Source organism: Papaver somniferum, unplaced genomic scaffold (genome assembly GCF_003573695.1).
Source record: "Papaver somniferum cultivar HN1 unplaced genomic scaffold, ASM357369v1 unplaced-scaffold_119, whole genome shotgun sequence".
NCBI lineage: Eukaryota > Viridiplantae > Streptophyta > Magnoliopsida > Ranunculales > Papaveraceae > Papaver > Papaver somniferum.
The window spans coordinates 2,815,038-2,887,126 of NW_020620936.1; the positions used below are offsets into that span (position 1 = coordinate 2,815,038).

The 72,089-nt window shown below is 36.1% G+C and overlaps 1 protein-coding gene and 2 long non-coding RNA genes across 4 annotated transcripts; 2 read left to right on the forward strand and 1 right to left on the reverse strand.

Annotated features, from left to right (window-relative positions):
- The first annotated feature begins 11,531 nt into the window (after positions 1 to 11,531).
- LOC113330821 lies at positions 11,532 to 15,051 on the forward strand. Its single transcript, XR_003350527.1, has 2 exons — positions 11,532 to 11,654; positions 11,768 to 15,051. It is a non-coding gene; the product is annotated as an uncharacterized LOC113330821 (long non-coding RNA).
- Positions 15,052 to 16,103: 1,052 nt separating this feature from the next.
- Positions 16,104 to 18,330, forward strand: LOC113330797. 2 transcript variants are annotated; one of them, XR_003350510.1, is made up of 7 exons: positions 16,104 to 16,442; positions 16,523 to 16,574; positions 16,734 to 17,393; positions 17,513 to 17,571; positions 17,661 to 17,739; positions 17,828 to 18,067; positions 18,144 to 18,330. It is a non-coding gene; the product is annotated as an uncharacterized LOC113330797 (long non-coding RNA). The 2 variants fall into 2 exon arrangements; XR_003350511.1 differs by having other exon boundaries at positions 16,734 to 17,383.
- An 18,495-nt stretch (positions 18,331 to 36,825) lies between these two features.
- LOC113330805 lies at positions 36,826 to 40,316 on the reverse strand. Its single transcript, XM_026577617.1, has 4 exons — positions 39,752 to 40,316; positions 39,608 to 39,697; positions 38,466 to 38,855; positions 36,826 to 36,869 (listed from the first exon to the last, which is right to left on the reverse strand). The coding sequence occupies exons 1-4, from the start codon at positions 40,314 to 40,316 to the stop codon at positions 36,826 to 36,828; spliced, it is 1,089 nt and encodes a 362-aa protein (XP_026433402.1).
- Positions 40,317 to 72,089: the final 31,773 nt, after the last annotated feature.

Consider the following 72,089-nt stretch of genomic DNA (forward strand, 5'->3'; position numbering starts at 1 on the left):
GATGGAACTGTGAATGGTGATATGTACAAATTTTTCCAGTGACATGATTCCCACGTAATCAGTCCACATGGCATATCCGAGCCCACGTAAGCAATCCACATGGCATATCCGAGCCCACGTGTACAGTTTTCATGTTGATTTAACTGAGTTAAATCAATGATATAACATTAAATCAGTGATACAAAGGACTTTTAGGTCTTTTTAGTTACACCTAACGGTGCTAACTTTCCATCCATCACTTTTGGTCAAAACTTGCCTAGTCTAGCAATAAATAAAAAAAGTGGCCTAGATTTGAAAAGCACCAAAAAAACAGGCCTATTTTTGTAAAAAACCCTTTACATTTTTAGCATCCAAATAGTGATCTAGATTGTGCCACGTATTTAATAAGTTTTTGAATTTCCTCTCCACCCTCTTAATGTAATTTATTTGGGAGTTACTTTTCCCATTTAATGTGAAACCATTTCTTTTATTCAAAATTAAATTCCCTTTTAACTTAATCCCTTTCATAATCAAAATCTATATTTTTAGCATATAAAATAATGGTGGTGCCTCATGCCTTCCTTAATGTCGTATTTTGTGATAAGGATTTTGTTTCTTCATTTGAAGTTAAAAGATATTCAAATATGATTGTTCTCTATTCATTTTTACTCTTATATCAGGTTTTCTAATATACATATCATTTAATCTTTTATTTTTTTATGTTGTCCAATTTAACTTTGACTTCTTCGGCCAAAATCAAGAAGATTTTCATGGAGTGAAAATAATTAACGAAGAAAGCCCTGGTTCCATTGTTATTGCCCTTAGAATTTTTAAATATTTTTTTAATTGTATTGTTACTTCTGCTGGAGAGTTTCAACCTCTTATTTGGACTATGTCATGTACATGTTGGTATCAAATTGCATATATGACCAAAAAATTTAGGCATGGGGCACCACATTCTTTTATATGCTAAAAATGTAGATTTTGATTATAAAAGGGATTAAGTTAAAAGAGAATTTAATTTTGAATAAAAGAAATCTTTTCACATTAAATGGAAAAAGTAACTCCCAAATAAATTACATTAAGAGGGTGGAGAGGAAATTCAAAAACTTATTAAATATGTGGCACAATCTAGATCACTATTTGGATGCTAAAATTGTAAATTGAAAATATTAAATCAGGGGCTCAATCTCAACCCTTCTTTATATGATAAAAATGTGGATTGAAAAACTTAAATCTAGACCGTCTTTTATGTGTCCCAGATGTAGATAACCGTCCATATGGAAAAACATCATTGTCCCTTATAATATAGATAAATTGAAGATTCCTGAGGAAAAACACCATTGGGATCAAATGGATTGAGGATTCCTGATTAATATTTTTTTTCTTTATATTATATGAACCTTGAAATTACATCTCTTCATACGGTGCAGGCATATCTTAGAGATTTTATTTTTTTGCTTTCTTTTTTAGAGAAATGTCAGACAAAAATACATTTCCTAGAAATAACTATTTTGGTTTTTGGTATATTTTTTATGGTGTGGATCATTAGAAGCCTTCGCATTAGATTTATATATCATTATTGTCTAGGAATCTGACAATAAGCAAAAGTTTTTCTAACACGAAATCTGAAGGGAAGCTGTTTTTAAGATCCATACTTTCCCACCCCTAGATCCTAAGACTCCAAGAGGATGTGATTGGTTTTGAATTATATTCGATGGAACAAAAAATGCATTAGAATATCAAGAACCATTGATTGACCAGCTTATGCCTACTGATACCCGTATGAGGATTTGATGGGCACATCCTTCATGTAGGATTTTAAAATAGAATGATCACATAACACCCTCTCATGTGTTACTTCACAATCTTTGGTTGAAATATGATGGTATCAATCAGATTTTCACGTATCGCTTGCAAAATTTATGGTTAATGAAAGTTTATTGAAAAATTGTCATACACCAAGAACATAAAATAGGACCAAAAAATACCATGGAAATACATTACCTCCCTCATAGGTTGACCGCCGATAGATAGGAATTTAAGAAGGCTACCATAATTGGAACAGGTTTTAGGTTTAACAGCCGTTCTGTACCAATAGAATCTAACATACTTCCCTAATTTTCTTCGAAGGTTACACTAATAAAACCAAATGGAAAAATTGATAGAACTATTCAAGCAATGACAAAGGGAGCCTAAAATCGAATGACGGGAAAAGATGAGCAACCACAAGATTTCTTTACTGGGAGACACAAATGTAATTGATTTTTTTGGGTTAACGTATACGAATTGGCACTCTAACCGAATTAATAATAATATTGTTGGAAATTCACTTTAAATATAAGTAGGAATACTAAAAATTTTCAGTAAATCGAAGTAATTGAACTGCATTCACAGACATCATCGAATGATTGCAATGGGTAGAAAAACGGTAAATGATAATTTGGCGGTATAGAAATAGGACCATCACATTTTAAAACTTCATAAACATAAAAAAAAAATGGTGGAAAAATGTTTCATTGCCAATTTCATTGTTGATAGATCGATCATCAGGTCCATCACACTAACAACTAATGATATAAAATAATATACATGATACAAATTCATAGTATTGTGAAATTGTCACAATAATGATTACTTATTCCACATTGAACTTCTAAGGAGTATGATTCACAATAATATAAATAATCGAATAAGTGAAGCAAACATTCTGAATCAAATCCCGTGCCGTAACATATCCTAGTCTATCTTACAAAAACAAATGGTTTTTGTCTGATCTGACGGTTACGATTGGTAGTTTTATTGTGATCCACGACCACCATTTGCTCTCAAACTCTCCGGGAGTTGAAAGACAAATCGTGGCTGAAATTCAGTCCATGTTTTACTCCCGGATCCAACCGCTCAGATTGATCCCTCTTTTCCATTACACATTATCAATCTGTAAACTCAATTATCCTCTTCCAAACAAAAACAAATGGTTTTTGTCTGATCTGAAGGTTACGATTGGTAGTTTTATTGTGATCCATGACCACCATTTACTCTCAAAGTCTCCTGGAGATAATAGACAAATCGTGGCTGAAATTAAGTCCATGTTTTACTTCCGGATCCAACCGCTAAGATTGATCCTCTTTTCCGTTACACATTATCAATCTGTAAACTCAATAATCCTCTTCCACTACAGATCATTTGTAACGTATGATCTCCCCCTAATTATACTCTTCCTTTACCATATTATCTCCTTCTCTTCTCTTCTCATACGTTACAAATGTCCCCCTACTTGATCACCAATATAGGTCATCATCTCAACATGTTTCAGACGCATACTCTATCAGGTGCCATTTTTTTTTCCTTTAATTCTTTTCAATCTTGGTTTGACTTTGCCCCTTTTTTTTTCCTTAAGTTTTTTTCAATTTTTGATTGAATTTTTTAATTTAAGTTTGTAAGTTTATTGTTTGCAGGTTTAGACCGTTGTTTTCTGAAAAGTGGTGCCATCCTTCTTAGGTAATTGTTTAATTCTTTTCAATTTTGGTTTGATTTTGGTTATGTTTTTATTGTTTGCATTTTTTTATTTAAGTTTTTAAGTTCATTGTTTGCCTTTTTATGCATTTTTTTTATTTAAGTTTTTAAGTTCATTGTTTTCCTTTTTATTTTTTGAAATTCATTCAATTTTGTTTGCATTTTTTGATTAAACTTTTTAAGTCCATTGTTTGCAGGTTTATAATGTTGTTTTGGGAAAAGAGGTGCCATCCATCTTAGGTAATTTTAGGTTTCTTTACAGCTTTTGATTTGATGAATATTAGATAATTTTTGTTTAAATAGTTTCTCCCCATCATCACAGTCACAACTCTATTTCCATTATAGTTTGATTTTTCTCTTCTTGAACATGTACTTTAAATTGTTAATCGAAACGTATGTGTCAAGAGCTTGATATTTGGTTTGTAGGTATATTTCTGTTTAGATTAGATGATGAAGTTTGTGCATTCTTTACAGCTTTTGATTTGATGAATATTAGATAATTTGCGTTTAAATAGTTTCTTAAAATCATCACGGTCACAACTCTATTTCAATTATAGTTTGATTTTTCTCTTCTTGAACATGTACTTTAAATTTATGAGTTTTAAATTGTTAATGGAAATGTATGTGTCAAGAGCTTAATATTTGGTTTGTAGGTATATTTCTGTTTAGACTAGATGATGAAGTTTATGCATTTGAATAGCAAGTTAGTCGCCCTTTGGTTTTCATTTTGATGCATTTTAAATTCCGATTTCCCCACTACATATGTTCTACAATGTTTCGTAGTCGTACCAACTTTACACAAAAGTGTATTATCTAATGTTATTGAGAATCAAGACATTGGAATAGTTTCTTATTGGTTCACTATAATTAGGTGAGTGAACCTATATGAATTGACTTCAAGTTGAAATCGATTTATTCCTGATTTGATTTAGTTTCTTCTTCCATTATTAGTTAATAGGTGTGCATCACTTTCTATATGGTAGTGTCTCTTTGTATTTGTGTTTATGTTCTTGGGTGTAGGTTTTTGGATAGACCACAAGTAAATTTGGTGAAAGAAATTATCATAGCTGGCAGTAGTGAGACTACAAATGGTTGTACGTCAACTGGAAATGTAGAGAAACGCATTCAGTCTAAAACTAAATTATGTTACTGGTTGGATCTGTATCATTGAGGAAACACAGATGTAAATATATAGAAATGAAAATGATCACATATACAGATATACTAACTGAAATTACTAAAAAAGACACATAATTTTTTCTGAAATTAATAAAGGTCTATCTGGTGAGGACTGAGGAAGTTGAGGGAAAATATTGGCGACTTAGAATTCAGTTTGAACAAAACTAAAAAGTTCAATTACAGTATATGCATCAGTTAATCAAATAAATACATGGCTCATCCTGAATATCAATGGTTATTGTGGATCACGTTTATTGTTTGTAAATAAATCGACAATTACATTGTTCCATATTTTGGTGCTCCTGCTATTATCTTTCAAAACTTTTGATTTTGGTTAGGAATACATTATATGGTAGCCGAAAAAACTGCAAAAAGCTCCTTAAGAGTTAAGAGGGGTCTAAAGTTCATAAGCTTCTACCTCTAATATAATTGTTAGATGTAAGTCGAAAAAACATCTAACTGATGGTTATAACATAGTACTGAATTGAAATATAAAAACGTTGAGGGATCAGTTCGAGTAATTCTTCACTAAATTAAGGAACACATAAACATATCTACTTATGTTTCACACATGACTTAGAAGACATTAAAAATTTAAGACTTGTTTTGGTTGCTGTTCATATTTGTATATCATTTATCAGCGTCTTCAAGAGAGTAGCTTGCAAAGTCACTCCCTGACCCCAAGCATTCGTCAAATAGTGGTGCAAACACTTAACTGGTAAACCAATAATGACTAAAAAACATTCAAATTCCCTTTCACCAAACACATAAAAAACCAATATCCTGATTTTTATACTTACAGGGAAAAAAGAAAACGATTAATCTCAATAAATGGACCCAACAATTTGTGCATATCACATTTTTCAACTTAGTCATGCTCAAAAAGGTAACACATGAAGATATACAGACTCACCTGAGCTGGCTGAAACACATAAAGTTTCTCCCCTGTTGGGATATGAACCGTCTTTGGACCAACTTCTACCTTTAAGAGCTCGTCAAAAATGTAGATATTAGCTAAGGTGCCCCTTGCCATCACCTCAGAAAATCAAACCAATTAGTCCAATAAAAGAACACACAGACAATTACGTGACCGTTCCATATAGAGACTACAGTTCTCAGTTCACCATAAAATTTTAAAAACATCCTTTTAAAGGAGCTGAAATACCTCAAAATGTCCAAGAAAAACTACTTGGGAACCATTCCACAAACTACTGCTAGAAATGTTTCCACGTACATCCATACAAATAAGTTGAATGGGAAAGTAAACAGAGATGTCTATAGCATTAGTTAAGGAAAAACAAACATATGAAATATTGCACGTCAATTTGGAATGAGGTATCCATTGCAATCATATTGGTGACACTTCATATTCATACTAGGCCACCAAAAGCAAAACATACCTTCAGCCCCACTCATACTCAAGGGTTTTCCAAATTTTAGAGCGATGAACGAATATGGTTGCTCTTGTGACTTCCTCATACCACCTGCAACACAGAGACAGATTTGTTATGAAAATTAAAAAACACTAAAAAAGTTTTAACATTTGTAAATCCTATAAGGAGACTACACTTCTTTGGTATTGTGAACATCTATGTCCTAAAGGATGATACAAAAAACGATTTTTTGGAGCAGCAGTCTAAAATGCAATATAGAAAGTGAATTTTAATATTGACAAAAATTAACAATATTTCAAGGAAGGTGATAAAACAGTTGCATACTTAACAAAACTTTTATCTTCCCTGTAATCCTAAATAATAAGTGAATCGAACATAACCTATCTAAAGAATGCAATATACAAATCAATGTGGTATTACTGACCACAAAAAAATAAATGGCACAAATAAGAACATTTAACTTGACTATTACTGTTTTGGGGGCAATGGGCACATGTCGTGTCCTTCCCAGACAAAGATCTTGAACACGAAGTCTACAAAGAGATCATCGGTATATTAGCAACCCATTTTAGAACTAATCCAAAGATTACTGGTTGATACATCACCATCTAAAGAATAATGGTACATACAATGAAAGACAACATTTCTTTTTTCTTCATCACTACTTTTGCATGTTAAGTGTCAACCACTTTCAGATATAAGAGTGTATGGTTTCGAGTTTCATTTTATAATATTTTTAGTAATATATCAATTGTAGTTCATGCCAGTAGCAAAACACTGGTCCATTAAATCTTCTTTCATTTATTAATAAAAGTAAGCATTTTAGAAAATAAAACAAAAAAAAAGAATACCTTTTCTTGATACACCTGTAACATAGATTAAAATCTGGGGTGAATTTTCAACAAATGCTTGAACAGAATATTCACCTGAGAAATGATGCCCATGTATCTGGACACCAAAAGACATCCAAACAATATCATGTTATGGGAAACACTCATGTATCCATTAATGAAGTAACTACAGAACTACCAAGTATGGGTGGGGTGGGTAGAGGCATTAGGGATACAAATACACTAATCATCAGTGGATGGCAATTTAACATTTTATAGGGAACAATATAAACAAATTAAGATGCTAATGAAACTAAGTATTTAGTGGTTCACATTATAGGATAGGCGAGGTGCAAAACCATTTCTGATCTAAACTGTGTTCTGACAATATTTATTAATGAATGTTTTTAGGTAGAATACATGCATATATATATATCACAACTCGAAGAGTTAAGGAAACTACTGAATAACTATCTTGTAAATCTCCATGAGTTTAGCTAAAAAGGGTTGTCAACCCCCTAAAAAGAATATCTGATAGAAGGACGATAGGGGGTAAAGAACCACGGTGTTTGATACGTCCGCGTCAATGTGTAAAGGATGCTAACAAAATCACATGTCTACAGACTCTACACTAAATGATAAATAAAATGGCGATAAAAAATGCAAAGAACTGAAAATAATAAAGACTGCGTAAAAGAAGGAAGAAAAACAAAGCTGCACACCATTCCCATGTGTGGTAACGTTTCCATGATTACCAAGATGACGGGTTTGATCGTGGGGAGCACCATGCTCTGCAGCCAGATTAAAATGTTCCCTATATTAAAATCAAAAATCATTGGTGAATTAAATTACAATCTAACCATTTAAACAATACAAAGTAGCATTCTCTATATGCATTTCTCTACATTTCCAGTTGACGTACAACCATTTGTAGTCTCACTACTGCCAGCTACGATAATTTCTTTCACCAAATTTACTTGTGGTCTATCGGAAAACCTACACCCAAGAAGATAAACACAAATACAAAGAGACACTACCATGTAGAAAGTAATGCACAACTATTAACTAATAATGGAAGAAGAAACTAAATCAAATCAGGAATGAATCGATTTCAACTTGAAGTCAATTCATATAGGTTCATTCACCTAATTATAGTACACAAAATTGGTTAAAAAGACCAAAATCAACAATTCCTGAGTGAAATGGACAGTTAGATTTTGATACTGTTTAAATGGAAAAAAATGTAAAAATAGGCAGGATGTAACCAGTTTCATCGTGCCCATTTTCAAATATTTTTTCTTATTTTTAATTTACACAAGATGTATCCAGTTTCATCATTGCTATTTTTTAAATTTAAGCTAAGATGAATCCAGTTTCATCCTTGCTAAATTTTTTTTGGCCATTTCACCCAAACTATTTTTTACTCGTCCATTTGAACCGTGATTTAAAAATATTTGGACAAATGACCCATTTTTCGATTATAGTAAACCAATAAGAAACTATTTCAATATCTTGATTATGAATGGAAGATGCTATTAACTATAATGGAAGAAGGAACTAAATTTGGTTCAGGAAAACTAATAAGGTCAAATTGAAAAATTAAAAAACGGAAAATATCAATGCTTCATCATTACGCAATAACATTAACACGTAGGAAAAACAGCAGTAACATTGCCAGGATTATCGTGCACACGTATATCATCAATGTAGCGGTTACTTGCATATGATTAACATAGAAATAGGTATGAGCCCTCTATGACATGAACCAACCAGAGTAATTGGTCCGCATCTCATGTTTTTCCACCGACCTTTTTATATACCATTTTCCCCTAAAAACAGTCAAAACATATCCCACTTAGGCATTGCCTTCTTATCGGTAAATGGCTTTTCAATCCAGGACCCACCGCATGTCCCAAAGGGTCAACCACTGTGATAGGGGTGTAAAGAACTTGGGGGAAAACAGTAGATAGAAGCTTTGGTAACGTACACGACTCAAATCTAAAACAACCCATTTAAAGCAAGTGTTAGAGCAACCACAATCATGGAGGGGACTAAATACCAAATCCCATACCAAAAGCTAAATTAATTTAGCTTTGAGAGAGAGCAACCACAGTCGTGACCGACTAAAATATAGTCCGGCGCAAGTATTACATGCGTTTGAATTTGGGCGCAGTTAATATTAACGTTTGAAGTGAGACACATTTTATACGAGCGTCTGGGTGTGAGCGCAGTTAATATGAACGCTCGATTGAGGCTCTAGTAATATGTCCGTCTGGAAAGGGACGGAGATACAAAGCACGCTCCATAATGGAGCGGACATATAAGTAGCGTATGGTTGGGCGTTGATATAATTAACGTCTGTAATGGGACGGATTCTTAAATAGCGTATGGTTGGGACGTTAGTATAACTAACGCCTAAAATGAGGCGGAGATATTAAGGGCGTTTGCTCTTATGTTTGGTATGCATTTAGTGTTTGGTATGTATCATATGTATCAGTAAAAAGATTTAGTGTTTGGCATGTATCATATGTATCAGTAAAAAGATTTAGTGTTTGGCATGTATCAATAAAAAGATTTAGTGTTTGGCATCAAACCCAAGATCATAAAAATGATACAATGCACACCACCATCCTCAGTTTTGATTTAGTGTTTGGTATTTTGTCCCCTCCATTACGATTGCAAAGGCTATGTATCAGTAAAAAAAGATGGGATAATTACGTCTCACACAGACGGTCATAATACATGCGCGTCACACAGACGCACGTAATACATGTGCCCAGACCTGGCGTTTTTAATAACTGCGCCCCATTGGGACGTACATTCTAATTACGCCTGCTATGGGACGTATGTTTAATCTCCGTCTGGCCTGGCGGTGTTTATAAATACGCCTCATTCATACGCTCTTTATACATCCGCCCCAATATCATACGTTCTTTATACATACGCCCGATGTGAAGCGCCCATTATACTTGCGTCTGTATTCATACGCTCACAATAACCCCGTCCCACTATAACCGATTTTAGTCTGGGTCGGCGACCACATTTGGTCCCAAACCCTAATTATCTGGACTAAATATGACTTTAGTCCGTTCCATTACGGATGATTTGGAGACCAAATTTAGGTATAGTCCCCAAATTTGGTCATGACTGTGGTTGCTCTTAGGGTGGAAGAGTTTCATATTCCACCTAGGGATGTAAATAATACCCGAAAATACTCGGCCTGCCTGTATCCGCCCGAGTCCACCTGTGCCCGAAGTAGACAAAGCCTGTTATGGCCCGTCATGGACCACCCGGCTTGGCCTGGATTAATTATTGGGCGGTCTCGGGCTTTGCGATTAATTATGATGCCCGGTCTGGTGCCCGGCCTGAAAGCCTTCTATGTGCCATTAATCATTTAATATCCTTTTAAAAGACTTAAAAGTTACAATTTTATAATTGTCAATTTTGTGTCAAGAAAAATAAAATATATAATTGCTTTTTTACTTATAATTAACCTTTTCAAAACATTAATGATAATATATTTTCTTATTAGAAAGTTTATTGTACTCTAATTAATTATTTATTATAGGCTAAAATTAAATATTTGTCAGTGTAATTTAAATATAAAATAATACTATCACTTATGATATGCGATGTTGGAAAGGAAAGGATATTGTATTTAATACCGTTCATTTGAAAATTTAAACTTAAAAAAAAAAATCAAAATAGTGGCTTGTCCGGCCCGATCTGGCCTGCCCGTATAAAAAGCGGGCTTTGGGCGGTCTTTGGGTAGCAAATTATCTACTTGTGCCCGGCCTGTCCGGCCTGAATTTGTTTACGGGCTCACAAATATTAAGCCTGGCCTGCCCGGCCTGTCTTAGTTTTTGGGTCGGGCGGCCCGGCCTGCCCGAATTTACACCCCTAATTCCACCTTCCACGCCGTAGTTGTGGAATAGTAGAAATGCCATTCTTAATAGCGCTACTTACCGCTATTAAGATTAGCACTTTTTTCTTCAGCCGTTAGATTTTCAACAGCTCATCTTAAATCTCCGGATAAAAAAAAGTGTTATTCTGAATAGCGCTCAGCGCTATTCTTATTAGCGTTTTACGCTATTCTGATTAGCGTTTCCATGGATTCCACGAAACATCCCACGAAATTATGGAACACTGTTTTTTTTTTTGTGGAAGACCCCAACTTGGAAGCTAATAGACTTGACATTCCACAATTTTTTCACACTTGGAATATGTTGGATTCCATCGTAAGACTTGCTCTTATCCAAAATACCTCCAAAGTATGGCGTCAGTATTACCCAACATGAAAACTAAAAAAAAGAAAGAAAATCAGTTAACATCGATAACTCATAAATCTCATTGTCAACAAAAGCCAAACCCCGGACCGTTATAGCACGGGTCATTTGCTAGTCTATCTTACAAAAACAAATGTGTTTTTCTTAATCTAATGGCTCTAAATCGGCCTTCTCCACCGATCGAAGGTTTCTATTCGTCTGAAAGTGCAAGAGACAAATCGTGGCTTAAAATGATTCCATTCTTGATGTTCTAATTCAACGTACGTGATCGAGCCACCTTGGATTTCCATTATCCTCTCGGCATAATAATTACTCTCCATTACTGTTTCTCATTATTTCCTCGATGAAAAGGCCAGTCGTTTCGAATTGTTTGTCATCAGTGGGATTAAAAGCTCAGTAATTTCTCGGCAATCAATAGAATTGAAGCCGTTTATTTTTCTTTGCAATCAGTGGAATGGAATCTTATATTGGTGATTGAAGCAGCATCAATCTAGATTTCAAAGTTTTCTTTTTAATTTATTCTGCCATGTTTGGTTTATGTGAAATAGTGTGATGCTTTAATTGTTTTTGTTTTCATTCACAGATCTTTCCAGGAAAAATTGGAAGTAATTAGTTTCTTTTTTTTTTGGCTCACTCAGTGGTGAAAATTCGTAAGTATTGTAGAAAGTTATTGTGTTGTTTGACAACACAGGTAAGTTCCTAATTAGAAGCTCAACGTTATTCCTTTCAAAGATGAGTTTTTTTTTTCTATGTCGATTTGATTTGATTGCTATTTTTTTTTTGTTCTGTGACTATGAGTTTAAATTGAGATTTTGTCTTCAGATTCAGTTCTTGAAGTTGTTGATCTGGGCTTATTGAAATTGCTGTGCAGAAACCCCTATTGCTCTTTCTAATGGATGAGTAAGTTGTTCTACAGCTTAAATTTCTTTTATTTCGTATTTGGTTGGCTTATAATTAAGAATTTTTTATGGATTCGTTAGCAAAAGCCATTTGAGCCACTCCCTAATAATATTCTCATGAAGTCCATTTATGTTCATAAATGTTATTTCTTACACTTTTCTTATGATTTTCCGTCTACATGGTCACCACTCACCTGTACTAATTTAACTGCTACTGCTAAATATCCTCGAAACTGTTTTACTGCAGTTTAGCTCTGTATATTCAAATATCTACTTCTTTCCAATGTCCTTGGGAAGAAATTCAACTAATTGGACACAACTAAAATTTCAGCACCCTACTGTATTCATTTTGAGATTTCATGCTTTCCTGTCAATAGAGTTCTATGTAAAACAAATCAAGCAAAATATATTCTATTAACAGAAAGATGAAAATCACCACATATAAAGATATGTTAGCACGAATAGACTCCCAAAGGCCTAACAAGAGCAAATGTCGGCGTACATTCACCACAAATATGAGACGATGTAGAGGCATCAAGCTGAAGAGTTGCAAAATCTGCCTAAACCATTAAGATCCAGTACAGGTCAACATCTTTTCAATAAAACTCTTCGGAAAGTTTATATTTTAAAAGAAGCATCGGCTTATGGTTAAGTTGGTAAGCATTTCTATATGATTACACTATCATCGTTTTATCGCACCTTTACATATAGCAGTATAGAGATAAATATTTCAATGCCGATTACTTAAATTAAAAAAAAAAACAAAACAAAGTATTCTCCGCCAAAAGACTTAGGTATCATTTTCAAATTAGGGGTTTGTACTGATGTAATTTTCAACTTAATTTTGATTTTTGTTATAATTTTCAAGCCCAGGATATACACAAAATTCCTTCTTCGTCATTTGGTACAATCCAGGTATTAGTCAGTGCTATTTTGCTTCTTTGTTGATTTAACATTTTTTGTTTTTTCGCAATTTGCAGTTAATTTTTTTTTAATTTATGTTTTTTATGTTTATTATCCAGTTTTTTTTCTTCATTTTTAAGGGCTTTTGCTCTCCCATGATCCCATCTGGAGTATTTTGATATAATTTGTACAATCACTCAAGTGATTAATTGGAAGTGCCAATTCTAAGGAAATCAAGTAATGTTATGGATTTAGTAGATTTTTTTTTTATTGATCCATGTTTGATAGTATGCATAGAACTACCGATTAGCTTAAGGAGTTTCCAGAGCCTGTGATTCTACCAAGCTTCAATTTTTTATGAATTTCCATTTTTGAGATGAACTGTCTGCTTAAATGCACCAAAGAGATGAACCTAGATAGAACAATATAGGCTTCATATATAGTAGCTTCATTTTTTATATTCCTTTTTAACGGCACTAAGCGGCATCTAGGTCGGTTGCATATAGGGAGTTGTATTTTCTGTGTTTGAATAGAATGTTTATGGGTTAGTAATGAAGAATCCACTATTGAAGCGTAATATAACTCGTAGGACTACATAATCATGTACCTTAATTTCTACGTTTGAAGATCACGAAGACATGGTGTATATATATGAATTTGGAGTATTGTTAATGGATAGTCATATTCTTTTACTTTTTGTTATGGTTTCCTGGTTACCATTTCATATTTCTTATTTTTCAAACAGTCCAATAAAAACAAGCTATCATAGTTTAAATCAAATTGATTTGTTTGTGATACATACTTGATTTGTTTGTGATACATACTTCAGCTCTATGTTATGTTTTTCAAACTTATCAATTTAGAATCACAAAGACATCCCAGTTTCATAGAGCATATAACCTTATACTTTATCACATAATATAGCAAGAATGTTATTTGATTACTTCGCCTTAGTAGCTTTTTGATGTGATCTCAGTTTTTTGTTATCAGTGATGTAGTGATTTATAATGGCATCTCAATACCGGTATATGTCTCTCAAGAAAAAACCAATTACCAGGTATATGATTATCAACTGGATACCTGAAATGGCAAAGGGAAACCATTTCAGATTCAAGTTAGGCTCAACTGTAAGTGGGATATAGTTGGCTTCAAGGATACCAAAGAGGTTACCAGTTTTAATTTATTGTTGCTCGACCCAAACGTAAGTTACCTATATATTTTTCGGTTTCTTTTTTCTTCCTATACGAATAAAATATTTTTCAAACTTCATCATTGCTCTCTGGATTTCCGGAACTTCGTCATTGCTCTCTGGATTAGGTGCCCTGTTTGTTGGCATACAGTTAGAATTTTGCATCTTTTTCTTTCTTTTTGTTCTTCTTCATGGTTTTGAACAATTTATTACTTATATTCAAGTGATGCCTTTTGGTTTTTTATCAGTATGGAATATGATGAGGGACGATCTAAGTTAACAATCAATGTACAAGAATGCATTTTCTTGAATATCAAGAGAACATATTATTGGTGCCACCAGTTTGATTCTTGCTTCGCCAGAATCTCCACCTTTTTTCTCCCACGGATTTTGCACATACCTTTACTTTTCCGGTGAGTAAAAGTCTAGAAAATCCGATGATGCCAGGTTTGTGCCACTAAGCTGACTAATTCAAGGATTTATGCAAAAGCTTGGTGGATCGAGGTCCCAGTCACAAACATTTTAGAATTTTCGATTAATTTATACTTTCAGATCAGAGGATACAATATTTCTAAATAATATGTACGAATACATGTATTCACTTTCGTCTGACATGGAGTGGAAGTTGCTAATTCGTTTGCAGAATCTATATTTTTGCAGATTGTTAAGCCAATGGAAGAGGAGTCAGGAGGCACAACCTCAAAGAGATGTGTAAGACCACACAATAATCTTCTGAGTATAAAAATCTTACGTCTCAATTCAGATAGAAAAGAAAATGTAATTGTAAGAAATACAAAGAAATGAAAATGTATTTTGTAAGAAATACATAAAGATGAAAAAATAGTTTCATTCATGGCTAGAATTATATTTTTTGCAGTTAAAATGTTGTGTTGTGTATCTGCACATATTAAAGTTAGAATAATGCATTTTATTAGGAACGACCAATTGGGGGATACATGGATTAATTGGGGGATCTTAATGTAGCTGCAGACTGAAAAATCCTGTAAAAAGCATGTCGTTTATTTCTTAAGCTATGTGACACTGTTTGAGCTCACTTTACAATTGCAGGTCAACTATAGCAAGACGCTATCGTTGGTTCTTAATATTTGTATGAAAGGCCATGACATTATACCGTGAATTAAATTATTGTTGCAACAGAAAAATAGTGTATCCTGCCTGTGTTTGGTTACTCTTATACGTTTACCCCTAGGTTAGGAATCTCTGGGTGACACCATAGCGACAATTATAGAGCCTGCATATGGGATGAATCTGGGTGATTAATTTTGTTTTTCTTTAGTACAAAAATTAGACCGGATGATTAATTTGGCATGGGATAAACTTGAATGTTTCCAAAAACCTAGGGTTATTACACCATTACAAATATAAATGCACAAAGAACGGCCGGATTTCCGAGAAGGTTCTTATCAAGACTAATATAGTGGTGACTCAGACGGAATGCGGGATTGTAACAAGGGGAGGAATTTATTTTATATCCCATGTGTAAATAGGCATGAAATAACGTTAGTACTAACAAGTTCTGCTCCATGGCATACATGATTTTACACTGCATGAAGCTATCTATATATCTGCATTAATATTTATCTATCTACAGTGATACGACATATCGGGAAGGATTTTAGTGCAGATAAAAATCATTCATCCGTATTATAGAGATCGAACAAAACCGAAATTCCGGGCAATTACGGTACGGGTCATTTTCTAGTCTATATTATAAAAAAAGTGGCCTCTGTCTAGCCTGTTGAATCCCACCATCTATTTCGTCATCCCACGGTAAGGATATAAAGTTGGGTGAGGGATCCCACGGCAAGAATATAAAGTTGGGGAGGGATATTTTCGATCGTCAGATCGGGAGACAAGATAAGGAGTTTCCTAATAGAACTCTGCTTCTTAAAAAGGACGAACATCCTTTTTATTACGCGCAGAAAAAAGAAAACCCAACTGATTTCCGTTTATAGAACTCGTAATCCGTGTGTATCTTTGTGCACCCTCTGTATAAGAAGTCTTCGAATGTTCTACAACAGAAGCATAGCTCTTCTTTTTGACAGACGTTCTTTTCCTGCGAACGAAAATCGTGCACGGATCAAGTTTTTTGATTTTTGTTTGAAGCATAACTTTTCCTTTTGACAAACGCTTTTCTCCTAAAAGAAAATCATGCACGGATCAAGTTTTTTGATTTTTGCTTGATCGGTTGCGCACGGATCAAGTGTCTTCGGAGATCAAGTTTGTTATAATCTGTTTTCATCGAGGTTCGTCATTATTCCACCTTAATAACTGTTGCTTGATAGTGTTTCTCAATATTTAGATTTTAACTTTGTATGCATTGCAGACACCCCTCAAATTAAACGCCATCAGAACATACAAATAAGAATACATCGCAGGTAACCTTCTAATCATCTATTAATATTGGAAAATGGGTTCTCTGATTCAATTATGTAGTATAGGAAAATAATTACACATAAATATCGATTTTTTGATTTATCAGCATTGTAGTATTTTTGTAATTTTTGATATATTTAAAATAAATTTGTGCTACACAGTTTGTAGGAGGATCGTGCAGTGATGTGGAAGTTAATCAATTCGCCGACGAAAGAGAACGTAAAAAGAAGGAAATTTCTAAAGCAAGATCCTTGGCGCAACAAGCACGTAGAGTAAGAGAAAAACAAGAAAAAGAGCAACAGGAAAGACACAAACAACAATTGCCAAAGAGTCGGTTTCCACAAATAACATCGGTCGCTGATTCTGTCATTCGAAAAGGTGCACTTGAACCTGATCAAAAGAAGGAAACTTCAATATTAAGATCCTTGGCACAACAGGCATGAAGAGAAAAAGAAAAACAAGAAAAAAAGCTACGGGAAAGACACAAACAAGGATTGCCAAATAACCAGTTTCCACAAATAGCATCGGTCACTGATTCAGCCGTGACTCAGAAATATGTCCTTGGACCTGATCAAGCAAGTATAATTAGTTTATATTTAAGAACAATATTTAAAGGTAATTTAACAACAAATCTGTCTTTTCCAGATTACCAAAGAAACATGCTTGCAGTATAATCAATCCACACCTAAAAGTGAGGCTAAAAAAAGAAACTTCAAAAGTACAATCTCTGAGACAACAAACACGTCGAGCAATAGAGAAACAACAAAAGGAACGTCGGGAAATGGTGCAGAATAGGCTACCTCAACAAAAAGTATTATATTGTAATCAATTCGCCATTCTGAGAGCTAAAGTGTTATTTCATTCAAGAAACTACTTAACCTTGCGTTTAAAAACATTTTTACTTCCAAACATTTGATTACTCACTTAATTGAATTGACAGGAAAGATGCGAAGGTCCCAACGAGAACGTCGCGCCCAATCGGAAAATAAAGCATCAATGGTAAAGCCTGCGTTCATAACCACAATAATATTCCGTAAACAAATACATTGATATTAAACAATACTGATTTTTACGATTATAATTTACAGGCACACTGCTTGGCGCAACAAGCAGGCCAACAAAGAGAGATAACAAAAAGTTATTCGACCATCAAAAGAACCGTCAATGGTACCGTTCTAATTAACAAAAGTAATTGATATTCTGTTTATAAAAAAATATACTAAATACGATACCAATCGTTATTTAAAATTGACAGGAAAAATGTTTGGCACAACAAGCAGCACAAAAATCACGTAGACAAAGAGAAAAACAAGAAAAAAAAACTATCTGGAAGGATTCAGAATGAACGAAGGTGCGCAAAAAAAGTCTGAACAAGTATATCGACCAGATAATGATAATGGCAACGCGCAATTTGATCCGATGAACGAACATGCGATGCAAATCCAGGGAAGAAAATAAAAAAGAAAAAAGAATGAGCAAAATCAAACCTTTGCAGGTAGTAAAATCCAAAATTACCCCGATAATGTTTCTATTTCCTTAAATCTCCCATTTATATTTATTTGTACTCGCAGGATAATCCTAAACGCATGAAAAGAAAGAGAATTGTAGAACCTACTATGCTAGAAAAAGAAACAATGAATCCTGAGACTAAAGCTCATCGCGGCGATCGGGTAAAAGCAAATTAACATGAAGTGAACCTTCTGCTTTGTAATTTATATACCGCGTTAATGAAAACAAAAAAGGCTGATTTTAACTGAAGTACAAAAACAACGAGATTACAAAATTCTGATCATGCAACATGGTCCTCCATGTTTCTCAATACACGACGATAATAGTCCTATGGAATAATATAATAGTCCTGATGCTCACAAGGAATATGAACCATCAACACAAGGTTAAACTAATTGACTGTTGTGGGAGAAAATTGTTTCCAATAGTAGTTCAAGAATGACTATTCAAGCTTCCTCAAATTACCTGGAAATATCGGATCACACACGGGATTCATGTAACTTTCCATTCTCCAGTCAAAACCAAACAACATCATGCTCATCTTCTGCATAAGTTTTAAAAAGTAGTTTGATCGATTTATCATTAGGTTATACGAATGATCAAAATTTTCAACTAAATTCAGAACTAGAGATATAATCAAAATTTACCTTCACCAACAGGGCATCCGACAATTCGTTTGGCATAGGTTGATTTTTACAATAGCAGATGCATCCTTCATATATCAGATCAAGGGGAAGGATGTTAGATACCCGACGAAGGAATAGTAAGACCACACAGAAATATCCTTTCTTAAAGGCTACACTTTTATAGTCCTTCTTTATTGAGGATAAGGAACTCCCGCGAAAGGCTACCTTTTTATTTAAAAATAATTACAACTCACCACCTATTGACAAATATATTTGAACTACAGATGTTCAGAAACCCAAATGAGCCAGGGATATAAAAAGATGCACTTAAAATCACACCACCTAGAAAAGTAGAATACTCAACTTAACGAAGCTTTTAGACCGCACTTAATATCCTCCGAAATATGCATCGATCTAATGTGGATCCGATAGTTATCTACCATTTAATGACATCGAAACATAAGTCATTTCACATTTGCATCATGTTAGTATCCTCAAGACACCGATAATAAATAGGATACTAAGAGGATTTATGTAGTTTATCTACCATTTAATGACATCGAAACTTAAGTCATTTTACATTTGCATCATGTTAGTATCCTCAAGACACCATTTATGGAAGATAAGAAATAGGGTATGAAAAAAACGGGGGTCTAACAATACCACCCAATATTTCGCTTAGCAATCTATACGGACAAACTCGAATATACTTTTAAGAGAATCAACAAGACTCAATCAATTAAAAGTATATCAACAAGTTTATATCTTTTTTCTTGATTTGATTTACTCAAGCAAGAACTGCGAGTTCTAATCAAATACAAGGAATAACTTGGATGGTACCAAAGACCAATGTCCAAGGATCAATCAATATCAATCAACAACAAAAGGTCGGATTTCCAATTTATTGATTCAAACGCACAACCTGTATTATTTCAATTATTTAAACAAATATAAAGCGGAAATAAAAATAACACAGACACCAGAAGTTTTGTTAACGAGGAAATCGCAAATGCAGAAAAACCCCGGGACCTAGTCCAGATTGAACACACACTGTATTAAGCCGCTACATACACTAGCCTACTCCAAGCTAACTTCCGACTGGACTGTAGTTGAACCCCAATCAGTCTCCCACTGATCCAAGGTACAATTGTACTCCCTCCGCCTCTGATCCCAGCAGGATACTGCGCACTTGATTCCCTTAGCTGATCTCACCCACAACTAAGAGTTGCTACGACCCAAAATCGCAGGCTTTGACAATAAACAAATCTTTCTCACACAGACAAGTATATCAAAGGATCAATCTGTCTCCCACAGATAAACCCTAAAGGTTTTGTTCCGTCTTTTGATAATAATCAAGGTGAACATGAATCAATTGATAATCCGGTCTTATACTCCCGAAGAACAGCCTAGAGTTATCAATCACCTCACAACAATCTTAATCGTATGGTAGCGAAACAAGATGTTGTAGAATCACAAACAATGAGACGAAGATGTTTGTGATTACTTTTTATATCTTGCCTATCAGAGGTATCAATCTCAAGCCAATCAATCTGATTGTACTCGTACGATAGAAGATGCAAGATCAGATCACACAACTACGATAAAAGTAGTATCGGCATAGCTTCACAATCCCAATGAAGTCTTTAAGTCATTAACTTGGTTTTAGAAGAAGAAAACCAAAGGTTAAAGGAGACACACCTCTAGCACGCAAACTAGTATCACACGTAAGGTGTGGGGATTAGTTTTGCACAATACTAAATGTCTCCTTTATATAGTCTTTCAAATCAGGGTTTTGCCTTGGTAACAAAACAATCAATATCCACCGTCAGATGAAAACCTGATTTAGATTCAAGCTAATATTTCTCAATCGTTAGATCGAAAACTTAGCTTGTTACACACACTTGACATGTACGCTTCTAGGTTTGTGTAACCGTACCCAAACGTGTACATTGTTGGTTCAACAATAGTTAACCAAATGGTTATCCATATGAGCATTTCATATCAACCATGTTCTTCTTCACCATAACTAGTTCAAATGACTTCAAGATGAATTAGTTAGAGAGTTGTTCAATTGCAAGGAAATGTTATGTGACTACACAAGACACAATTGAAGCAAAGATGATTTGATTCACTTGAATCGGTTCATGAACTTTATATCCACGGTTTGCATACTGCATTCCTTAGTCTTTATAAGTTTAAGTTCAGAAATCATCTTCAGATATATAACCTTCTTAAGTTCACACACTAGGTTCGCGGACTTAATTAACCGGGCAGAGTTTACAAACTCCAGCAGAAAATCTGGTAAAAGACCTTCCGCCGGTTCGCGGACTGGCACTCACGCAACTAGTTTGTCAACTCCAGCAGAATTTCTCGGGATGAGAAGTTCGGCAGTTCGCGGACTTGGCAACAAGCCATCTTCCGGTTTCTCTTGATCAACAAAGTTAGAAAACTCTGGTTCAATGGATAAGACTTATGCACATATGTGTTTCCACAACAATACTTATGTCCATCATTGGTTATGTAATCTAAACTCTCATTCCAATCATTGAAACATTCTTAGAGGACGTTATATAGTTGTTACACCATTTCTCGTCAAAGCAATTTTCAAGATGATTGAAACATACTAGGTAAAGATAAACTTGATCGAAGCGAAAAGCTTACCAACACATCTTTAGAGATATAGATAGGCGAGGTATACTCGGCTCGAAATACCAAATGTGTATAATAAAGTCTATATATATATAGCATACGACTTTTTGTCTCAAGAAGTAGGAGATAGAGTAGATATACTTTTGAGTGATAGATAAGTTCAAGTCTTCACATACCTTTTTATCGAGAAGTTCCACCGGTTCCTTGAGTAGTTCTTCTACTTGTATGATGAATCTCCATGAAGTCCTTGAGCTCAACTACTCTTCTACTTTCTATCCTAGTCCGAGACTTAGCTATGATAGACTAGAAATCAAGACTTATAGTTTTGATCACTAACATTGACAAACATGCTTGAGATAGCAACGCATGCGAGGTCGACCGAGCAATTCTCTAACAATCTCCCCCTTTGTCAATTTTAGTGACAAAACTATCAATACATATGAAATACAAAAATGATAAGAAACTTTAGTAGCTCCTATTCTACATGTATAATCTTCAACATTCCTTGAAATCTTCGTCACTTCCAAGTACTCTAATGATCCCAAAGGTTTTAAGTTTAGCATCACCGTTGTTGAAGATCCGTAGCTATAACAATGAGAAAGCATCGGTCTCGATCAATGTTATACAGTGTCATAGTATTATTACACAGTGTCAAAGTCCAATTGCATCACAACTTCAACAATAATACTATGGTGATATGTATCACTCCCTTTAGTCAATATTGCATCTCACATGGAAACCACTCCCCCTTACACAATGATCCGAAAACCATATGTGTTTGTAGTGTGAACTACATATTAATTCTCCCCCTTTTTTTCAATAAAATTGGCAAAGGTACAAGAATGGGATCATAATGAAATTTCCTAAGAGATATTTCATGACTAAAAGAAAAAAATACATACCAACTAATTTAGATGCAACCATAAAGCCGAATCTAAATGCTTTCATCAAGGAGTTTAAAGATACAAGATAAGCCCTCTAAAATTCCACAGCCGCACACCCCTCAAGATATGACCATTAAGCACAAGTTTAAAAGAACTCTCCCCCATTTGATGTCATTCCCGAAAGAACAACAAGAGCGACCTTAATTTCGAAAGAAAATAAGGATTTTTATTGGACACCAAAAACCATAAGAAGAGGACTTAATTTCGAAAGAAAAACTCCTTGGTTCAACTTCAACACACCTTAGATATAATTCTTAAAGGTGTAACTGACATTTGTATGACTAAACCAATTGGTTTTCATACCTACCCTGTGTATGTTACCAGGAAAGTCAGTTCATTGAGTTCCTCGAACACTCAAGAACAAAACAGACGTCTTAATAAACATCGTCTAAAGGAAGATCATGTTGTAGTCTCTGAAAATAACACTGCTCCTGTTGAGAAAGGAAGTTCAGAAGAAAGAAGAAAAATTGATGAAATGAGAGATAATATGAACAAGATAATTGAAGGGTGTAAAGAAAGAAGAATTATATCCTGGTAACACCTGACAAGTGTCGGTAAAAATCGCCATCTATATGCATACTGTGGAACATGAATGTCGTACACTAAGAAGAGGACTTAATGTTGATGGTGGATTTTTGACGAAGGTTGAAAAAGCGGGGGTCTAACAACACCACACAATATTTCGCTTAGCAATCTGTATGGACAAACTCGAATATACTTTTAAGAGAATCAACAAGACTCAATCAATTAAAAGTATATCAACGAGTTTATATCTCTCTTCTTGATTTGATTTACTCAAGCAAGGACTGCGAGTTCTAATCAAATACAAGGAATAACTTGGATGGTACCAAAGACCAATATCCAAGGATCAATCAATATCAATCAACAACCGAAGGTCGGATTTCCAATTGATTGATTCAAACGCACAACCTGTATTATTTCCATTATATAAACAAATATAATGCGGAAATAGAAATAACACAGACACCAGAAATTTTGTTAACGAGGAAACTGCAAATGCAGAAAAACCCTGGGACCTAGTCCAGATTGAACACACATTGTATTAAGCCGCTACAGACACTAGCCTACTCCAAGCTAACTTCGGACTGGACTATAGTTGAAACCCAATCAGTATCCCACCGATCCAAGGTATAGTTGTACTCCCTACGCCTCTGATCCCAGCAGGATACTGCGCACTTGATTACCTTAGCTGATCTCACCCACAAGTAAGAGTTGCTACGACCCAAAATCACAGGCTTTGACAATAAACAAATCTGTCTCACACAGACAAGTCTATCAAGGATCAATTTGTCTCCCACAGATAAACCCTAAAGGTTTTGTTCCGTCTTTTGATAATAATCAAGGTGAACAGGAACCAATTAATAATTCGGTCTTATATTCCCGAAGAACAGCCTAGAGTTATCAATCACCTCACAACAGTCATAATCGTATGGTAGCGAAACAAGATGTTGTGGAATCACAAACAATGAGATGAAGATGTTTGTGATTACTTTTTATATCTTGATTATCGGAGATATCAATCTCAGGATAATCAATCTGATTGTACTCGTACGATAGAAGATGCAAGATAAGATCACACAACTACGATAAAAGTAGTATCGGTCTGGCTTCACAATCCCAATGAAGTCTTTAAGTCGTTAACCTGGTTTTAGAAGAAGAAAACCAAAGGTTAAAGGAGAAACGACTCTAGCACGCAAACTAGTATCACACGTAAGTTGTGGGATTAGTTTTGCAGAATACTAGATGTCTTCTTTATATAGTCTTTCAAATCAGGGTTTTTCCTTGGTATTAAAACAATCAGTATCCACCGTTAGATGAAAACCTGATTTAGATTCAAGCTAATATTTCTCAACTGTTAGAACGAAAACTTAGCTTGTTATACACACTTGACAATGCATGCTTCTAGGTTTGTTAACCGTACCCAAACGTATGCACTTGTTGGTTCAAAAATAGTTAACCAAATGGTTAGCCATATGAGCATTTCATATCAACCATGTTCTTCTTCGGCATAATTAGTACAAATGACTTCAAATGAACTAGTTAGAGAGTTGTTCAATTGCAAGGAAATCTCATGTACTACACAAGACACAATTGAAGCAAATATGATTTGATTCACTTGAATCGTTTCATGAACTTTATAGCCACGGTTTTCATAATGCATTCCTTAGTATTTTTAAAGTTTAAGTTCAGAAATAATCTTCAGATATATAACCTTCTTAAGTTCGCACACTAGGTTCGCGGACTTAAGAAACCGGGCAGAGTTTACAAACTCCAACAGAAAATCTCGGCAAAGACCTTCCGCCGGTTCGCGGACTGGTACTCACACAATTAGTTTGTCAACTCCAGTAGAATTTCTCAGGATGAGAAGTTCGGCAGTTCGCGGACTTGGCAACAAGCCATTCTTCCGGTTTCTCTTGATCAACAAAGTTCGCAAACTTTGGTTCAAGGGATAATACTTATGCACATATGTGTTTCTACAACAATACTTATGTCCATCATTGGTTATGTAATCTAGACTCTCATTCCAATCATTAAAACATTGTTAGAGGACGTTATGTAGTTGTTACACCATTTCTTGTCAAAGCAATTTTCAAGATGATTGAAACATACTAGGTAAAGATAAACTTGATCGAAGCGAAAAGCTTACCAACACATATTTCGAGATATAGATAGGCGAGGTATACTCAGCTCGAAATACCAAATGTGAATAATTCAAGTCTATATATATAGCATACGACTTCTTGTCTCAAAGAGTAGGAGATAGAGTAGATAGACTTTTGAGTGACAGATAAGTTCAAGTCTTCACATACCTTTTTGTCGAGAAGTTCCACCGGTTCCTTGAGTAGTTTTTATACTTATATGATGAATCGCCATGAAGTTCTTGAGCTCAACTACACTTTCTATCCTAGTCCGAGACTTGGCTATAATAGACTAGAAATCAAGACTTATAGTTTTGATCACTAACATTGACAAACATGCTTGAGATAGCAACGCATGCGAGTTCGACCGAGCAATGCTCTAACAATCTCCCCCTTTGTCAATTTCAGTGGCAAAACTATCAATACATATGGAATACAAAAAAGATAAAGAAACTTTAGTAGCTCATATTCCACATGTCTAATCTTCAACATTCCTCGAAATCTTTGTCACTTCCAAGTAATCCAATGATCCCAAAGGTTGTAAGTTTAGCATCACCGTTGTTGAAGATCCGTAGCTATAACAATGAGAAAACATAGTTCTCGATCATTGTTATACAGTGTCATAGTATTATTACACAGCGTCAAAGTTCAATTGTATCACAACTTCAACAATAATACTATGGTGATATGTATTACTCCCCCTTAGTCAATACTCCATATCACATGGAAACCACTCCCCCTTACACAATGATCCGAAAACCATATGTATTTGTAGTGTGAACTACATATTAATTCTCCCCCTTTTTGTCAATAAAATTGGCAAAGACAAGAACGGGATCATAATGAAATTTCCGAAAGAGACATATCATGACTAAAATAAAAAAATACATACCATCTAATTTAGATGCAATCATAAATCCGAAGCTAAATGCATTCATCAAGGAGTTTAAAGATACAAGATAACCCATCTAAAATTCCACAACCGCACACCCCTCAAGATATGACCATTAAGCACAAGTTCAAAAGAACTCTCCCCCATTTGATGTCATTCACGAAAGAACAACAAGAGCGACCATAATTTCAAGAGAAAAGAAGGATTTTTATTGGACACCAAAAACCATAAGAATGATCTCCTATATCCAAAACTCAATCAAATTAATCACAAGAAAACCCATGACTAATTTAATCGGAATACGCAATCAAATTAAACACAAAAAGTGATCATTTCAATTGATTATGCTCAACATAAGAGAACTTATGGAGACACGAAAATACTCAACTAGATTAATTACAAGAGAACCCATAATTAATCTAATTGGAATACACAACCAAACTAATTACAAGAGTAATCAATTTAATTGTCATTTGTTTTTCTCGACACAAGTAAACTTACAGAGCAATAACTAAATAACCAAACAAGATGATTAATTTAGTTCAAAATGCTCAACATAAAGTACCTTACGGAACAACCAACAAAGCCAAAAATAATCAACTTTGTTGTATCGTGCTTAACATAAGACACATTACGGAGCCTCACAGTAATACATAAAATATGGATCAGGGATGATCAATACTGCGGAATACACAAGGATTCATTCTATTTTCCATCACTATTTGCATAACGACAATAATAGACATAATCCTTGAACACAAAAGATTTTAACCTATCTTCCATCAAATAATTGACAATATAGGATTAACTTTTGTATTTGTCAAAAGTCCATTCATTCTTTTACTAGTACGTGAATACCGATCACAAACGACTTTACTTTTGACAAGGTATGGGACAAACATAGTTCACGGACGTAAACACCAATATCCCATAAAAAATTGCAATATAACAAATCATAAAGATTAATACTGCAAAAACATCATCTCCCAATAGTTTTTAGAATTTAATACCAAAAAATCTAAAAACATGAAGATGAAAACGTTGGACATAGCTATGTGTAAACACAATAATGGCTATTCCAATCTCTAGTAATCCTTCTCAAAAACAAGAATAAGTTCTCATAAGAAGTTTCCTAGGCATTAAGACAAACTCGTAATGCATATATAAGATGATTTGTCCTTAGAGAGTAGAATCAATCTTTTTCGCCCGGATTTATATCAAGAATAGCTACCAAAGGCGTATAAAAAGATTTTCAAAGAAGAACATACAAAGTCATTAACGACCATGCACCATAGTTCACATTAAATGATTGTGAATCATTCAAGAATCCCATAGTAATGCGTACTACTGCCCATTATTGAACTTCCTTCTTTGTGATTCACCAACAACATTCTTGTAAAAGATACAAATGATCTTAGAAGAGTACTACTCCATGAATCCAAGTGCCCAAGTCCAAGAGAAGTGGAACAAGTACAACGAAACGGAGCAAAACACTCAAAAACAAAGACAGGAAAAATACCAATCTTAACTCATCCAAATTCAATAATTATCACCTCCATTTTTAAGAGAATTAAAAGAGGAAGAGAATGCAAAAAGAATGAGGTCATTCCGAGTTCGAACGAAGAAGATACGACCAAAAAACGTTTACCGAATATCGACGTCAAGTATGCATACGGGTTTGCAAACGAATTTTCGTATCCTGGAGCAGTATGCAGACGGGGTTTGCGAACTTAAACCCCTGGATTTTGGTTTTAAATGATTTTATGCATACTTGGTATGTGTACCATGAATTCCAAACATCCCGAACTAATGTTTTCAAACCTAAACATTTAAGAACCTTAAACCCATATCAAGTTAGGTAGAAATGAACGATAATCAAGGTACATGGATCATTATAAGTACTCAAACAAGTAATAAAAACATAAAACTTGCTCAAGTTTATATACATACATTTTTAGAAAAGTTTAATTTAATTCTACAGCCTTATCGAATATAATCTGTGCGCCCCAGTTGTTGTGCTTCCCTCACCGTATACATAGCAGGGCATTTCTTGGTGAGGATGCACTTTCAACACAAACAAGTTGTGTTGACGTGAACAATGTCTTAATCACCATGGAACCAATAAAGAGTTTCTTTCCAACAACTCTTAAATCTTGTAGTGTTGAGAAACACCCAAGAAACTGTTTTTATAAGTCTATCAAAGAACTTCAAGAGAACCCAAAAAGATTTGTGCTTCTGATTTCTTGTTTTCCAACTTATAAAAAACAGTTTCTGCAGATAGTTTTTAGTACTGCGAAGGGAAACTCTTTTGATAAAAAGAGACGTCCTAGGTTCTTCATAAAAGAAGACAATACTACTATCTTGATAGGAAGTATCAGGAATTGAGCAACAAATCAATTCATGCTTTGAGGTGATACACTCAGATGACTGAGATTTAAACTCCTCTTGTAATTCGTTTAGTTTATCACAACTAATTGGATTACATAGAGGAGGAGCATTGCTCTCATTGATTAGTAAATCAATATCAACCTCAACATGAATATTATTCATCATAACTTGATTTAGCCTGTCAAGAGATTCTTGCTCTTTCTGGAGGTATAACTCAACATCAAGAGATAATCTCTCAAGCTTCTTTTCAAGCCCTGAAAACACTTCAAGGGATTTTAAACCTGGTGGAGGTTTAGATATAATTTCTTCTACAGATTTTATTAAATCAGTCATGGAAGAGAATTCTGAAATACCTGGATCTGGTGGTGCATTTATTGAGATAGCACTACTGTTCATAGAGTCAGATCGCTACAAACACAGACTTGTAAGGTCTTGAACGTGTTTTCCTGCTCTGATACCAATTGAAAAAAAACGGGGGTCTAACAATACCACCCAATATTTCGCTTAGAAATCTGTGTGGACAAACTCAAATATACTTTTAAGAGAATCAACAAGACTCAATCAATTAAAAGTATATCAACGACTTTATATCTCTTTTCTTGATTTGATTTACTCAAGCAAGAACTCCGAGTTCTAATCAAATACAAGGAATAACTTGGATGGTACCAAAGACTAATATCCAAGGATCAATCAATATCTATCAACAAACGAAGGTCGTATTTCCAATTGATTGATTCAAACGCACAACCTATATTGTTTCAATTATATAAACAAATATAATGCAGAAATAGAAATAACACAAACACCAGAAGTTTTGTTAATGAGGAAACCGCAAATGCAGAAAAACCCCGGGACCTAGTCCAGATTGAACACACACTGTATTAAGCCGCTACAGACACTAGCCTACTCCAAGCTAACTTCAGACTGGACTGTAGTTGAACCCCAATCAGTCTCCCACTGATCCAAGGTACAATTGTACTCCCTACGCCTCTGATCCCAGCAGGATACTGCACACTTTATTCCCTTAGCTGATCTCACCCACAACTAAGAGTTCCTGCGACCCAAAATCGCAGGCTTTGACAATAAACAAATTTGTCTCACACAGACAAGTCTATCAAAAAATCAATCTGTCTCCCACATATAAACCCTAAAGGTTTTGTTCTGTCTTTTGATAATAATCAAGGGGAACAGGAACCAATTGATAATCCGGTCTTATATTCCCGAAGAATAACCTAGAGTTATCAATCACCTCACAACAATATTAATCATATAGTAGCGAAACAAGATGTTGTGGAATCACAAACAATGAGACGAAGATGTTTGTGATTACTTTTTATATCTTTCCTATCGGAGATATCAATCTCAAGCCAATCAATATGATTGTACTTGTACGATAGAAGACGCAAGATCAGATCACACAACTACGATAAAAGTAGTATCGGTCAGGCTTCACAATCCCAATGAAGTCTTTAAGTCGTTAATTTGGTTTTAGTAGAAGAAAACTAAAGGTTAAAGGAGAAACGGCTCTAGCACGCAAACTAATATCACACGTAAGGTGTGGTGATTAGTTTTGCACAATACTAGATGTCTCCTTTATATAGTCTTTCAAATCAGGGTTTTGCCTTGGTAACAAAGCAATCAATATGCACTGTTAGATGAAAACCTGATTTAGATTCAAGCTAATATTTCTCAATCGTTAAATCGAAAACTTAGCTTGTTACACACACTTGACATGTACGCTTCTAGGTTTGTGTAACCGTACCCAAACGTGTACATTGTTGGTTCAACAATAGTAAACCAAATGGTTAGCCATATGAGCATTTCATATCAACCATGTTCTTCTTCACTATAACTAGTTCAAATTACTTCAAGATGAACTAGTTAGAGAGTTGTTCAATTGCAAGGAAATATTATGTGACTACACAAGACACAATTGAAGCAAAGATGATTTGATTCACTTGAATCGGTTCATGAACTTTATAGCCACGGTTTTCTTACTGCATTCCTTAGTCTTTATAAGTTTAAGTTCAGAAATAATCTTCAGATATATAACCTTCTTAAGTTCGCACACTAGGTTCGCGGACTTAAGAAACCGGGCAGAGTTTACAAACTCCAGCAGAAAATCTCGGCAAAAGACCTTCCGCCGTTTCGCGGACTGGAACTCACGCAACTAGTTTGTCAACTCCAGCAGAATTTCTCGGGATGAGAAGTTCGGCAGTTCGCGGACTGAGTTCGCGGACTTGGCAACAAGCCATCTTCTGGTTTCTCTTGATCAACAAAGTTCGCAAACTTTGGTTCAAGGGATAGGACTTATGCACATATGTGTTTCCACAACAATACTTATGTCCATCATTGGTTATGTAATCTAAACTCTCTTTCCAATTATTGAAACATTCTTAGAGGACGTTATATAGTTGTTACACCATTTCCCGTCAAAGCAATTTTCAAGATGATTGAAACATACTAGGTAAAGATAAACTTGATCGAAGCGAAAAGCTTACCAACACATATTTCGAGATATAGGTAGGCGAGGTATACTCGACTCGAAATATAAAATATGTATAATAAAGTTTATATGTAGCATACGACTTTTTGTCTCAAGAAGTATGAGATAGAGTAGATAGACTTTTGATTGATAAATTAGTTCAAGTCTTCACATACCTTTTTGTCAAGAAGTTCCACCAGTTCCCTGAGTAGTTCTTCTACTTATATGATGAATCTCCATGAAGTCCTTGAGCTCAAATACACTTTCTATCCTAGTCCCAGACTTAGCTATAATAGACTAAAAATCAATACTTATAGTTTTGATCACTAACATTGACAAACATGCTTGAGATAACAATGCATGCGAGGTCGACCGAGCAATGCTCTAACAGGATACCTAAGAGGACTTATGTAGTCCAAGTTTGAAACGTTCCACTCCATTCCCCCCCAACTCTAAACGCTCCATAACACACAAAATGTAACATAAATTTGGTATACAATACCCATTTGATTTCAAAAGTTATTACATCAATAATCCCAGCAATCAGCATCAGTGTTGATATTTCGACTGTAGAATTAAAAAACGAGAATCCACCAATGTATTTTATGAAGTAATTTGAGATAATTAAAATGATTACACTCGCAGTACCTGTCGACTAACATATTAGAAGCATAATGTTCAGAAACCCAATTGAGGCAGGGATACAAGAAGATAAACTTAAAATCATACCACCTATAAAAGTGTAAAAACTCAATTTAACCAAATGTTCTGACTGCATTTGATATCCTCTGAAGATTTTCTTCATGCAAATGTTAAAAATGCATCGATCTAGGTCAAATACGTTTATTCATATAATGAAAAATATTGACTAACAACAAAAATCGACATACCTGACAAACAAGTAGTTGATAGAATTCCTTTATTCAGTAGGGTAAAGCTTAATTTCAAATTTAAAATCGAAAATCTAAGATGCAACATGATTGGTGATTGGTTTTTCTGATGAATTTGATAAGAAATGATTTTGATTTTGTGGGTGAAAACATGTGAAGGTTTCAAATTTAGGGAAAATTTTAGACATGATGTTTTCGGTACAAGATGTATTGGGTGATGGATCGACCTCTCCACTGTGTATATAAAGATTTTATCCGACCTCTCCAAACAACTGGGTAAGAATTATGGAAAGAATGTTTGAAGAAATTGTTTTTGGAAACTGGGATGAAGATAATATTAGTCCGAATGATGGAAATATCCTTAGTTTTATGAAGATCCACATGAATACCGAATTTTCCGAAAGTTTAGATGTAAATTAGGCTAATTAGCCTTATTTTTTGTATATAATTAAAAATTAAAAAAACAAAACATTACTCGCTTTTTTTTTTTCAGAGATGGGTTTTTTTGATCGGTAATTTTTTTTGTTCTTGCGAGTTTCGAACTCAGGTCACTATAACTGGTTTCTTCACCCAATAACTTTACCATTGTACTACAGTGACACCGTTCGAGAGAAGTTAGACTCTGAGTTATCTAATTTGACCTGATGGACAAAACATCAGATCCTCAGGCCATAGCTAAATAATTGGCAGTTTCTAATTACATGGGTCATAGATCACGACTAACTAAACACGATACTATAACCTGGCTATTTAAATACTGATTTTGTGAGCTTGACTAGCTTACATGTTGACTAAAATATCATGAAAGGATACAAAAAAAATCGACAGAGGTTACGACCGGGGTGATACGCAGTATAACTCTAATTAAGCCTTTTATCACCCAGATAGTGGGAGATGGTCAATTTATTGACCCTTGGTGTGACGGGTAGATCACTTCACTGGGTTCTGCTTCTCCAAACCCTTTGGTTCGTCCTGGCCCCACTATTAAAGTTTCTTACTTTATTAATTCTACTACTAGATCTTGGGATGTTAATATATTAAACACCCACTTTGATGATGCTTATGTTGAGAAGATTGTCACCATTCCCTTAAGCCAGATATGTACTCCTGATAGAAGGGCTTGGGATCTTTCAAAGAATGGTAGATTTACCTCTAAATCTGCTTACTTGGGACTTCGAGGGCTCATGCCTTCCCCTTGTAGCTCTCTTTGGAAGTGCATTTGGAAAATTAATGTTCCTTACAAAATTCAAGTTTTTACCTGGAAAAACCAGAAATGCTTTACATGCTAGAACTGTTTTACATACTAGAATGCTGATTCTTTCTGTTGATTGTACTAGATGTAGTGATCCTTATGAGTCTGTTCTGCATGCTTTGGTTCTTTGCTCTTTCGCTAGTCGTGTTTGGTTTCTCTCTTCGTTTTGTGTGAACCCTCAGGCTTTCAGTAATAAGTCTTTCATTCATTGGATGATGTTTTGGTTAATTGACCCAGTTTCTAAACTCCCTGATGGAGATCAATGTTTCTTTGTTGCTATTCTTTGGTCTATCTGGCAAAGTAGAAATAACATGTTTTTCCAAAACATCAAAGAAAACCATTCTACTGTCTGATGAGAGATAAAGCCATGTTATTAACTATGAAACTCTGTCCTATTATCCCCCATACTATCTCTGTTGGTTATTGTGACAAATGGATACCCCCACCTACTGGTTGGATTAGGTGTAATACATATGGAGCTTATGATGATATTTCTGGGCATAATGGGGTATGCTATGTGATGAGGGACTTTTCCAACACTGCCTCCTTTTGGGCGTCTATAGTTTTTGAAGTAAAGTTTGCTGAAGAAGCTGAAGCCAGAGTTATTTGGGCAGTCTCGAAGAAAGTTGTGGAGCAAAAGCTTACTCATATCATCATAGAGAGTGATGCTCAGAATCTTATCAATCAATTTTCTGTTAGCCTGTTTGATGGAGATTCCAGAATGGATGCTATTTTTAAGGACATTCAGTTTTTCTCTTCTAGCTTAGTTGCTTGCTTGTTTACTTTTCAACCATGAGTTTGTAACTTTGTGGCTCATGAACTAACCCATTGGGCTAAAACAAACAATTCTACTATGTACTGGTCTGTTCCTCCAATTTGGCTCTTGCCAATTGTTGAAGGGGACCATTAGCCTTTTTGAAGGCTTTTGTTTATAAAAAAAAAATTATAAAAAAAATTAACAAGCGATAAAACACCAAGGTGACCATAATTTATACACAAAAACTCCATCCATAAGTTTGATATCTATAAAAAAACTATGTATTGCCTTAAAATGGAACAAAAACTCCAAATTATTAAATTAGATCCATTTAATCTTTAGAAAGTACCCAGCTTACCCTTCTACTATATTTCTTCATCTCCCGTACGAGACTATCCCTTATCTTCACCTGTCTCTATTTCTGCTACTCCATCTCCTCCTCCCCCTCCTCCTCTTTCACCACCACCAACAACACCTTATCCTCCTACTTTTATACCACCACCGAACCCACCATCATCTTCTGATGCATTTGATTTTCATCGAATTAAATCAATTTCAACTTTGATTTCATCAAAATAAAAAAAGTCTGATTCTCAATTGTTTGCAAAATCGATTGAGTTGATTCAATTAAACCAATTTACATATTCATTTGATCCAGAAAAGACACAAATGAGTTTCAAATTTCATATATTTTATCTTCAAATTAATTTCATTCAAAGAATCTGCAAAAGAAACGGAAAAAACACAGAGAGATGGAGAGTTTGCAGATACGAGTGTTAGAGCACTGATCGGTCGAACTCACAAGTGTTTCTATCTCAATCTTGTGTAAACATCCCAATTTTTCATACGTACATGGTCCACGAAAGTTCGGTGCGAAATCATATCCAAAGTGTTCTAAGTGTTAAAGTCTTGTATGGGCGTATATTAGGTCGTTGTTACCGCTTTATAATGAAAAATCAATTAGACTTGCTTCACTAAGTCCCAAAATGTGAGTTAGGCTTATAATCCACTAGTTAAACATCCACTAGGTCGACTACCTAGCTGCCCATGGTTAGCAGGCACAACTTTGGTTATATGTGAGATTAATAACCCATGAACCTAGCTCATCAAAATCCACTCATTAGTATACTAAAAGTACACCATCCATGTCCATTTTTCATCCTAATAACATGAGTGTTATTTCCAAGTCCCCCAACTCAAAAATTACGACACTATTTCTAGCTTTGTTCCCAAGTCTTTCCTTCTACCTAAAAGTTATTGGTTTAAATGAAATCTTTTGGAATTTGGTAATAATATCGGATAATTTTAATAATATAAGAATATTGTTTTTAAAAATGGGAATATTGTAAGTTTCAATATTCATAGTTCAAACAATTCATTATAATATCTACCATCTCTTCTTCGGTTAATTTCTCATTGATATCTAACGCCTTGGTTCTCCATCGTGGAAAGAATTCTGTAAATGTCTCATTGGGTTCTTGTCTGACCGCCTCCGACGAATAAATCTTCGTCTAGGTGCGTGGATCCGTTCAAAAGTGAGGGTGGTGATGAAGTTTAAAATGTAGCAAGAAGCAAACCCATTTACAAGCCACCTCATCTCAGGGATAAAAATACAATGCCTCCTACACAACCATCACCTAGGTTGAAGTCTACTATACAAGAGGATGAACAAAATGTGATAAGAACAATAGAGGCCGATCCAGGTAAGTCTCTAACTCATTCTGTTGAATCAATCAGACTGGTTAAGGGTACACCACCTGAATTTGTAAATAAGTCGTCTTTCATTCCACTTTTCGAAATATTTCAAAAAATCCAAAAAAAATTGAAAAACTAAAAACCCAAAAAGATTTTTTTTGCAGGAAAAATGTTTTGAAGAACAATATACTTGGTATAAATAAAGTGTTTGAGAATACTGACAAGCCGTGGGGACTGTGGAACCACCAAAAAGAAAAACCTGAACCGGCTAAAGAAGTAAAGTTTGTCAATCAAAACAAGAAAAATCAACCTTTAAGGGCACCTCAGAGAAAGAAGATGGATATGACCAAAATGTGGATACAATGTAAGAGTGTGCCAAAACAGTAGACCAAAGTAGTGAATTTAATTGAAGAGAAACCACTGTAATTAAAACCAAAGTGGATGCGGAAGACCAATGATAAGAAGGAAGAGAGATTCAAAATACATGAAGATGAGATTTTTTCACCAAATAAAGGCAAGACGACGAATCCTCTACCTAAGGAAACAATTTTTTACAAGGACGTTTTATTAAATTTGAAAAATGATGAAGCAACTAATCAGAAGCCAAAGAATGATTTTCCTAGCATAAAGTTCAAGAAAGCAATTTATCAGAAGGAAGTGAATGATTTTCCCAGAAGAAGGTCCAAGAAAGAAACTAATAATAAGACAATGAATAATATTCCGAGCATAAGGTTCAAGGAAACAATTAATCAGAAGGTAATTAATAATTCTCCCAGCAAGAAAGATATGAATCAGAAGATAGTGAATGATTTTTCCAGTACAAGGTTTAAGAAAGCTATTAATCACAAGGCAATAAATGTCTTTCCTAACATGAGGTTCAAGAAAGCTACTAATAAGAAGACAATGAATGATTTTCCGAGTATAAGGTTCAAGAATGTTGTTAATCAGAAGGTAATTAATGATTTTTCAGACATAACGTCCAAGAAGATGAAGCAAGCAGAATTTCTAGAAAATCCGAGAATCATACAAAATAGAAGAATTGTTCAACCATTTGATCGAGGCAGCCAACATGATCCAGGCCCAACAAGTGTTACTCGACCCAAGAAATACCATACCTCGGTGGGTGTCCAAATCTATCTAAGGACGGCGAACACTCATAAAACTTAAGGAGAATTTTTAAAAGTCCAATATCTCTCTCATAGTGTTAAGTAAAAGTTTAGGGGGAGAGTCGTCATCATGTTTGGCCCCTTTTAGTCAATCAGGCAGGCAAAAAAAACTAGGGGAAGAGTCATCGTTATGTCAAGCCCTCGTCAAAAAAGAAAAAAAATGAATTATTATTTTCAGTTTTATAGCGTCAAAAAAAAATCATAAGGGCACCATCATCATCATTAGAGCATTTCAATCTCTTATTACAGTGTTTAGTGTTGAAGTCTTTTTCAAGTAAATAATCTAGAGAGAGATATGCCAGTCCACTTGTATGTCATCTTTAATCCTGTATGTTATCTCCTAAAGTTCTATGGACAACGGACGTCCAAACGGATCTAGAAAAACTGGAAAAAAAATGAAAAAAAAAATGAATGAATGAAAAGAAATGGTTATTAAACAGCCACTTGGGAAAATTGAGTAGCAGTTAAAAGAGATAGAGGAAAGGAAGAGTCGCGAGGAAAATTGAAGATTTGAAGCATCGAAGGTCATCCCTGGAAAGCAACAATATCGTGAATCATTTTTATAGTTTGAAGCTAATAGGTGAAATTAATTATAGCTGGGAGGATTGACAGATTTGAAAATTTGGATGGAGACGGTAATATTTTTGGTGGCATCTATCAGACACGTGGCAGGTAGGATTCTTAAACTTTTGTATATATTGAGTATTTTGTTTTTCACCTTTTGTTTTTGAAAATTATTTTCTAAGATTTGTTTCTTAATTAAAAAAATAAAAAATAATTATAAAAAAATGGGATTTTCTAGCATTATTAAATAAGAAATTAAAAATATTTAGTAAGTATTTATTAGGACCATGTGCTAATAATAGCTCTTTTGCAAGGTCATCAATTACAGGGTTTCCCAAGATTTTGGACGCCAAACCCAAAGAGGAAGTGAAAGTGAAAGTGTACTTTCTTCGTAAGGATTGTGGCAATCAAGAATGCATGGGGCAATTCGTATATCCCAAACTTCTAATGGATCGCAGCAAGGACCATACATTGCAATCGAGATGACGTAGCATTTTTTAGAAGAATCATTGTAAATAAATAAAGAGCCGCTGGTTTTCACAATAGCTGGTATGGCACGAGTACCGCTTCGACGTGATTTCTATCATGAGGATATGTACTTGTGCAAAATTTAAAATAATCCGGGTGAACTTTCTAGTGTCATTCCGGGTAATTTATAAGTGAGGAATCCAACAACATATTTGTAATCGTGTTAAGGTGCAAAATAAGTGTGTAAGTCTTTGGCATTCAGTTGCACGCAAACCTCTGCCAAAGAGGGGCAACTGTAGACACCCCAATTTTACATACTACATGGTCCACGAAAGTTCGCTGCGAAATCGTATCCAAAGTGGTCCAAGGTGGTGTTTGTTTGCAGCTGACTCATCTGAGTCGTCTGGATCTGAGTGAAATCACCTGACTCATTTAGATCTGACTCACTAAGGTCTGAGTCAGAAAATATGTTTGTTTTGTGAGTCAGATCTGACTCAGATGAGTGGATTTTTTTGGACAGAAAATGCCCTTGTGCACATTTCAAACAACTTGTTCACTACCAGTCTAACAACCTAAAACTTCAACCCATGAGCAAACTTTAGCTATATGAGATTTTTAATTCCATAAAACAACTTCTCTAAACAGAAGTTAATTATATTAGATTTCAATTTAATAAATTACATTGGCTTAAACTTCTCAAAATAAATTACACAGAAGTTAATTGCTCGGATTTTTTATGTAACAAAAGTTTTATGTAACATCACAAATTGTTCACTACCAGTCTAAACAACTTCTCTTTTTGATGGAATTAAACATTACCAAACAATAAAATCTAAAGACTTCATTCCTACAAACATAAAAGAAGCAGAAGCAACAAAATCTAAAGGAGGCTAGCTATCTCATCACGTAAGTTGTTCATATATATCTGCTCTTGTCGTCCAAACAGACGAGGTGCATTTTCTTCCGTTTCCGCTTCCACTTCGACTTCCACCTGTGTCTCATTCATATCAAATGTCTCATTCTCATATTCTTTAAATAGCCAATCATCCAATGCATTACGACGTAGAAAGTTATGTATTGACATGTAAGCATTGACGATATCTCTTTGAGTCTCAAATGAGTAAGAAGGCATTTTACTTAAGACGGGAAATCTTACTTTCAATACCCCGAATGCTCTCTCAATCACATTCCTCAATCGAGCATGGGCTTGATTAAACTTCTCCTCTTTTTCTGTTGGAGGTACTCTTCGATAATCACCTATCCAATACCTTATGTTGCGATATGGACACATAAACCCCTGTTTATGAGTGTACGCAGCATCACATAGATAGTATTTTTCTGCAAATTTTCAACAAAAACATTATGAAGTAGTACTGGTTACTAAATGACAAGCCAATATAATCAAAATAAATTACACAGCTCAGTGGAGCCTAACAGAGGATGAAACCAAAATGATTAGCAAAGGGCACAATGAATGATGAGGGATTGGGTATGTATCTCTTATTTCTTTATAACCAAGAATACAAACATTCAGATGAAACTGTACTTAGGGGATATTACCAACAATAAATCCTAGTTGCCCTCTTTGTAGACAATTTTGACAAAAGCCTTATTCACCTTTCTACGAAATGAGGGTTCTTTTGTTTTTGCTAATTCACAAACTTTATTAATTGATAGCCAAAAGACTACAAAGAAGATAGCTAAAATAAAAAAAGCGGAAGACAAACAAAGAAATCCACATCAGGCATCTCTACTCTATCCCTTGCAGAAATGCAGATCTGAGAAAGCTTACACTTTAACTACAACATCATATATTCTAACACTGGTAAGTTTGGTGGGTAGTTTAACAGGTGGTTCAAAGAACAGATTCCCCATCCCAACAGGCGCAGGGGTGGCCTGAAATAATCTAAGTAGAGTTCGATATTGTGATCAATTGATGAACACTGCACACAGCCTAAGATGGAAAATACTTGGACTGAATGTTATAATGGCAGCAATATATAAGAACGCAGTGCACAAGAATCTAAATAAAATTGAGTAAAGAAAACAAACCCAATGCAGAAAAATTGGACTTAAAATAGAGATGTTACCTGGTGGAGGTAGAGGAAACTTGAAAGATGGATCACGCACTGCCTCGGTCAACACTCTCGAGTCATGAGCAGTGCCTTCCCATCCAACCACTACATACAAAAACTACATATCCCAATCACATATCGCAAGCACGTTTTGGCTACATTCTCCTCTTCCCCTTCCTCTATACGGTGTTTGCTTCTCGACTGGAATGCTGGCACTAATTAGAGTGCCATCTAATGCACCAACAGAACCTTTGAAAGCACCTTCTCTATGACGTTTATTCCTTTTAGTTATAGTTGGCTTATCAAATACATTTGGTGGAGGAACTAGGACTTCAGCAGACCATTTCTTCATAGCAGTCAACACTTCATGAAAATACTTACTAAATGTTTCACCTGAATGTTGAAAGTGATATAAAATTACACGATTCCTACAATTGTGCCCGATTGTGTATAGAAACATTGCCATCTTCTCCTCTACTTCTAAATACTTGCTATCCTCTAAAAGTCCTTTGGCTCGGAATTCATTGCATAATTGAATAAAAGGAGCCTTAGTCATTCTCAATAGGTTGTACATATTCCTTGGATTTCCTTCTAACAGATCTTGGGTGAAAGCCTTTCCCGTTAAAATTGACTTCTTGTACTTCGGGCGTACACGCCGCTTAGCCTTTTTAAGTTGCTTCACTAACAAACATAAAGCTACCAGTTGAGATAGTAAGGTCTTCATTTTTATGAAAACAACAAGTAGATGGAAGCATTATGAAGTAGTAAGACTCTGAAAAATAGAGGAAGGCATTACACAACCACATAAGAAAAAAAAAACGAACCAAAATTTATCGTCTTTTTCTTGGCGGCTACAGGGGTCTTAACACCTCTTTTGGGAGTCTAGTGTATAAATGAATTCTATATATAAATGAATTCTAGTGTATGTAGAATATGAGTATCTTCTAGTCATGCTATATATAAATGAATTCTAGTGTATGTAGAATATGAGTCACATACCAGAACAACTACACAAAAGAAAGAAAAACAAACAAGAGAAGTTAATTTTATTTTGGGCGCAAAGAAGAAGATGGCCAAGAAGAACACTGCAGTCATCTTATGCTTTTTCTTAGTTCTTTTGATTTTCTCCGCGGGTATAGTACTTACAAACAAATTAGAGTACACATCCATGAATGTATTGTATTGCATTATTGTAAGATCACACAGTAACTACGATCGTTCTAATTTTGTTTTTAATTTTTTCTGAAATTGATGCTAGTTCAGGTTGAGGATTTCCAGTATTACAGTAAAGTATCTGTGTAACAAGTGGACAATCTGATGCTATCAGTTACAGTAATTGAAAGCGGATAAAATAAGTTTGCCCCATGAAACAATAGAAATCTCTAAACAAATTTTTTGACCGAGTAAAAAAAAAACTCTAAACATATTTGTACCTAAGGAACATGATTCAAACAAATATAAAGTGCTCAACCTCCTCTAAATGTTCACATATAAAAATAATAAACATGATTGAGTAAGAGATGATTACCTCATCAAAAGGATTAGATCCTGGGTTTTCTTTTATCTCCTCTTGTATCCGCTGCATAAGAAGAAAAAGTAGCATAAGTGATTACACATTCAGTAGCAATTCAACTCACGGTGAGCAACACATAGAAAAAGTAGCATAAGTGATTACGCATTCAGTAGCAATTCAACTCCTGGTATGGTACTTGCATTTTAACTGGGTGAAACAACAACATACATGTCTATATCAATTCAACTAGCATCTTAGCTCTATTATACACTAACTGGGTGAAACAACAACATAAGTGGACTCGTCAATATCAACCTGAACTAGCATCTTAGCTCTGTTCTACACTAACTGGGTGAAACAACATAAAAAACCATCAACAAACATAAAAATGAAACCCCAACTATAAATCTACCAAAATATACAAAAAAAAATACTTGTTTAACTGATTTTAACAAAATACAGAAAACCCTAACTATCAATCTACCAAAATACACAAAAAAAATACATGACTAACCGATTTAATCAAAAATACACACAACCGTAACTATCAATCTGCCAAAACACACACACAAAAAAAGACATCATTAATCGGTTTAAACAAAATACACAAAACCCTAACTTCCAATCTACCAAACCCTAACAATAATAGCATCATCAATCGATTTAAACAAAGAAAAACCAAACCCTAATCATCATCCACAACTTGTAATCAGATCTGTCTGAAGAAAGAGAGAGAGGACGAGTGGATGTGAGATATTCTTCAGATCTGTCTGAAGGATAAAACCCATGTTCCAAATCACATAAAACCCATACGAAAATGAATATGGATGAAGAATTATACCTGAATATGATAATGATTCTAAACGAAGGTGATTTAAAGATGAAAGAGATGAAACGAGGGTGATTTGAAAGATGAATATGGATGAAGCAGATTTGAAAGAGATGAAACGAGGGTGATGATGGATAGAAATCAGTGGATTTGATGAGAAAGATGCAGGAGATATCAACTAGGTTTTGGTTCTGTATCACCCATCTCTTCTGTCGACAAAGAAAATGAGAAATGAAAAAAATTTGTTATAAGCTGTCGAGGGCATTTTTGCCAATTCCAGCGACTCAGAGGTACTAGTGAGTGACTCAGGGACATGGAAGTGCCTGACTTTATAAGGCCCGAGTCATGGGTTAGCCTTGACTCAGATGCCGAGTCAGAGGTTGTAAAAAGTGCAAAACAAACAATCTGACAGCTGACTCGGCGCGAGTCAGGGGTTGACTCAGACCCAGATGCCGAGTCAGCTGCAAACAAACAAGGTCTAAGTGTTAAACTCTTGTATGATCGTATATTAGATCGTCGTTACCGCCTTATAATGAAAAATCAATGAGACTTGTTTCACTAAGTCCCAAAATGTGATTTAGGATAATCCACTAGTTAAACATCCACTAGGTAGACTAGCTAGATGCCCATGTTTAGCAGGCACAACTTTGGTTATATGTGAGCTTAATATCCCATGAACCTAGCTCATTAAAATCCACTCATTATTATACTAAAAGTCCACCATCCATGTCCACTTTTCATCCAAATAACATGTGCGTCATTTCCAAGTCCACCAAGTCCCCCAACTAAAAAATGCCGACACTATTTCTAGCTTTGTTCCCAAGTATTTCCTTCTACCTAAAAATCCTTGGTTTAAATGAAATTTTTTGGAATTTTGTAATAATATCGAAGCTGCTGCTGTCGATGCTGTTTCAGAGATTGGAGCTGACATGGTTTCAGAAAATGATGATGTTGTAGCTCTTTCCACTGAACTTCTCAACGCGGTTTTGCAAAGACAGTTCACGACTATCACCAGCATACCACATAAATGTAGGTTAGCTTTTTCATGGACGATGAAATATTGTCTTGACAAGGTTATTACTTTCCCTGGGAACATGACAATTTGGTTGAAGCTTGTTCTCCTCCCAATCTGTACCCTTGCCTTGTTCCAACCGATAACTTCATCCGAGAAGAAGTCTGGCAACATGAAACGCTTGCAAGTCATGGCTATAAACCAAGCCCTTGTTGTTTGGAAGGAACCTAATGGCTGCTCTACCCTGGTGAGTAAACTTCTCCAACAGCCTTTGCGTTTTGGTTCGAAAAAGGAAGACAAGAAACAAAGAGCAGCTACTTTATTGGCTTGTCAGAAGAAGTTGAGTTGTGGTCATTTCGCTGTAGCTATACGGGTGTTGTCTTCGTCTGGGGTAGCACCATGTGATGAGAATACATTACAGGAACTACAGGATAAGCACCCACCTGCACCTCTCCCTGTGGTCTCCGATGACGCTGTTTTGGTGGACCCTATCACTGTTGACTCACGGGATGTTTTAGAGGCTATTAAGAGCTTCCCTAAAGGCACACCGTGTGGTCGCGACGGTTTGCGTGCACAACATTTGGTCGGCGTAATGAGTGGGTATGCAGTAGCTGTTGCAGACAAGTTACTCGTTTAGATTACAGGGGTGGTCAATCTTTGGTTGGCCGGTAAATTCCCTGCGGCTTTTGGCGAGTTTATTGCTAGTGCATCCTTGGCTCCGTTACTTAAACCTGGTGGTGATATTAGGCTTATTGCTGTCGGTACAATTTGGCGTCGGTTGGTTTCGAAAGTGGTTGCTTTATCTGTCGGAAAGGACATGTTGTCTTACTTGGGTGATTACCAATTCAGAGTTGGTGTGCCTGCGGGTAGAGAAAGTATTTTACATGCTGTAAATCGCTTACTTGAGATGCAAGGTCACTCGGATAAAATGTCAATGTTGCTCATTGACTTTTCTAATGCTTTCAACATGGTGAGTAAATCTCAACTCATCAAGGAAGTTCGTCTCCATTGTCAAGGTATTTCTCGTTGGGTAGAATTTTGTTACTCGAGGCCTGCTAAACTCTATTACGACCATTATATTTTGTCCTCTGCCCTTGGAGTTTAGCAAGGAGACCCTCTCGGTCCCTTTTTATTCGCTTTGACACTTCACCCACTGGTGAAGATTATTGCTTCTCAATGCAAACTTGATTTGCATGCTTGGTACCTGGATGATGGTACTATTATTGGTGATACTTTGGAGGTTGCTAAATCCTTGAGTATTATTGAAATAGAAGGACCATGCAGGGGTTTACATCTCAATGTAAAGAAAACAGAAGTTTTTTGGTCTTCTATTGATCCCAGAAGCACAGCCGACGATGTTTTCCCTGCGGATATTAGTAGACCTTCTAACGGTGTCAAACTTTTGGGTGGACCGGTGAGTTTGAATCTGAACTTTATCAGTGATATGATGTTGAACAGAGTGCATAAAACTGTTCAGTTAATGAATGCAATCAAGAAACTCAAAGACTCCCAAAGTGAGATGCTATTAATTCGCAATTGCACTGGTATGTCTAGATTATATTTTACAATGCGTACTATCAATCCTGCGGCCCTGCAACCATCCACTGACCTTTTTGGTGATCATTTACTTAAGTATTTGAGACTACTAATCACGGGTGATGGTGCGGGGTTTGGTCCTTTACAGCAACGATTAGCTACCTTGCCTATCAAGGATGGCGGACTCGGCATTTACACCATGGCTGACACCAACACCTACTGTTACCTTGCTTCTCAGAGTCAGACTACTTCGGTACAGAAGGTGATACTTGGAAACTCATTCTCAACGGACAGAGGTTCTGCTTATCGCTTTGCACTTCAGAGATTCATCCAGGTATGTGGATTACCTTCTACTTATTGTGTCAATGATACTCCCCCCCCCTTCCATCCACTCCCTATCAGTTACTTATTTTGATGTGGTTAAGAAGCAAATTCCAGACCAATTTTCTATCTCTGCAAGAGATTCCATCTTGTGGCAGTGCAATCGTGTTAAGCATGCTCAAGACTATTTATTGGTTGTACCCATTAGTGGGCTCCATCAGTGCCTTGGACCCAGACAGTTCAGAGTTGTGCTTTGTTATCGTCTTGGCATCCCACTTTTTGTTGAGAATAGTTTGTCCCCAAGTTGTAACAAATCCATGGATATGTTTGGGGATCATGCTCTTCATTGTGCTAAGGATATAGGCTCTAAGTTTCGACATGATTTTGTTCGTGACATAATCTTTGACATTTGTTACAAAGCTGGTGTGCCTCCGCGTAAAGAAGTTTCTCTCGATTTTCTGACGGATGATGACAAAGATTTGAAACCTGCTGATATTCTTGTGCTCAATTGGGAAAATGGAAAATATGTTTGTATGGATGTCACAGGTGTCTCGCCTTTTGCTGGTGAAGGAGTTCGTCCATTTATCCCGGGGAAAGCTATATCTAGTGCAGTTTCACGTAAACACATTAAATACTTGGACAAATGTATTTCTCATGGCCATGGTTTAGGGGTCTTAGCTTTCTCTACTTTAGGGGAACTTGGTGAGGATACTTTGTGTTTTTTCAAACGTCTAAAGAATTGTTTAATTAGTAATGACGCTAGTAGTGGTTTTGGTAGCTTTATTTTTCATAGATTAGGAATTGTTATTCAAAAGGGTGTTGGCGCCCAACTTGTTGCTAGGTTGTCAACGAAAAGCTTTGTATGAGATTCATCACTAATTAAAATATTAAATTTATTTATTTTAATAATATAAGAATAATACTTTTAAAAATGGGTAATAATATTTAGGTTTTTAATTTGAACCGTTTGATTTTAAGGCATTTGATCCAAAGGTTAAGACTAGCTAATTCATGGGTTTAGGGGGAGGAAGAAATTCGGTAAAATTATAGTGAACATAAAGAAAGGGCTAGAATTTGGAGATAGCATTTGAATGTTAAAACTCTATCTCGAAAGCATATACTGGTCTGAGTATGAGTACGGCCTGGATACGATTTTGCGATGAAGCAGCAGCATAGTTGGTAATCTCGTTTAATAATCTAAGTAACATTTTATTCTTTTGCTACAGACGAAAACAGGTTAGTGTCATGATCTTATTATATAGTTTATCAATTAGATGACTCACTTGATGTAACGTGATTTGCAAATGAAATTTGAAAACCATTCATTCATGTTTTGATTTCCTTAAGGTTAATTATGATTTTGTCTTATATCATCACATGATTAAGTGCTTCATGTCTTTATGCTAACGTGTTTTTCATGAATGGATGTGTGCAATTAGTTGATATGCATTAGTTATCCAATAACAACCATACTGCATAGGAGAACTTGTGTAGCTCTCGCAATTACGGAGCTGCAAATTTTGATAGCTTTATTTTTGGCAGAAAGGGCTTAGATTGATCGGTACAACTCTCTGTTCTTGATTTTTCGTTTCATAACAATAAGAATAATAATTTCATCGTAATAATAATAAAAAAAATATTACTTATATTTCATTAAATAGATTATTTTTATTTTTTACAAAGGATCAATACATATCGGTGGAAACATTGGTGGAAGGTAACCGAGCAACAAGCTGGGCCCCAACACCTTTCTGAATAACGATGCCTAATCTGTGAAAAAGAGAACTGCTTTTTTTATAATTAACATTATGCCTAGCAAGGCAGTTTCTCAACCACTTGAGAAAAAAGATAGTGTCCTCACCATGTTCACCTAAAGTAGTGAATGCTAATACTTTGAAACCGCTTAATAATAATAATTCTTGATAATAATAGTTTGGGTGATTGTTATAATTTTATTAGTCTCCGTCTTGGTAATATTATTATTTTTTTTTAGAATTTAATTTAGCTAATTCAATCGGGATATCTAATATTTTGATATTTTGCAAGTGATAATTGTACAAAATTGATATTTATGCATTTATTTATTTTATATATTATAATCCAAACCCTAGTATCCCGGTTATAAAGTAGAGGCCGATCTTCGGATTGGACGAGTTAGGTGCCTCACACTTTCCTAACCCGTATCTTGGTTCCCGGACCTTTCTCTATAAATTGGACTAGTGCTTCTTTTGGGTCCCAATTCCCTAAGTTGGGTGGCGGCTTCCCTTAATAATAATTTCCAAGTGTATTTTTCATTTTTTATATTTAGAAATCTTAACGGGTTTCGACGGTATCTACAACTTGTTTTCAAATTTAGTTGTCAAAACTATATATTGATTTCTAGTCTATATTTAGTTAAGTCTCGGATTAGGATAGAATATGTAGTTGATAAACGGACATTGCGGAAGTCATCATTGCGTTCTACCTTTGAAGGAGAAGATCAACCGAAGCTTTTGGAGAACTTCTTCAACAAAAGGTAAGTGAATATTGAATCACCTATATCTCAAGTTATATTCATCTTTTTTATCAATGAGACGATGTCGCGCAACTAGTTAGACTATTGCAAGCATATCAAGAATTTCGAGTCAAGTTTATCTTGTTAATTAGTTCTCGAAATATGACTAAGCTTAATGAACATTTGTTCGTACTTGATGAATTTCGGTTAAGAACAATTAATTTTTCATAATCTAAATCGTGATTCAAGATTATCATTAGAAAATAGCCTGGAACGGTTATATACTTATATGTATCATTGATGTTATTTGGGAATGTTTCGAATTGGATTAAAGAAATATAGAAGTACTGTAAATTCGGATACAAGACAATATACATATCAGTCTTACAAACTAGGAAAATTGTTACAAGTCTGAAGACGTAATACATGTACTAGTACACGTAACAGAGTATCTATATGTTGACAAACAAATTTTTGGTACGCATACCCATATGCACACCTTAAAAAGTCTGTGATCTCGTGAACCCGGATCGGTACGCAAACCAGTACGCGTACTAGAAAAGAACTATTGGTCCCGGAATCAGTTTAATATCCATACTGGTACACGTACCATAAAATTTTTGTGAACTCCGGAACTGGTTATTGTCTTAAGGTATCCATACCAGTACACATGGCTGGCGTAAAAATTATGTGAACCCTGGAACTCGGTCATGTCATAAGGTATACATACTGGTACATGTACTTTGACTTAACTGTTCACGAACGGGTTATTTATTTATACTTTATACATCTATACATACCATGTCGATTAAATTCATATGCACATAAAATTATTTCTCCGAGATAATTTGCATTTGAATAATCTCTAAAAACACCATAGACATATTTGATCACATAATTGTGACTCGAGTTAAGTCTTAAGTGTTATATGAAATTGCTCAAGCTTATAGTTCAGTTGGATAATTTCGACTAACCATTCATGAGCGTGGGCTTTGTACACGGTTAGGTTACGGTTCATCCTAACCAGAGTGTATATATTTTTATGTTAATCAGATTCAAAGATTCTTCTAACAGTGGATATTGTTTGCTTGGTTCCAAAGATATCTTAGCATAAACCTAAAGAAACCCATGCTTTCAATGTCTATAAAATGGGAATCTCAAGTAATTGGGATCTTTGAATCCCGACAATACTTTCTTGGTGTGTCCTAGTTGTAAACTAGAGTCGTCCTCTTCCTAAAACCCTATTAGGGTTTAGCGACTACAAAGAATTCTAGGGATTCGTGAAGCCAGGTCCAACTATTGTTTATCTTGATAGCTTGAGTATCCTGATCTTGATTGATTTTTGAGCTTTCTCCATCAATCAAGATAGATAGAAATCATCAAAGTTCTCTTCGTCTAAGACTTTGTTAATTCCACAAGTTCAATACTTATGAGGTGAATAATAATCTAGGATGCACTTAGGGTAGCATAAGTCTAGCTAGACTTTGTCTATGGATATCGATTTCCAGTCTCACCTTTATCTACGATCAAAAAGAAAATCACACATATATGCTTATCTGTGGGAGGTAGATTGGTTTAAAGTCTTCAATTGAGTTGAAGCAACTCTTAGGCTGTAAAGGTCGTCAGCTTAAGGAATCAATTGCGCGGAGTCCTGCTGGGATTCAAGAGGCATAAGGAGCGCGACTATAACTGAATTGCTGTGAGGGTTTAATTCAGTCTCAACTACATTTCATTCCAAAGTTAAGTAGGCTAGTGTATGTATCGGCTTATTACAGTTTGGTGTTCAATTTGGACTAGGTCCCGGGGTTTTTCTGCATTTGCAGTTTTCTCGTTAACAAAACTTATGGTGTCTGTGTTATTTATTTTTCCGAATTGTATTGTTTATCTTTATAATTTAAATATCACATGATGTGCACTAATCAATCAAAGTAGATACATCCATCCTTGTTTGTTGGTTACGAATTGATTGATACTTGGAAATTGATCTTTGAAATTACCAAGTACTCTCACCCGTAAATCAGGTTCACAGAATTTTCTCTGTAAACTTTCTGATTGTGAGAGAAAGAGATATAACTCCGAATATTAATCCTTGATTGAGATTCATTAAGTTGAACTCTCGGAATTATATTTAAGTTTGTCCATACAGGTTTCCTAAGAAAAAGTTGGTGGTGTATTTTGGTACCCCTGCGTTTTCAATTGGTATCAGAGCAGGCAAACACGTTAAGACCTCATAAGTCTGTGTTTGATACGTTTGAAGAAACCTGTATCTTCGCACAAAGATTATGTCCACTAAAGATTTTTATTACACCAAGTGTTTGGGACTTACCTAAAAGGATAACTCCTTAGTTCATTCTCTGAATCCAAAGGAAAAGAACTCATGTTGTCAGTTTCTGATAATATGCTTCCCATAATTATTGATGGTTCAATATTATAATCTCAGCTGGAACTTACGAGAAGTTTGAAAAAATCTACTGAGATCATTGATTTTCAAGCCTCTAAAATTAGAGATCTTGAGAAAAAGTGTGTTCGGTATTTTGATGAGCTTGATTACTCCCTTGATAGGGAAGGTGAACTCTCTATTCATGTTAAAACCTTTTCTAACAATATCCAAAAACTTGTCCAAGAAACTACTATTCAGCATGAAAAGATTAGTATGCTTGAAGATACTGTTAGAGAAAGTATAATAAGAGAAAACGTTTACTCAAGACTCATCCATAAGAATTGGATTCCCTTTGTGTTGAAAAAGAGAAAGTGGATACAGATCTCCTACTAGCTCAGGAACAGTGTATCTCTTTGAAAGAATTAGATTTTGTGTTAAAAAGTAAAATTCTCTCATTTCCTGAAGTTACTGCCCCTGTGGAATTACCTAGCATTGAGAAAGTTACTTCCAAGAAGATATCCGTTAAGAAACTCTTACGTAAATCGCCAGCGTCTAAAGAAGATATTAGTAGAGACAACGTACCAACAAAGGTTTCTGTTCCACGAGTTTGTTCACACTATGGAAAGAAGAATCATATTGCTCTGAATTGCTATTCTAGAAAGAAGCAGATTTCTGACCTTCAAAAACTTCTTAACTTTGCAATTAAAGAAGTAAAAAATCTGACTTCAATGGATTTTAATTCTGCAGAACGCCAGAAAACTTATGGGAGAAATAATTTGGGTGATTCCTCACGAAAATTCCATAAGTATAATAGCTTTCATAATGCGGTGTCTAACAACACTACAAATATCAGTTTTCTACTGATAGTGAAGGTAAATCTAGGAGATCCAAGTTCAGAAAATAGAATCCAAGTGATTCTGACTCTCTGAAACGAATCTCAAGAGGTTCTCGTCTTTCTCCTCGAGTAAATCCTTCTTCGGAAAAACGTTCAAGTAAAGAGGAATTTTTTGGTACTAGTGGTGAGACTCTTTCTCACTCTGTTGTATAATCTCGACAGATGAGTCCTTGAAACTATAACTTGAGAGTTACAAGGACAACACACATATCAGAGGTTGTTTCTGATATTGAGATTGCTCAAGTCTGATTCTTGATTGACTATATTTAGTTGCGTCTCTTCAGAAAAGGATTAAATATTACAATAGGAAAATATTGTCCATTTTTGTATTAGTAATTCCTTTTACAACAGTACCCTTCTAGTGCTCTAATCTGTAGTGTCTCTGTGAAATACTTGTTTTATTGAGCTGAGAATCTGTTGTTATGCGAAGAGTAAACTTGTTTTTGTTTTAGCTATCAACCCGGTAACTTCCTCTTGTTCTGGATTGTTACCAAACCGGTTCACGCATCCTAATATAGAAGAGATAAAATCTTAGGGTTTCCTTATAAAAGGAGGTAGAGAAATCCTATTGTTCATAAACCTTTGGTTGAAAGAATAAATAGTTGATTTTTAGTTTTCATTTCTGCGAAATAATGGAAAACTCAAAGAGACCTCATGAAACCATCGTCCTGGATGAAGATGATACAAAGGAAGGAAGCTTTTTTTATGAAACAATGCTGAAAATAATTGCTTTAATAAAAGAACATAACTCATGGATTGTTGATTACCTTAAGGATATGAATCACGCTCAGAACGACTCTAAGCTTGAAATTGCTAACCTTCAGTTCAAATAAAATGAACTCATCGGTGGACAACACAAGATGATCGAGAAGCAAAAGGTTATGATCAGAAACCAAAAAAAGTTAATCCCGGAATGTACAAAAGTTAGGCAACATATTTGTATTCTAAATCGGAAGGTTGGCATATTGAGTCATGAACACAACATATCAACCATTCAATGGGTTAAAGATGTTGGTGACTCTTTCTTCGATGGAGTTGCAGAAAGGTAAGAAGAAATAGATGAAGTCTAAGATTATGAATTTCATGTTATTTTCTTTTGTTTCTTTTTATTTTCTAGGAAACTTCTTGTGAAAATTTATTCTTACTTTTGAGAAGGATAACTAGGGTTTGGTACAACAAAAATTGTGATTACACAAGCTATTTCCAACGTTTTTCATCTTGCATGTTTTTAGATTTATTTATTTAAATTCTAGAGGTTTTGGAAGATGAACTTGCAGTATGTAATCATTATTGGTTTAATTATTGCAAAAGTCTTATGAAATATATGTGTCTTTCCGTTTTCGTGAATCGAGCTGATATTTCACATATGCTCAGAACATAAATCTATTATGTTTTTTATAAACTGAAGATTGAACATTCTCTTTGAGAATTTTTCTCGTAGTATCGATCTACTCGTGATCACACTTCTGTGTTATTACTGCATCATACACTCCGTAAGATTTTCTTATGTTGAGTCATACCGATTAAAATTATCTCTTTGCTCGTACCTAGTGTTGAGATTAATTTAAGTCGATGTTCACAATAAAAATCCATGTGATTTGTTAATATCCGACAAAATCCTTATTTTTTCATAAAGTAAGGTCACTCATGTTGTTCTCTTGGGAATGACATCAAACGGGAGAGAGTTCTTAAAAGAACTTGTGCTTAATTGCTATATCTTTGTGGGGTGTGTAGCTGTGGAATTTACAGGGGATGCTCGTATCTTAAATCTCCTAGATGAGCGCTAAGTATTTTCTTACTATGTGATATCATCTAAAGAAAGTTGATATGTAGCACCTTTAAATCCTGAAATATCTTTTGGTTAAATTCATTACGATCCCATGATTTTTGTACCTTTGCCAGTTTTTATTGACAAAAAGGGGAGGATTAATTAGTAGTTTCACACTACATCATATGGTTTACGGATCATTATGTAGGGGGGGGGGGGTGAATCAATAATCGATAGGTGAAACCTATTATGCAAAAGATGTAAGTATTGATTAAGGGTTAGAAACATATCACCGTAATATTACTTCAAAGTTGTGATACAATTAAGCTTTGGAGAAGATAATAATACTATGTTTCTGTATAACAATGATTGAGAATATTTGTTTTCAAAGTTGTTATCCCTATGGATACGGATCTTCAACAACAATTATGCTGAGTTGAACACGTTCAAAATCGTTGCAACTTTAAGTAACGAAGAGTTCAGGGAATTGAAGAAACCAAGGAAATCAAGACATGATGGATTCAAGGAGTTTTTACAACTTTATTTTTTATCCATATGTATTGATAGTTTTGTCACTAAAATTGACAAAGAGGGAGATTGTTGGAGCATTGCTCGGTAAGAACTCACAAGTTTTGCTATCTCAGTCTTGTTGTCAAATTTAGTTGTCAAAACTAAATATTGATTTCTAGTCTACAATTAGGTAAGTCTCGGATTAGGATATAAGATGTAGTTGAGAGACGGATTTCACGACAGTCATCATTGCATTCTACCATTTGAAGGAGAAAAGAAACCAAGGAAATCAAGGCATGATGGATTCAAGGAGTTTTTACAGCTTTATTTTTTATCCATATGTATTGATAGTTTTGTCACTAAAGTTGACAAAGGGGGAGATTGTTAGAGCATTGCTCGGTCGAACTCACAACTGTTGCTATCTCAAGCTTGTTGCCAAATTTATTGTCAAAACTATATCTTGATTTCTAGTCTATAATTAGTTAAGTATCGGATTAGGATAGAAGATGTAGTTGAGAAACGGACATCACTGCAGTCATCATTGCGTTCTACCATTTGAAGGCGAAGATCAACTGAAGCTTTTGGAGAACTTCTTCAACAAAAGGTAAGTGAAGACTGAACCACATTATCTCAAGTTATATTCATCTTTCTATATACGTACAACCTGTGATATTTCAATTATAAAGATAAACAATATAATGCCGGAAACAAAATAACACAGACACCAGAAATTTTATTAACGAGGAAACCAAAAATGCATAAAATCCCCAGGACCTAGTCCAGATTGAACACTAAAATATATTAAGCCTCTACAGACACTAGCCTACTTCAAATTAACTTCAGACTGGAACGTAACTGAGACCGAATTAAACCCTCCCAACAATTCAGTTACAGTTGCATTCCTTACGCCTGTACAATTGATTCTCTTAGATGACGTCACACCAACTAAAAGTTGCTTCAGCTCAATTGAAGACTTTAAACCAATCTTCCTCCCACAGATAAGTCTATATGTGTGATTTCCTCTTTGATCGTAGATCAAGGTGAGATTGGAAATCGATAGCAATAGACAAAGTCTAGCTAACCTAAAAATCCGGATTTATGTAGACCGAAGTGCAGCCCAGATTATTATTCACCTCACAAGTATAAAACTTGTGGAATCAACAAAGTATGAGACGAAGAGAACTTTGATGTTTTTTATCTATCTTGTTCAAGTGAGCAGCTCAACAATCGAACAAGATCAGGATACTCGAGATATCAGATAAACAATAGCTGGATCTGGCTTCACGAATCTCTATGAATTCTTTGTAGTCGCTAAACCCTAGAACGGTTTAAAGAAGAGGATGACTCTAGTTACAACTAGGATACACCAAGAAAAGTAATGTCGGGATTCAAAGAACCCAGTTGTTTGAGGTTCCCCTTTTATGGACATTTAAAGCAAAGGTTGATTTAGGTTTAAGCTAAGATAATGTTAGAGCATAGCTCGGTTGAACCCAGCAAGCGTTGGTATGTCAAGTTTGGTTGTCATCTTTAAGTGAACCAAAACTCATCTAAGAGTCGCTTGATTATGTACTAGAGACAATTTCGTATAGGTTAGACTGGAAAGTCTAGGATTATGAGACATACAAGTATTACTCGGAGACCTGAAGAGCGTGAAGAAGTAACGAGTTACAACGACGACATCATCCTTCCTCTTGAGGTTATTAATATTGACTTGAACTGTTTCATTCCTAACGTATCTTTCAAGTCGTGCTATATTGCAAACATAACTGCGAAGCTATGAATGATTATACTCTAGTAGTGAGAAAGGATCACCTGATCATAGTATTAAGGAATTAAAATACGAAGTATAACGTTTATCTTTTGAACTTCGTATATATGACATCGACATAATTGTATGAATGCTATTGTGATTATGTGTATGGATAAAGATGAAGCTTTCATCCTAGGAAATAATGTTTACATTTGTTTAAAGGAAGTACATTCATGAACTCGTTTTATGAATTGAAAGGGAAATCGCCAGGCTTATTGGTATTGTTATCCATTGCATATCTTTGGATTACCAATATGTGTGAGTTAGTAGAACCGATCATAATTTATTATATATCTTGGTATAACTAATCACAGTGCCTGACTTATGATTTGGTATGACTACTTTTTATTAATTAGTGGAACAGATCCTAAGTAATCACCTGAGATGGTAAGATCGATATTTGTAATTGGTGTCATCGATCCTAGTAATTGGTGTGACCAATCACAAAATAATTGTGTAATCGATCCTTGTAATTAGTGTAAGTGGTCCTAGTAATTGGTGTAACCGATCCTGGTAATTGGTATAACTGATCCTAGGGACTTGTGTAACCGATCACAAGCTATACCATGAGTATATGGTAACCAGTCCTGGTAACTGACGTAAACGATCTGGTAACTGATGTAACCGGTCCTGGTAACTTTTGCGTTCGATCACAAGTATTCCGTATTAAGGTAGAACCGAACTTTGTGATTGGTAGAACCGATTGAACCTATGATTGTGAATTGATATTTGGTCAATCACATAGTTGTTTTGGAATACAGATGAACCAATTCTAACTTGTTTGGAAGTGTGGTATAATCGATTCCAAGATTGTAAATATGAAAGAGGATTTACAAAGAAAATATGTCAACATACTTTGAACACAAACAGTAAATCTTACCTTTTATTGTTCAAAGGTATTCCTTAATAACTCAAGGAGATCTCGGTCCGAAATAAGTTAAGAATCTTTTAATTAAGGTTATTAGTTTTATATGCTTTAATTACCAGCAATTAAATGCATATCTCTAGAAAATAAAAATAAGTAATGTGCATTTACTAATTGAAGATTTTATATTGAGAGATTTCGGAAATATTGGACAAAGCATTTCCAGGAATTATGAAAACCGATTTTGGGTATTTATTGCATATCTTGAAAATATACGGTTTTGGAAATTCCTTGGTGTCCAAACATCCTTGATCTATAAATACCCGAGTTTGTATCTCTTGCAAACTATCCTAAGAGCCAGGAAAACTTCATCTTTTTGTTGTTTCTGATGGAGCCGTCTATCTAGAGAGGAAAGTACCCTAATTAGGCAAAATCTCTTACGATCGCTCGTTTAAAGACTTCGGTGGGATCAAGAAGCTCTACGAGTACTGTTGGTGGGAAACTAGATAATTGAAGTTTATTAGTTTTCGATTGATTTGGTTGACTAACATTTGTTGAACTTTGATTGCACCTAGTTTGTTTATTCTTGAGAATATTCTTTTCTGATATAAGATTCACCCAAACTAGATCGAAGTTTCGACGGGATCTTTAGAACTGTTTTTAGATTTAAAGACATATTGTGATAATCCATTCTTAATAGACTCAATTTTGTGCGTGATTGATCACAAGAGATTCAAGTGGTATTGTGCGGGTTTAATTGAAGATTAAAGAAGATTTGAAGACGGAGAAGATTTCTTATTAGTTTCTCATATCTTTGTGTAACAAAAACCTTGATCGGCTGGGATCCCACTAGAATTAGATTTATTCGATTGATTAGTTGCGTAAAATCAGTAACGCCTAATAGTTCTCTTAAGAATCTATTTTGATTATTACAAATCCGAATCTTATTATTTAGGTAATAGAGATTGGATTGATCTAACCAGGAAAAGGAGTTTATTAGTTTAAACGGAAGAGCCTTTGCATATGACTTGAGATATCTTTATCTTGAAGAATCAATAGAGTTGTTACTAAACAGATTTGTAGTTCCTTTAATGTTTGGAATACGATCCAAAAGAATTGTTCCAGTGCGTGCACTTATTGATTGTCCGAAGCGCAGGGATACTAAAGAAACTAAGTGAACTAGTTGTTTGGTCTCAACTATAAGAAGTTGGTTTAGATTTTGTACTGCGGCTTAATTCTGAGAGTATTCAATTCTGGACTAGGTCCTGGGGGTTTTCTGCATTTGCGGTTTTTTCGTTAACAAAATCTTGTTGTATCATTTACTTTTATTTTCCGCAATTATAATTGTTTTTATTATAATTTGAAGTAAACTACACAAACGTTAACTCTGTATTACTTGATAGTAATCCTATAGAGTTTGGTTAATTCGAACCTATTATCAAGTAATCACACTTTGATTATTGTATTATCTCGATCTTGTACCCATAGACGACCACATAAAGTGTGAATACCGATTTTTCGTATTGTCTCGACTTTGTCCATAGACAATCACTTTCGGTAAGAGAACTTAAGGTGGATATTTTAAAGATTTTGGTGTATTTGGGTACCCTCGTCTTTTCAATTGGCATCAGATCATGCAAACACGAAAAGATCTAACAATATGTGTTTGGTGCGATCCAACCAATAAGAATTGAGTTTAATGACTGATTCCGTTAATGTAATAGAAGATAACAAGAGTTCTGAATTAACTCTTGATGATGAGAAAAACATTGAATCTTCTAATATAGAAACATCTCAGTCAAAAAGATTATACGAAAAATTTCTTTCATGTTCAACCGAACTAATTCATGCATTAGAAAGAGAATGAACGTTTCTAGACAGTATAAGTTTTCTGCAAGCCAAGAATAATCAACTTGTTATTGATCTTGCCTCCTGTAGATGGTGGATTTTCAACAAAGGACAAAATCATAAAATCATGATACTGCATGTTTCTGACACGGCTTTCGGGCATGTGACGATTCATATTTTACGATCCATGGTGAATTTGTTTTCGAAAGGCCTCCACTAGCTGAGCGTTCGATGACTCGCATTTCATCATTCCCTCTATGTAGAATAACATAATTGGGCGGTTCTCCGTAAGATTGAGAGCATTAATGCCTTCAGGACGTCGGTGATGCTCTTTGTTCCCTGACTACATGAGAGAGACCCCCCTCTACATAGAAGAACGATTGGGAGGTTCTCCGTAATATTGAGAGCAATAATGCCTTTAGGATGTCGGTGACACTCACTGTTCCCTGACTATGTGGAGAGACCGTGTATAGATCCAGGAGGTTCTCCATAAGATTGAGAGCAATAACGCCTTCAGGACTTCGGCAACACTCGCTCTCTCCTGACTATGTACCTTTCAGAACGAGTATGACACTTTAACTGGCTAATATCCCTTCTCAAATGGATTAATTCTACTGTGACATTCACCACTGAATTCCTAGAAGAGAATCTATTTTATCTCATTACTCTGATTTCATGATCGCATCCATGGATGATCGCATGGAATGGTAATATATAATCTCATTACTCCGATTTCATGATCGAATCCACGACTGATCTCATGGGACGGTAATAACTACTTTCATTACTCTGATTCTATGGTCGAATCCATGATCCCATGGAATGGTAATACTCGTTTTATTATTCCGAATTCATGGTCGAATCCACGGGATCCTATGGATTGATAATAATAAACTACTCACCTCTATTGCTCAATTTCATGAATCATTCTCCGTTGCATTTCATAAATTAGTAATAAATACTCAATAATCGGGCATCTGGACTATCACTGAGTAAGTCCCATCTAATGGTCTCAAGTGTACTCAACAATGATGCACGAACGAGCACCCAATTGTGCGAACGAGCATCCAAAAATATGGACAAACGAGGAATCCCGTACAAAACAGGAGAGAGAAAATAATAACATTAAAATAATGGAGAAGCGCCCATGGGCCAGGCCTACCAGCCGGCCGTCCATGCCTCAGCCGTGGCCGGTCCCATGCTTCCTCCATTATTTTTTCTTATTTTATTATTTTCATAAACTCATGAAGACTCCTCCATTCTAACAACTTTCCTTGTTTGAGCAAAACTCATGGTTTCTCCATATTTTCGTGGTTTCATGAAAAATAATAATATAAAATAGGTAAAGATGTCGCGGGACCGGAAAACTTAGCCGTCCGGCCATGCCCTAGCCATGGCCGGTCCCACACCTTTCAATGCCCAATCTTTCATAAATTGTTATTTCTCTCATCTCATGAAGCTTCCATGTTTCAGCAAAATCATGGTTTCCCCATATTTTCTCAAATATTGGGCAAACCACAAAAAGACCCAAAGTCAACATGGTGACATGACCGACTAGGCTACTCGCGAAAATATATTAAAATATTATTATTTTAATCAAACGGGAATACTTTCTCATTCGAGTAAAATCGAGAATTTCAGTCAAAGATCGAACTCTTCTGATTATCCAAGATATTGCTCAAACGCCACAACAAAAAATGCCGAAACTCTCAAGACTAAGACACGAGCATTATGGTGACACGAGCATGCTCCCTTGACCGACCAAGGGCGGCTCTAAGTCTTTTGCAATTGCTCATATTGCTCATATTGGGTCCCACACGTTTTCACAATTTTGACCTAATTTGCGCAATTGCTCATATTGGGTCCAAACTCTTCCCAACCAACTTGAGATTTGCTCAGTCGACCATCAGCTGGTCCCACACCCTCAAGGGACAGTTTCATGCCATCTTGGTTGGTCCCTCACTTTTCCATAATTAGGTTTTATCATCTAATGCTCAATCGGGCACTATTTCAATAAATGACGAACCCGACATTTAATCGTCATTCCTTCACCAACCGGTCAACTCAGGACCCTGGTGTATGCTCACTTGAGCAATTGGGCATCACATGGACGTCCGTATCCCCATGTGGTCAGTCCCTCCTTCGCTGATAGCCTATTTTCAACAGTTCGTCAATTAATGAGCAATTGATCAAAAATTAGGTTTTCGAACAAACGCTCCACGAATCATCATTCTGAGCAAGTTCAAACACTAAATACACTTATGTTGATCCAACAAACAACACGCAGATTAATTATATAATATTCGGTAGCCTACCAATATTTTAATTAATATTTTATTGGGTTACACACCAATAAGTAATTCGTCGAATTGAGAAATACTTGATCAATTTCTCGAATATTGATCCAACTATCAATATTCAGTAATTTATCAGTAATTCGTCGAATTGAGCAATACTTGCTCAATTGATCGAATATTGATCCAACTATCAACATTCAGTAATTTGTCAAATTGAGCAATACTTGCTCAATCACCCAACTATCAATATTCAGTAATTCGCAATACTTTCTCAATTGCTCGAATATTGATTCGACCATCGATACCCAGTAATTCGTCGAGCAATACTTTCTCAATTACTCGAATGTTCTACCGAGCAATTCATCATTTATGCTCAATTCAACAAGACCTAGACTCATTGTCTAATCAGTCAACACGACTAATCAAATACACGTCTGTCATGCAGACTCCACGATTCGTGAGATATCAATCACGTCACATGGGGGATATCAATTAGGGTTTTGGTATGGCGGCCTACGGCACGTGGATTCATCCACAATGAGAATGTGAGTAAGTCGTGCAACGGTTGAAGGAGTTAGCAAAGTAGTGGGTGGACGGCTAACTAAGTCTCCGCACGACATGGAACTGGTTTCACCACGATCTTCCACTTTCCCACTATTTCACTCAAGAAACCGTCACACTTACAAGGATCAGGGTTGTAGATGGGGGAAAACGGTTTGCTGGTTTTCTAGGAAAGTGGAGAGTCGAGCGTGCTTTCGATACTCCTCAACCGAGCGAACTGCTGAACCTCACACAGATACACCGCTGCAAAAGGGGTGCTTAGATTCAGGAAATCAATCTGTATGACTTCGGTCTAAACCAATACAATGGCCGTTCCAGAGTCAATTCGGTCGCAAAGAGGGAGATTGGTTGATCTGTAGGAGGGAAGCTGAGAGTTGTGTGGGATAAGTGATGATCAAGGATTGTGGGTGTGTTGAAGGTTTCTGCAATATTGCTGAACTGCTGAAGTTGAGTTCTGTGAATAAGTTTATATCGAGTTGTTGACGGATAATAATGATAATCGATGATTGATGATATTCTGATTAATGATCCTATCCTGATATCCTCGATTTAGACTTATTTATATTGCAAGAATGATGTACAACCGATCCCTGTAAGTGTGACGGTTTCTTTAGTGAAAGAGTGGGAAAGTGGGAGGTCGTGGTAAAGTCGGTTGCATATCGTGCGGAGACTTGACTGATAGTGCACCCACTACTTTGCTAACTCCTTCAACCATTTACACGACTTACACACATTTCTCGTTTTGGATGAATCCACGTGTCGTAAACTGCCAGACCAAAACCCTAAGCGATATCCCCCCATTTGTGACGTGATTGATATTTCACGAATCGTGGAGTCTGCAACGCAGACGTGTATTAGTTAGTCAGTTGTTGACTGATTTAGACTGTGAGTCTAGTTTTTTTGAATCGAGCATAAGTGGTGAATGCTCGGTGATTCATGGATTGAACATGTAGTTCTCTGAGATGTCAATGAATTACTGACTAGAGCGACTGAGCAAGTATTGCTCAACTCGACGAATTGCTGAATATTGAGAGTTTGTCGAGCAATTGAGCAAGTATTGCTCAATTCGACGGATTTGATAATTTTGGCGTGCAACTGAGCAAGTGTTTCTCAATTCAACAAAACACTGAATATTGATAATTTTACGTGCAATTGAGCAAGTGTTGCTCAATTCGACAAACTACTGATGAGTTACTGAACATTGATGGTTGGATCAATATTCGAGCAACTGAGAAAGTATTGCTCAATTTGACGAATTATTTACTGGTGCCCGTGACCCAATAAAATATTAATAAGAAATATTGGTGAATTATCGAATATTATTAATTTGGATGTTGATTGTTGAATCAACATAATTTTGTGTTTGAACTTGCTCAGAATGGTGATTCGTGGAACGTTTGTTCGAAACCCTAATTTTTTGATCAATCCTTCAACAATTGGTGAATTGCTGAAAATTGGTCATGAGTGAAGAGGGACCGACCATATGGGATGATGAGCGTCCATGTGATGCCCATTGCTCGAGTGAGCACGCACCAGGGTTCTCAGTTTGAGAGTTGGTTAAAGAACGATGATTAAATGCAGGTTTCATCATTTGTTGAAATATTGTTGGATTCAGTGTTAGGTGACAAACCTAGGTGTGAGAGATGAGGACCGACCAAGAGAGCATGGGACCGGATCTTGGTGGTCACGGGACCATTTGTTGGTCATTTGAAGGCTTCTCCAGTTGGTTGGAGAGAGTTCGGGCCCAGTATGAGCAATTGAACAAATTAGGTCAGAATTATGAAAACATGTGGGACCGGCTTTGTGCAAGCCCTAGGAATGACTCTGGTCGGTCATGGAGGCATGCACGTGTTGCCTTGGTGTCCGTGTTTCCATACTGAGAGTTTCAGTATTTTCTGATGCGCGTTCGAGCAACATAGTGAATTTTCAGAAGAGTTTCATCTTGACTGAGAATTCTCGATTTTTGTTGGAACGAGCATGTATGCTCAATTCATCAATATTTTGAAAATTTTAAAATAAAAGTGTTTTAATATTTAAAATTTCCGTGAGAGGCTATCCAGTAGTGCGACTATGTTGGCTTGTGGTTTTTCGTGATTTGAGCAATATTTGAGAAAATATGGAGAAATCATGAATTTTGCTCGAACCCAGGAGTTTCATGAATTGAGGAAAATAATAATTATGCAAGATTAGGGATTGCAAGGTGTGAGACCGACCATAGCTAGGGCATGGCCGGCCGGCTAGGTTGCCCGGTCCCGCACACCTTTCCCTGTTTTATTATTTTTCATGAATAATAATTATGGAGAATCCTTGAAGTTATGGAGAATCCTTGAAGTTATGGAGAATCCACGAGTTTTTGTTGAAACGGAGGAGTTTCGTGAGATTAGGGAATAATAATTATAAAAGGCTAAGGATTGTGAGGTGTAGGACCGGCCACGGCTTAGGCATGGCCGGCTGGTTAGGTTGCCCGGTCCCGCACAGCTCTCGTTATTTTATAATATTATTTCGTGAATCCACCAAGTTATGGAGAATTCACGAGTTTTGCAAAAACAAGGAAAGTTGCTAAAACCAAGGAGTTTTCGTGAGTTCACGAAATAACAAAAAATAAGGAAAATAATGGGAGAGGCACGGACCGACCATGGCTAGGGCACGGCCGGCCGGCCGGCTGGTGGGCCTGGCCTTGGGCGTCTCTTATTATTTTATTAATATTCATTGTTTTCTCCTGTTTTGCGAAGGATTCCTCATTATTTCATATTTTTGGACACTCGTTCGTGCATCCGGGTGCTCAGTCGTGCATAATTGTCAAGTACACTCGCACCATTTTTGTGGGGCTTACTCAGTGATGGTCCAGATGCCCGGTTGTTGGGTATTTATTACTGATTTATGAAATTCACTGGAGAATAATTCATGAAACTGAGTAATAAGATGAGTAGTTATTTATTATCAATCCATAAAATCAGCAGCAGATTGGATTATGGATTCAGAATAATAAAATGATAATTTCATCACCATCTCATGGAATCGCAGATTTGACCATAAAATCGGAGTAATGAAATGAGCGGTGATATTACCATTCCATGGGACCGTGGTGATTCGACCATGAAATCGGAGTAATAAAATAAGTGGTGATATTACCATTTCATGAGATCAGCCGTGGATTCGACCATGAAATCGAAGTAACATCGATTACCATTTCATGAGATCAGGCATGGATTCGATCATGAAATCGGAGTAATACATTTATCTATTACCATTTCGATCATGAAATAGGAGTAATGAGATAAGATAGATTATCTTCTAGGAATTCAGTGGTGAATATGACCTAAAATTTAATCTCTTGCGTATATTCAGTAAATCAGCGAGTATTGCTAATGTCCCGAAGACGTTTTTCCCTCTCAACATTTCATGTATGGAGGACCGCCTGAGTCTATACACGGGTCTCTCTACATAGTCAGGAACAATGAGTATCACCGTCCTGAAGACGTTATTGCTCTTAATCTTACGGAGAACCGCCTAATTATTCTTCTATGTAGAGGAGAATTCCTTTATGTAGTCAGGGAACAGTGGGTGTCACCGGCATCCTGAAGGCGTTAATCTCTTAATCTTATGGAGAACCGCCCAATTACATTATTCTACATAGAGGCTATGATGAAATGCCCGGTGTCGAACGCTCCGGAGAGGCCTTTCGAGCGACATATGCATCATACTTTGTAAAACACGAATCGTCACATGGATCCCTAAAGTCGTGTCAGAAACATGCAGTATCATGATTTTATGGTTTTGACCTTTGTTGAAAATCCACCATCTATATTAAGTCCCCTGCTTAGTGAGGAACAATCATGTTCCGCAGTAAGCATTAAATGGTGATTTTCAGTCGACGAGATTAGTTGTTGAACTCAGTCTACAAAGGTAGTTTCAGAATCCTCGATTTACCCCAATGATGTCATGTACGAGCAAATGCACAGATGAGAACCCTGATAATAAGATAGAGTATCATCCCGTGAGCATGGAGAGATGAGTCACTGCTGATTTGGTTGGTTGAAAGTCCAGTTTTGGTCAGTTCAGCGTTTACGGGCTCGGCCCAAAAAAGGAAATCCTTGTTTTAGGAACAAACGTTCATTCGTTAGTTTAAGAAACAAACAAAATAGACCTGGGTCTAATGACATAAAATTTTGTCTATGAGCTTTCATGAAAACCAAAATTTTATTTTTTAAATATGTGAGATTTCACAAAGTGTATAAACCCTCATTTCAAAGGTGGATGCTCGTACGAGAGAAAAGTTTTTTTTTTTTTTTTTTTTGAATAAACGTGTGTCTGTTAGTAATAAAGTCTATGATCTTTCATGAAGTTTTTTATTTTTGAAAATATACTCTCGTTTCAAAGACGGATGCTCACGAGAGGGACCAAGAAAATACATATTTTCAAAGTTACATGAGTTTCACGTTATATATTTTTGTAAAATCAATGTTTTGATTTTGAACAACTATTGAAAGTAGACAATTATTCACGGTGAAATAATATCTGTATGTGAGTTTTCGCAATTGTAGAATGGAAGTCTGTCCAATTTTCGAAAAACCAGTGGATGTTCACTCAGTAAAAATTTACATGGGTTGTTCACGGTATTATGAAAATCAATTTATGATTTTTGAGCAACTGCTGAAAGCAAACAATTGTATATGTGACGAAATAATGTATGTATGAGTTTGGTTATTTTATAGTGTATGCACACATGTAGAAAATCAGCGAATGTTCACATGAAAGGTTATGTGAACTATTCATAGTTTTGTGAAAAGTCAGTGTTGACTCTAGAATGATAAGTTTTGCTCGCCTTCGCAGGTTTGAAGGAGTGAGCAAGTTTTCGAAGTTTCGTGTCGTCACTAAAGTCTAGTGAAATCGTAAAATAGGTAAGATTTGGGGATTACCATTTTTGCAGACGCTGATGTGAGCATCTCTATTCCATGATTCATTGTTTTGTTGAATACTGCGCTTTGTATGAATGATGCGCTGAATGTTATGCATCCGTCACATCCACTTTTCAAGAATGACTGACTCCCATGATGACACTTTCAAAGACGACGTTTCCAGGGATGACATCTCTACGGATAAAACTTTAAGAAATGGTACTCCTGGGACCTCTGACTGATGGTGAGAGATCCTTCATACCGAGTTGTACTTCTGGTTATTTTATTAGCTTTACCGCATGATGATCGTATAGTGAAATCCTGGATCAATGCAGACTCCACGAAAATGGAAGAAAGTCTACGGGAGCGGAGAACCCAGAAGTAAGGACTACAAGAGGTTAGCAAATGACGTGCAGTCCCCAGCCGTTTCTTTGGTGAGTTGTTAGCGCTCCTTGTGTCATGAGTTTGACCGTGCAATTAGGATCACGAGACCAAGGTTTGTTATTTCTTTTCAGACTTTTGCTCCATGATTGACGGTCTTCAACTTGTTTCCGGGAAAAATTCAGGAATCCAGCACTGATGAAGAAGTCGATGTAAGTATCTTTTTTGTGCGCATCTCCTTGAATGAAATAATAATAATTGTTGTTGATGAATCTAGGAGGAAACCATTGTAGATAAGCAGCATGTTGATGAAGCGTGCTTTTCTTTGGGACATGGGAATATGGAGAATTCCCGAAATCCCGAACCGAATGGAGATAACGGCGTTGCCAATGGAGATCCCGGTATTGCCGAGCCTTCAAATAATTTAGAGACTCCCTTGGTAAGTATATCTCCTGTAATTTATTCATAGAAGTATAAAATTGTTGATTTGTGAATGAATGAATGAGAATCCATCTAAATTTATGGATAACTTTGCCGAAATACGTCACCAGAAAATTTCAGACTTCAGATTTTACTAGAAACGCTGTGGAATCCTCGTCCGAAGTCGTATTTTCGCGGTATGCATATGTATCTTCAAGACCAGGAAATTTCCAAGCTTTATAAAAGAAGATTTTTGAATTTTGAGCATTTTTAGGGCCTGAAAAAGGCGAAATAATGAACTTCCAGGAGACCTTCAGAACTTTTCCAGGTTGCATGTTGTCCGATGTTTTGGCCACACCTGTTATCTTGTTCATCCGATTGCTATGAAATTTTGATATGATGTAGAAAACATCCATACGAAGATAATGGTATATGACCCAACCTTAAATTACTTACCAATTGCTCCCAGTTCGTCGTTTAATATAGGGCAGTGTAGAATCTCTTTAGATGAGCTTTTTCTGAAAAACGTGTTTCATGGCTTCTACACTATTTGCTCATGTTTTAGATGCATAATAAAGAACTTAGATGATGTTAGTTAACTTACATGATGTATTTTATGGTTGTGTTGGGTTTCCACGCTTGAATCATTCTAATCCCACCTAATCTTCACATTAGGTGCCAAATACTGAAGTTAGGAATAATGGATCCAACAATGATGACTTGAGCAACCATGGAGCCGTAGATAATGAGACCTCCGTCCATGTACCCCAAGGTCATGTCACACTTGCTATTGATGCCGTGGAGGTGAATGAAACTCCAATTGTGTGTGAGATGGTGGAACCCGAATCGAGAATGGAAGAGGCTGCTCCAACCGAAGTTGTTCCTATGATTGCTGACGCTGTTCCAGCGACTGAAAACCGGATAATAGTGCATGAGTATCCCAACACAGGGACTGCTTTTACTCCTCCATTTGGTGAGATACTCCCATATCACAGGTTTCTTGGTGGATTTAGCGTTCCCATTGGATATGCTGCTATGTACAAGAAACCGTGGAAGATGTATGGGCACATCGTCGTTACCAAGGATCCAGAGCATAGCTATTTTTTGACGAGGCAAGTAGAAGTTATCTTGCATGTTATAAATGATATCCGTATCACAGCTAGAAATACTGTCACCCGGGATGTACTCTTTGATTGGGAGTACAACTTGAAGAAAGCTGAAGAACTTGGCTTCAATCTGAAGTGGCTTCGTCAAAAGATTGATGCTATCAGGAAAGCAGTGGAAGGTGACACTCCTTTCACCACCAGTGATGCCGTGTTGAAGAAGATGGATGAAACTGCTGAGCTGACCAAGAACTTGGAGGCAGAGAAAGCTGCTTTGTAAGTCTTGGAGGATGCAGAAAAGCAGAAATCTTATTTTGTTGACTTTCTTTAGTTTTCTTTCCATGATATCTTGAACCTTGGACTTCTGAGAGATGCGAGGTTTTATTTTGGTTTTGATTTCTTGATTGGTTTTGGATTGTGAAATCGATCGTCTTGACCAGTGGACCGTCAGTCCCCAATATTTTGTTAAGTCTCTCCCTTTCGTTTTCCCTTCTTCTGGTGAGACCTAGATAGAGGACCCGGGTAGAAAAATTGATGTAAAGACCTAGGTGGTCGAAGTTGGAGGTACCTTGATGAAATATTTAGCGGAAGGACCTGGTGGACATCGATCGACTGTGGAGGTTATGAATCCCGTCTAAGAATTGCTACTTGCATGTTGTATGCTCTGGAAGCTGTAGAAACCTCATACGACGTCGGAATTCGATGCTTGACCCCAACTTTTGAAGCTAAGAGACTGAGTTATCACATGAGAAAAGAATCACTTAATTTGGAGTTGCAGAGGTCAGCCAACTAAGCCTGCACATTTGTAATTTGTAATCCCGTAAAAAAATTTCAGATGTCGTAGACCTGACGGTAAAGGCAATATCTTTCAACTCGTATGCCCGATTGATGCTCCCTTTTGGTATGTTGTATAAGAAACATAGACGAACATCTTTCGTTGAGGAAGTATTGTCCCATTCCTCACCCATTGGTACGTTTTTTAAACCCATGGACTGGAGCACGTTGTATCTCACTTGTAGAGGCGATGAGAACATCTTGTAAAAGATTTTGCAAGCCTTGGGAAGACGTTCATGTTAGCATGTTTTCATGTTTACACATCTTGGTATGAATCATTAGGGATTGAAGAAGTATGATCCATAGAGAATGGATAGTTGATGAAGCCGGATGTTGCGCCCGAGAGTGATGTTGAGATTACAACTGGAAGCTCTCCATAAATTCTTGTTGATGATGAGACCATGAATAGAGTTCCTCCACATGCTGATGTCGATACTATGATTGGAGTTAATACAGATACCGAAGATGATAGTCTTTGCTCTTCCGTCCAGTGAGCATGCACGAACTAATTGGTGAATTGAGCATTCCTAAGATGAAGGTGTATTAGGATTTCAAACCAAAGTCTCCTGTTATGACTTTAGTGTGAAGTGGCTTCGTCATGGAATCGATGTTGTTGCGCGGTAGATAGCAGCAGCAGTCTTCATTCTGGATATGATAGGTGAAGAGAGGAAGTTCCCCAGTCGTGCAGGGGCTTTTGATGTAGAGAGGTTCCGTCTGACGACGTTTCATGGAATCACATTAGGTTGCAATGACTTGTTATGTGGATAACATTTTTTGAAATATATTGAATTGATATTTCCAGTAAAATCAAGTCCCTAGTGCATCCCTCATTCACTTAACAGAGTTGAAGGAATTTGTAGCATCCATTGATGAACGGTGTTGCATCTACTTCAGAAGTCTTATCATGGGATAGTGAAGGCTTATCGATTGTAATTCAGCTATACTTTGATCGTGTCGGTGATGAACCGGTGTGTCACATCGAGATATTGTGCTGAAGCTAGAGGCGTTATTATTGAAGGTTTACTCTTTGATTGGGAGTACAATTCGAAGGCTTCTTATGTGCTTGAGCGCTGAAGCGTCGAATGTCTTATGCTTGATCGTCTCGGCTCCTTGTATCTTCTGTTGATTCAGCATTCCGTTGCGAGGGATTCAACACTTGTGCAGACATCAGAGATTTCTGATTTTGTGGCACTCTTGGACATTCCTGCAAGTCTATGGAGAAATTCCCAAAGTGTTCTTTTCCATGCTTCCGTCATCTCTCAGTGGTGAATGTCACGGTGAGATGATCGATTCGAAGCGGTGTCAGGTTCAACCACTTGGTAAAATATTGCTGGAGTGAGATTACCCACTCATAGCGTCTTCTAATAGCAGAGATGCTAGCTGAATTCAGTCCCCATGCTAGAATAACATGTGAGGGAATGAAAGACATTGATATGGAAGAAATGAGACTTGCCTGAATGCGAAACCTCTTGATGAATTTCTATGTATCTTTTCCAGGTTATTGTTTCAACCTCGTCAGAGTTCGAATTTCCTCCAAGTGCTCTGATGATGGAACGTCCCCAAATCTTCTGGATCAGAACTTTCTTTGTTGGAGAGATGTGCAACAAAAGACGCCTTGTTTGTAGTCATGTTTTCAGCATGGGTCCATGCTATCGCGTCATATCTTGGATTTTCCTGATTATGTGAAACTTGTTATATGTTCACGTTGAACGTATTTTTACCTTGAGAGTGATGTATACATAAGCATCTCTGAACGTTCCTTCATGGTCTCTGATTGAGATGGGTGCATGAGTATCTTCTTGTCGACTGATGCCTGTGACTCTGAGGGATTTCAGTGGAATGATATTGATGGCGGTGTCAGCATCGATCAACATTCTTCTGAATTCATTTCCTCTAAGATGGACTGTGGTAAGAAGTCCCCAGTCATGCATCTCCTTTTCTGTGGCGGGAGGTTGTGGAGGCACTTCTAGAATATGGTTAAAAGCCGTGAACAGGTCTCCCTTTTGAGCCTTTGACAGATAAAGCAATTCGCATACATGCCTGCCTGAACTGCTTCTTTGACTGGTTGTTCGGAGTTTGTGAAAGTTCTCACTGGAAGAGAGTCTCTGTGTACTCTTTCAGTCCCCAAGTTAAGTTCTCCAGATCCGACTTTTTCCTTGAATATGCGCTTCAAGATCCTGCATTCGCTGGTGGGATGATTGACGAACCTATGAAAACAGCAGTAGCGAGGGTTCTCCTTTTCTTCTTCAGCTGGTTATGGAGAATCCACGAGTTTTTGTTGAAACGGGGGAGTTTCGTGAGATTAGGGAATAATAATTATAAAAGACTAAGGATTGTGAGGTGTGGGACCGTCCACGGCTTAGGCATGGCCGGCCGGTTAGGTTGCCCGGTCCCGCACACCTCTTATATTATTTCTTGAATCCACCAGGTTATGGAGAATTCACGAGTTTTGCAAAAACAAGGAAAGTTTCTAAAACCAAGGAAGTTTTCGTGAGTTCATGAAATAACAAAAAATAAGGAAAATAATGGGAGAGGCACGGACCGACCATGGCTAGGGCACGGCCGGCCGGCTGATGGGCCCGACCTTGGGCGCCTCTTATTATTTTATTAATATTCATTGTTTTCTCCTGTTTTGCGAAGGATTCCTCATTATTTCATATTTTTGGACACTCGTTCGTGCATCCGGGTGCTCAGTCGTGCATAATTGTCGAGTACACTCGCACCATTTTTGTGGGGCTTACTCAGTGATGGTCCAGATGCCCGGTTGTTGGGTATTTATTACTGATTTATGAAATTCAGTGGAGAATAATTCATGAAACTGAGTACTAAGATGAGTAGTTATTTATTATCAATCCATAAAATCAGCAGCGGGTTGGACTATGGATTCAGAATAATAAAATGATAATTTCATCACCATCTCTTGGAATCGCAGATTTGACCATAAAATCGGAGTAATGAAATGAGTGGTGATATTACCATTCCATGGGACCGTGGTGATTCGACCATGAAATCGGAGTAATATCTATTACCATTTCATGAGATCAGCCGTGGATTCAATCATGAAATCGGAGTAATAAAATAAGTGGTGATATTACCATTTCATGAGATCAGCCGTGGATTCGACCATATAATCGGAGTAGCATCTATTACCATTTCATGAGATCAGGCGTGGATTCGATCATGAAATCGGAGTAATACATTTATCTATTACCATTTCGATCATGAAATAGGAATAATGAGATAAGATAGATTATCTTCTAGGAATTCAGTGGTGAATATGACCTAGAATTTAATCTCTTGCGTATATTCAGTAAATCAGCGAGTATTGCTAATGTCCCGAAGACGTTTTGCCCTCTCAACATTTCATGTATGGAGGACCGCCTGAGTCTATACACGGGTCTCTCTACATAGTCAGGAACAGTGAGTATCACCATCCTGAAGACGTTATTGCTCTCAATCTTACGGAGAACCACCCAATTGTTCTTCTATGTAGAGGAAAATTCCTCTATGTAGTCAGGGAACAATGAGTGTCACCGGCATCTTGAAGGCGTTAGGCTCTTAATCTTACGGAGAACCGCCCAATTACGATATTCTACATAGAGGCTATGATGAAATGCTCGGTGTCGAACGCTCCGGAGAGGCCATTCGAGCGACATATGCATCATACTTCGTAAAACACGAATCGTCACATGGATCCCTGAAACTGTGTCAGAAACATGCAGTATCATGATTTTACGGTTTTGACCTTTGTTGAAAATCCACCATCTACAAGGGTGTTTATCATTTTTGCAATATAAATAAGTCCCAATCGAGGACAAAAGATTATTATCATCATCGATATTCGTTTACACAAACTCGATTAAAAAATACTTATTTACAGAACTCAACATTCGGCAGTTCATCAATTTGCAGAAACCTTCAACACATCTACAATCCTTGATCATCATTGATCCCACACAATTCTCAGCTTCCCTCCTACAGATCAACCCATCTCCCTCTTTGTGACCGAATTGACTCTGGAACGACCATTGACTTGGTTTAGGCCGGAGTCCTACAGATTGATTTCTCGAATCTAAGCACTCCCTTTGTTGTGCATCTGTGTAAGGTTAAGCAGTTTGCTCGGTTGAGGAGTCTCGACAACACGCTCGTTTCTTCACTTCCATGAAAAACCAGCAAACCTTTTTTCCCCATCCAGATATTGGCGACCACAGTGGGAGGTTAA

Excerpts from the sequence above, each read along its gene's own strand:
- LOC113330805 (XM_026577617.1), bottom strand. The coding sequence starts at position 40,316 with ATGAAGACCTTACTATCTCAACTGGTAGCTTTATGTTTGTTAGTGAAG. Across the intron at positions 39,698-39,751 it reads AGGAAGGGGAAGAGGAGAAT|TGGTTGGATGGGAAGGCACT; the intron begins GTAGCCAAAACG and ends TTTTGTATGTAG. Across the intron at positions 38,856-39,607 it reads GTTTCCTCTACCTCCACCAG|AAAAATACTATCTATGTGAT; the intron begins GTAACATCTCTA and ends GAAAATTTGCAG.